Genomic DNA, 71,190 nt, shown 5'->3' with positions numbered 1-71,190 from the left:
AATTGCCTCCATGCTCCCTGGTCATTGCCTTGGTGCCCTTGAAATGCTCCAGTAGAAATTTACAATTTACAATTTACAATTTACAATTTCCTCATAGGGTGTCCTTTACCAAGGAGAAAATGCCTTGGTGCCCTTGCCCTTTCAAAAATGAAGCATACAGGCCTGCTTGTATCAAATTTTTACACAAAACATATTTTCCCCCAAAACGTCTCCTTTAAAGATTTCATTTCAATCATTGTGCATCACAACAAACACATCACAGAGCAGTTGGTGATTACAGAGAGCAAGGACTTGCTGTATGGTGATAATGGTACCCTCCTCCCACGACACCAATGTCATGTTTTAGAGTGATGGATACCAGCTTTATGGGATAAACCACTCTCACTGATGGGCAGTGCTTGTCTATCCCTGGAGGGGTCGCCAGGCCAAAGTACAGTGACTATGGTACTAGATGGCAGGCAAAGTACAGAATTCATGAGTCAATTTCTACTACTTTTTATTTGCTTTTGTCATTCATTTTTTTTTTTTTTTAATTGTTTATTTGTTTATTTATTATTTGTTTACTTTTAAATATTTTTTTTTACAGTTTTTCGAGAATTGTACAAATGACAGTGTCAGAATTGTTGTTTTAGGGTAACTTGTTTTATATTCGTTAGAGAAAATAAAAGTGGTGAATTTTCTATATTCTAGTTTTATTCTAATTTTTTTTTAAGTGGTGAAATAACTCATTCACAAAATTCAATAAAGGGTCTGTTGTTCTCATTGGTGTTTGTTATAGTTCTTTCAACTTTTGTATTTGAAATTCATAGTTGAAGGCTCCCCAGCTCATTTTTGAAGACTTTAATACCACGTTATGAAACCCCTACCTTTACTTACTCGAAAATTGCAAATGGTGTAAAGTGTCACAAGATACTGTAAGAAAACTTCAGAAGATTTTAAAGCTCTCTATTCCTGATGAGATCCTCTAAAACAGAACAAAGAAATCCGAGGCACATATAGATGAAATGGAACCATAGATGTAAGACTGCCATGTGATGAGGGTGGATAACATTCTATCAATAATCTCTGTATATAAAGAACTTGGTCAACTATTACAGATACAAATATCTTCCTCGCAAAAGAAAGATTTGAGGCTTTGCACAAAAGGAGTATCACTATCTGATTGGTTTTGCAGCAGTAGGTTGGAATATCGCACTATGGACGGTGAGTCTTGGGCTGTTTACATACCTCTGCTTGAGCTCCAGAAACGGCCTGGGCTCAGTAATTGGTTTTTGAAGCACATTTGGCACAGTGTTTCCATCATCAAACAGAGCCCGGAGACTAAGCCGAGATTTGGTAAAAAAGGTCATTGGAGAGTGGGCTTGTGAGAAGAGTCCCATTGAATGATTCTAGGATGTCATAATGGGGTACTTTTTGGACACTAGGTGGCAGCAGACTTACCAAGTAAAACCATTGTTGTTGGTAGTGTGTGTGCACACTCACAACTATGTAAACAATGGAAAGTTAACTGGTAATAAGCGCCGACTCTTGTTCAGGTGGGGTTCGGATCCCACCTTCGCGAGTCTATAACACTTGTTTCCCTTCAAACAAGATACTTTAGAGGTGAAAGTCAATGCTGACCAAAATAAAGTCAGAAAATTTGATCCAGATTTTGGGAGTTATATAAAACAATAAAACAATGACACAGCATTCTCAGTGTTAAATAAGTAGATCAAAGAGCAGAAATTATTTTTATCGGAAGGAAGAAAAATATAACATTTTGTTTGACCAATCAGTTTTAAAAAAAGGACTAAATTCAGATAAAAATCTGAAATTTCACATATAATCCCTGATACTTGGTAATTAAAAAGGTTGTTCATTTTTTAGTCTATTAAGATAACTAGTATTTCCAATTTAGAATTCTGAAACCTTCTTCAAAGCTCCTATAGAATAGAAATTCTTGAAGAAGCTTATCACTGAGCTAAAAATAAACACCGACATGCTACATGTATGTGGCAGCAGTAACATTGCAAATGTGGTGATGTGTCACGAGAGACTGTAAACATTTCCAAGTATATAGACCTTTCTTTTGTTGATAAACAAACCGCCTTGGTTGGCATGGTCGGCCGAATGTTAGTAAATCATTCAATCGTATTAACAGATGTTTTAACAAAATTCAACACTTTCTGCAAACTTTCAATTAAACAAAATACCTCTTATAATTAGTTGTTTTATTTTAAACAAAATCAACAAATTTGGTTACATTGTTACCAAAAATAGCGATCTTTTCTTGATTTGCACTTACGGCTTTCCATAGTTTTCCAATCTGGGTTGGCAAAAACTGGTACTGTGACGTTGCAAAAGAAAGGTCTACTGAGATAACCCCCTTTTGTGCTATGAAAGTCGCCATCTTGTAGGTCAAACCGTATGCGCGTCTAAACGCGTACATCAATGAAGAACGCATCACGCAGTATTCCCAGTTTGATTTCTACGGCACATGCACGCACACACCCACGCACACGCGCACAGACACCATCTTGTAGGGCAGATATTTGAATGGTGACGTCAAATTACAACAATAAAATTTTGCAGTTTTTTGCTTACTTTTTTTTAGCTTAATGTTTATTATAATATGTAGAAAATACTGTTCAGTGTTTTGAGATTTTTATATGTAAGACGCTTTATTAAAAATAAATTATTATTATTATTATTATTATTATTATTATTATTATTATTATTATTATTATTATTATTATTATTATTATTATTATTATTATTATTATTATTATTATTATTATTATTATTATTATTATTATTATTATTATTATTATTATTATTATTATTATTATTATTATTATTATTATTATTATTATTATTATTATTATTATTATTATTATTATTATTATTATTATTATTATTATTATTATTATTATTATTATTATTATTATTATTATTCAATATGGTCTATTGTAAAACTCTATTTCTGATGAGTTTTTCTAAAATATGGAGACTCTGCTTGAGCCAAAGCTGCTGATCCTGCCCTGTGGAATAAGCTCCCTGTCACACTTAGTAAAATACTATCACTCGACAAACTTCAAGAGGGAACTAAAGTCACACTTTAGTTTTACTTGTTTAGTTTTAAAACTACAAGTAGGTAATTTTCTTCTGGTCATTTGTATAATGTTTTCTTATTGTATATATTTAGACGATGTGGCCTCTGACGTCACTCCAAAACCATAACAAGATTCGCACGCACACCATGAATTTGCGTCTTTTTGCCCGGCGAAACATGACGTGTACAGTGTTTTGTCAAAAGAGTGTGGTTTGAATGTAAACATGGGTCCCATCGTCTATAGGCACCTTGATTGGTTTTCTGGAGAAGTGCGCATTATAAATCCATACTATTATTGTTTATTATTAGAACATATCTGAGGCACATAAAACAGATGGTGTGGACTTGAAGAAGCTTGTGAATGATTTTTAAAATAAACACTGAAATTCCAGTAATGTGGTAAGAGTTATCATAAAAAAACACATACAACCAATGTTTGATGTCTAGCTACACATGACAAGCAGCACTATTGTTGATTAACTTTCTGTAAAACTGCTGTCTTTCAGCAGGATTCAATTATCTTATTGACTGCTAAACTCTCAAAATGAACCAAGCTCTACACTACTACCCATTTCATTCACACAGTGTTCTTAGCCATGGTAGGCGATGCCATTCAACTTATTGCATAGCCCCATAAAATGAACACTTTGGAAACCTCAACATACCTGAAGCTTGCACTTCAGCAATGATGGCCCAACAATTAAACATGCCAGGCCATGGTTGACTTCAACAAAAATTGCTTTATAGCCCATCACTAAAAATGGTCTTAGCTACCACCCTGCTGTCAACCCTACTGGCCAGCAATGGAACACCACACTCCATAGTACTTCTCTTAAATCCTCATTCACATTGTAATGAAACACTGTGGATTTGTCTCAACAGTTCAACCAACCATCTTGAAGCAGAATTTTGATCCATCCTGCCAAGCAGCTCGTTTAGAGAAATTCACCAGTGAAGTCAGAGATAGTTAATTTTATATCTAAATTCTTTAAAGACCCCTCGCATGTGACGTCACACGCGCAAAGAGCGCCCTCACTGGGATCAATAAGCGCCCTCACTGGGGTCAAAAGGAGGCAAATGATTGGACGAAAGCTGTTCTTTGCGCGTAAAAACGTGCGCGTGAGTTCAGTGTCCCTGTAGCACTTCGTGTTATGCAAGGGGTCTATTCTGAAGGAGAAATAGCCAGATTTGTCATCTTTGTAGAGAATGGAAAAAGTCCATCCCTAACCAAAGTGTTCATTCTCAGTAAAGGGATTTGGAAATCTTTCCCAGGTATGCTTCCTTGCGAGTGGATCCCGCTGATCTCCCATAATGCCACTTGAATGATGGATACCTTAATCCGCTGATTAAAATGGTATGATCCTGATGGTTACGTACAGGCAAAATATTTCCTCAACTCCCTTTGGAAATTGGCGAGAGATGAGAGTTAGTTACAGAACAAGGAGAGAGCATTGGTTAGCATGAAACTTAATACATGTACAGAGAGAAATCTTTGAGATTTAACGGGATGAGGGAAGCTGGGGGTGACGTCAAGGAGTAGGAGCGTTCATCAAACCTGAGTGGTGTACACAGATGCTATCGATTAACTCATATCAATATTAGCCGTATATGAGATTTGAGGCATTGCATGGTGAGGTATCAACATATATTTGGTTTGCAGTAACACCATATATGTATCTACTTGCCAGGTAGATTTTGTTCTTTTCTGTCTTGCTTTATATTTTACTACCGCAGAGTAGATTTTCAGACTTCTCAGTTCTGAAAAGAACTGTCCTGCTTTTTAACTATTACCTGTGCGAACTGATACAGTAGGGGTTGTGGTTAAAGTTGCTTTGATACTGGCTTGTTGTTCGTGTTGCAACCTCAAGTTATGCCAACAGTCTACACTCTTCTATGACACTTTAAAGTTTCCCCTCAAAAAGAACTGATTCCTGCATTTAAGTGGCATGGCTGACACAATCAATGTTGATTATGACCCGTGTTCCTCATGGGGGTATATCCCCCTGTTGGCCACCTTCAAAAACCTGCCAATGGCTACAGTTAAAGTTTGAAACAAGAGCGTCTAGGGCAGGTGCATGGACTAACTCTAGGACCTATGGCAAACAATTTTCATTGTAGTTTGATACCTGAACCTACTCAAGGGATGCTATCAACAAGTTGGCCAACTACTGCCGCTGGCTACAGAATCGTTCATTGTAGTTCAACACCCGCGCATCTCGGGAGGTTACATTGCTTCTGTAGGCCATTCCTCAAAATTCACCAATAGCTACAATATTTCATGGGAGATTTGATACCCGAGATTCTCACAGACGTGCATCCCCTGTTGGCTTATTCCAAAATAAGCCGATGGCGTCAATATTTTCTTGTCATTGCATCCACGGATTCAGGGATCCAGGGATTCAGGAGAAAAGCACCCTCTATCGGCCAACTCAAAAACCTGCCAATGGCTAAAAAAATTCATTGCAGTTTGACACTTGTACTCAAAAAGTGGGTGCATCCCCCTGTTGGCCAAATATACACAAAAAGCCACTGGTTGAAACATACTCATTGCAGCAAAGTGCCTGTACTTTTCAAGAGGGTGCACCCCCGTTTGCCAAATAAAAAACAAGCCAGATTGAAAAATACTCATTGCAGCAGAATATCCATACTTCTCAAAAGAGTGCATCCCCCTGATGGCCGACTAATCAACAAGCCAGGTTGAAAAATATTCATTGCAGCTTAGCCCCCATGGAACCTTTTTGAATCCACAGTTTTGGCTTTGGATTCGGCTTCAGGCTCCGTGCTCTCGTCTGAAGCCCTGAGCACGTACTCGGAGCATGCGCAAAATTGTCAAAACAACTGTGGTTTGAGCTAGCCTGAGCCGAAGCCAAAGCTGAAGCCGTGGTTTCGAAAAGGGCCATACTTCTCGAGTGGGCACACCCTTCACAGCACATTGACACCAAGGCTTCTCAAAGTGTTCCTGGCCAACTTCAAAACTTGCCATCGGCTACAATTTCAAAACTCTTGACTTCAGGTGAAATATTAATAACCATGGCAACCCCCACAAAAGAAAAAAACGTCACAGGAAATTGATATCAGGGCTGGTACGAGCTTTGACAGAGAATATAATGCCCCCACTCAAGGCATTGGATCTGGACATTCCCAAATCAAGGTAATGTGGATTGGACAGAGCATATTACCCCAAATCAAGGCATTCACAATCTATCTGACGTTGTATTATACAGTCAGCAAGATTCTCTACGGTTAATGTAAAACAAATAACCTCGTTGAATAACGGTCTTTGTACAGCATTACACAATAATTAGGCTCCACATCTGGGGGTAACATTTCTCTATAGGACGGCCATTTCCCACGACAACCAGACAGTCCTTGGTAGAAAACAATAATTGCTGCATCATTAATGGAACCTGATGTAATACAGACAAAGCAAATGAGTTCTTCTAGGCGTCTAAATAATTACCAAGCTTGGAGGTAATCTAGTTAATGCCACAGAAAATTTTCCGCCCCCCCCCCCTCTTCCTGCATTTGATGTAGAACTTGGCAGGCAGTAGGCAGGCCTACACCTAGGCTATCACTATGCATTACTTCAGTGTAGCAGATGGGGCTAACTGAGACCTTAGCCCACCCACCCGCTCTCCAAACTCAGTGAAAAACAAAAACCCCAACTCTACAATAATTAATTTACGTAAAGCCAGTGTACATTATGAATCGTCTGTTGCTGTTGTAAGAAAGTTAAATTTGTTTAATGATGGGTCTTCCAGAAATTGAATGTACACAGATTTCAACCAATACCAATGACTGGTAAATTTGATGATACATCAAAACTGCGTCACCCCTGAATGGATTCCATGTACACTGCTACTGAGAATAGAAATGTTGACCCTAAACCAAAAGGTAACGCCCAGAAAGACATAACAGTGATAGCCTGAACATCTGACGTCACACTTCAAGGTTTGTTGTGAATTACACCAGTGAGTTGCCTCTACCCTAGGTCAATCCCTGTCCATAGTCACCTTTCACCTACATTCATTTCACATGGAGATATACAATCAAATATTACATAGTATAACGTTACTTACAAGTAAATTTACACAGTGCACACTGCATGCAGACAACCAAAAGTAAGCTTTCCACATCCGTGTTTTGATTGGTCCGGGTTGATGTTTGTCATAATCAGCTGCACCCACATCAACTTGAACCAATCAAAACACAGACATTGAAAGCTTACGTCACTGCACGTTTATCCAACAAAGTCATTGCATCAATGAAATCACTGCTGAAAAGCAAGTACATGTACCTGTCTTTAGCCGAGCTTAGGAATATTATCCCCCAATGCTTGGACAATATCCCACCAATCAAGGCATTGGAGCTTGCTAGGACAAGGAAACTATCCCACAAGTAAGGCATTGAAGCTTGGACAGGAAAAACTATCCCCCAACCAAGGCATTTGAGCTTGCTAAGACAAGGATACTATCCCCCAAAAGGCATTGAAGCTTGCTAGAAAAAGGATACTATCCCCAATCAAGGCATTGGAGCTTGAACAGAAGTTGAATCTGAGCTAGGCAGATCTCTGTGGAACTCATAAACCACAGAGAGTGCTATAACTGTGTCTGAGAGCTACATTGGTGATGATTATTGGCCCCTCGGAGCTGTCAATATCCATCACAATAAATATCTCCACATAATATGTCAACTAAATATCTACTCCTTTCATTTTCACAATATTTGAATGCCTTCCCCCATGCTGTGGCATAGCGTTAGCCAGTGGGACGACTGCCTGTCTATTTGCACTTAAAAAAGAAGATAATTAGGACCCTATAACATGTTAAAGAGGGTCTCAATGGTTAAATTGCGTTTTGTGATGCAACTTGTTTTCCACGAAATACAGACTTCATAAAATCATTTTAAAAACGGACTTTGATAACAAAATTACCTGAAGGGTATTTTACATGCAGTGGCACTGTACACCATTTTAGCATGAGGTAAGTGACTTGCTATGTTTTTCCATTTTCATAAGAACTCTATCTATTGGAAAATGAGTGCATCACAAAATTTACTTGGACCTTGGAGCCTCTCTTTAGAGTGCTATAAAAATGGATTTCATAACTCAGAGCATGCTCAAAATTAGTCACATAACTCAACAAAGCTCTGCATACCAGTCATACACCAGAAATATGCAAGCTCGTCCGGTAATTATAAAAGAACTATTAAGAACTGCATATTTTGTCCATTGAGCATTTATTAGACACCCTGTTTTTCAATCGAAGGCTAATCTGAACATCCTATCCCCCTGAGGACAAACTGCACATCACAGCTTCATTCAGAATGATGTGCTTATGTTCTGCTAGAATATGTTCTGCTATGAACTTCACAGGGGTAGTGTAAGTGCAGAGTTATGTGCTAAGCATGAAATAATGCCCAGCTGTTAAGCATTGGTGAAGCCGTCGATTTCACCAAACTTAGGATTAATCTTAAGACTTAGGACGAGTTAAGTTCCATATTCATAGTGTTAGGACGCATTGAACCCATCCTAAGTTGGGACGGGTTACTCGTCCTAACTCGAGATAGGATAAATCCTAGCGTTTTGAGAAATTGTCTGCAGTACCAAATACACCAGATGGTGGACTGTACTATTAATGGAAGAAGATGGATGCTTAGCAATTGTTTTTGCAAACCAAAAATTAGCAGGGAACTAGTGACAAACAATTGACATTACACTGTTTTTGTTGCCATTACCTTTAAAAACATCTCTTCAAATCTTGTCCCAGAACATCTTCTGTTTAAAGAAGCCTAAAAAGCATCCATGTATACAATACTTTTTCCACTAGCATGACTATAGCTACGTACCAATCGAAGAAAAACCTACCTACAGATCGAGCTACCAATACAAGTACTTACATCTTGCAATTAGGAAAATTTTGTTCAACAATCAAGGAGACATTTAGATGCTTATTCATCATAATTGGGGTACATTTCAATAACCACATAGATTCTCAAATAAGTTCATCAGAACATGGAAAGATCATTTCTTCAGGGATTTTTCTGCAGAATCAGGGAGAGTTCAAGGCAGCTTTGCTATATTATCAATAAATATCGATGATGTTTAACACCATCACCCAACTATCTCCCCGGGATGCCCGCCAGTGTATCACCAAGTCAGTCAAGCCATTTTTCTCAGAGATTTCTCTCCATTCAAGAGGGTTAAAGACCCTGTATGAATTCTTGAACGGCTGCTTACAAGTGGGTGATTACCAATGCATTATCAAGCTGCAGGAACGATGTATGAATTATTCACATCATGTAAGATACAAAGGTAGAGTAGAGAGAAAGGGCCCGTGTAGCAGTTTAAAAAAATCGGCGTCTGGAAAACGCTGTCAAGTGCCAAGAGTGAAAAGGCACCGGCGTAAAATTTATCTTTGCATAACTCTTTTTCTCTGAGGGGAGGCTTTATATAAAGTTAAATTTGATGAGATAAGGCGCTCCTAAAAGTGATTTGTTTTGCCATCTTTTTTTTCCGGCTTGGAGGTGTCTCAAGATATATCTTGAAGCAGAACAACATCCTGCCCAGCAACCTGTTTTGAGCAATTCACCAGTGAGGTCAGAGCTGGTTAACTTGTTATCTAAACTCAAATCATTTCTTAATTCTAAGGAGAAATGCTCAGATTGGTTGTCTTTGTAGGGAGTGAAAAAAAGTCCATCCCTAATCTGAGATATTTTAGATAGTGAGTGGAGTTTTGGGGCTTGTGAGCCACTTGTAGTAAGTGTGATTTTGTTTTCCTTTTTGGTAAGTTTGTTTTCTAAGCATTAAAAAAAAAGTCTGACAATGCAAAGATCAACTGTTCACCAAGTTGGCCTTGTTAATGTCACATAAAACAGCCACAATGGCACCAAGATCTGAATGTCCAGCCTAATTGCTGCTCTTCATTTTCTCCTACTGTTTTTCTCAGGCTCTTAAATATCTCAAACTTTCTGCATTCTTAGTCCAACCTTAATTATTTCCTGTTTATTATGTTTTCTCGAACTATTTCAATAAAATGTGGACATAGAGTTGATTGACTTTTAATATATCAAGTAATAAGGGAAACTGACTGTGTAATTGTTATGAGAAAATTAGCTTTTGCAAACCATTTACCAACTAAAAGGACCAATGGTATAAATGCACAAAATAGTTAAAGGCTTGATGTTTCGACCCTAGCAGATCTTTCTTGAATGCTAATTTTTAATCAGAGTTTGCCGTTACTTTTTTAGTGCATAGTCAGCTGGACAGTTAGCTTGTCATTTCACTGGTCCCCCAGATTTTCTTCCTACTGTTATTTGTGTGGGACTTGAGTTTCAGTGGATTAAATGAAGTGTTTGGGAGCAATGGACTAGTCAGCAGGGCCAGTTAGACAGTATTTTGAACAGCTACTTACAAGTACATGTAGGCCTATATCCAAATTTACACAGATTTGCTATATCATGCATATGGCACTACACAACAAGTAAGAACACTGGGGTGGATTTCACAAAGAGTTAGGACTAGTCTTATCTCGAGTTAGGACCAGTTACTCGTCCTAACTTGGGACTATCCATGCAATTTGTATATCTCCTAGGACTAGTCCTAAGTTAGGACTAGTCCTAACTCTTTGTGAAATCGACCTCTGGTCTTGGAGAGTTACCAAATGTGGCCTTTAAGAGTACTTTTAGCAATCACTTACACGTAAGTTGTCTTACAAGAAGCCAATCAAGTTCCATACATGAAGCACTGTTCCCGTACTGTACATATGCATGCCCTCCGCATCAATTTATCAATACTACAACCTGCCATTTTACCCCTCAGCACAAATGAATAATTCAAGTGCTCGACGAAACGATGATAACAGGCGACCTGAAAGTTTCAAGAGCAGCTCTAGGGATGTTTTGAAAAATCCCCAAATCGCTCTCAATTTTTTCCGAGATGTATTCTGAAGTGGGGGGACTATTGAAGTGTGCAGGAAACATACAGCCGACCTTGGCAATGTGAATGAGTGGGGTTGCAGAGCTAACTTCAAGTGCTACTAAGCTCAGGGGCTATTCATAAATCGACCACTATCATATTCTATAAAAAAGAATGGCTGACTCCATTTGTTACAATGTAAATACTGCTTTAATATCCGTATATATAACATTAAAAAAAAAAAAAGATATTGACGAAATAGGGAGACCGCCAACATAAGGCTAGATAGTTAGCTTAGTTGGTAGAGAGAGCACATTAATCCCGAGGTCCTTGGTCGAGTCCCACTCTAGTTAAATGTTCTTTGTTCAACCCAAAATCTTATAATATTTCCATAACAAAAATATATAAACTAATATATTGCAGCACCGGAAGCCAAATGATATTCATGTGATTCTATTGATTCACATCAACAACCTCAACCATCAACAACCAATTAATTTATATTATAAAGGGTCCAGGCTCTGTACAAGACTAGGCTTTTTCCTGGTGCCCTCCTCTTATCACCCTTTGTTCTTTTGTCTTGTATGTTTTATGTTTATTTATTGTGATATTTGGAAATAAAAAACAAACAAACAAACAACCTCTACACACCCGCGGTCTCCCTTAAGTAATGATAAGCGATTATAAGTTGCCAACAAGAACACGACCAGGATTCGAACCCACACTGTGATTACTCAGGCTTCAGAACTTGAGATGGATGCTCTTAGACCATGTGGCAATCATACACCACTGATATTATTTCTTGCAAGAAGAAAGAAGAGTCAAGAAAGATATATTCTTAACTCTGAAAATGTCCATCATAAGACTGTAGATTCCACATGTACATGTCCAGCATACAGTCGACCGGAGTGAAGTGCAACCTTGAAACTATTTCATTAGTCAAGTCTGCCGAAATAATCTCCCCCCAAATGAATCCGATTATCCGACGGGCCCAACATTTATCTATCTCACATGATCAGGTTTCACTTGTTGCTTAGTGCCCACACGTCTGCACAGCAATCCAGGATTGATGAGGAGCCAGAGAAAGCGGAAGGATAAGAAAAAAAGGGGCCGGAAAAAAAAAAAAAAAAAAAAAAAATGCCACAACCTCAAGTTTCCAGAAGCTCTCATTTTTTCATTCAGACATTATTTTGACAACTTTACCTCTATCCTGCCCAGCCATGATCAGATTTATTTCCTTTCTTTGGAAACCAAGTAACAGGTTTTTAATAAGGTTTTGATTTGATAAATTGTGATGATCGTGTTACAGGAAAGACTAATATTGACACTGGAGCTCCGCTAAGTGAGTTTATTTCGGCCCCGCACATGGGAACGTGACAGAGTGAATAAACTTCCCCGGCAAACGGAAACCCTTTTGTGAATCCACGAGAACTTCTTTGTGATCACATCCGTGGTTGTTTCAGCAGCTGGCTTTAAAATAAACCACTTTGCAAAGGTGAAAACCTATTGAAATTAATTGATTACCAAAATTGGAGATAAAAGCAATCCCAAGAAAACCTGAAAGAGAGAGATAGAGAAAGTGACTGAAGCTCTGAAAATCAGTGGACAGTGGACACTATTGGTAATTACTCAAAAATAACTATTAGCATAAAACCTTACTTGGTAACGAGTAATGGGGAGAGGTTTATAGTATAAAACATTGTGAGAAACAGCTCCCTCTGAAGTGATGTAGTTTTCAAGAAAGTAATTATCCACCAATTTGATTTTGAGACCTCAGATTTAGAATTTGAGGTCTCGAAATCAAGCATCTGAAAGCACACAACTTCGTGTGACAAGGTTTTTTTCTTTCATTATTATCTTGCAGCTTTGAAGACCAATTGAGCTCAAATTTTCAGATGTCTGTTTATTTGTGCATATGTTGAGATACACCAAATGAGAAAATTGGTCTCTGACAATTACCAAAAGTGTCCAGGGTCTATAAGCAATAAACAGACTTTTACGAAGATTCATAGCGACTGCAAAACTGATTTTAAAATTTTACTCGCAGTTTTATAAGCTGAATCAGCTGCCAGGCCTGATACTTCATGGGGACAGCGAAGGCGACTGCCTCTATGCCCCCCCGGTCATTGCCTTGGTGCCCTTGAAATGCTACAGTATGAATTTACAATTTCCTCAGGTGCTTTTTACCCAGGAGAAAATGCTTTGGTGCCCTTGCCCTTCCAAAAACGAAGCATACAGGCTTGAGTTGCATTTCACAAACTGATAAGGCGAGCTATTTCAACAAGTCTTTTGTTCGTTCTCTTTTCACCGGAGAATCTCAATTTCCTGCAGTTTCCATGGCAACATACCCATCACAGCGATAGATAAAGAAAGACATGTTAGGACTGAAACTGTAAGAATGGGCTTCCCTGAACATCCATTCAGTCACAGGTTGTTATTTTGGTTAAAATGTTTTGTCCCGTTCTAATTGGCATATCCAAGATGCTTATGAAGCAAAAGCGCGACGGGAGTTTTTCCCTAAAGTTGTTTACTAAAGGCCAGTGCAGTTTCCTCAAGAGAGGGTTTTGTATTTGTTAAAGTATTCACAAAGGGAGAAAAGTTAGCTTGTAAACATGTACAACAAATCCTCTTTACCTGAGACAAAACTGATCAGCATGAGCTGAAAATGTACCGTGGGGGCATTGTTAGCAAACAGGTAGGTCCCTCAAGCAACTATCTGGTGATCATCAGAGCTTGTTTGGATGAAGTAGGTTTAGCTTCTACATACAGCATCATACATGTTTTATAACAGCAATAATAAGTACTCCCTAAATCCCCACTCAAACTGGTTACAAATATGTCGTTATTTATTCACAAGATACCAGGCTTAGGAAAAATGACGAATAGATGACCATTAAAAAAGTCTACAGTTGTGATAAACTCTTACATTATTTATTGTTTAATTTTGTTCAGCGGTGAATTTAGTCATGGTATATCATCTCAAAGTTGAGTCCCATCAGCAACTGTGCAAGAATGGATGCAAATTCATAATTTAAAGACTGGACTTTTTAAAATCTGTGGAAAGTTGAATGACATTCCTTCCATGACATTAATACAACACCTTGAGGGGTTGAATACTGCTGCCAGAACGTGCCGGAGCAAACCCATTCTCTTTACAATAAGTGTACTACTTTTTGTGCATTGCACAATACACAGGACCTAAGTATTTAAAAGCAGTGGACACTATTGGTAATTACTCAAAATAATGACTAGCACAAAACCTTACTTGGTAACAAGTAAAGGGGAGAGGTTGATAGTATAAAACATTGTGAGAAACTGCTCCCTCTTAAGTGAAGTAGGATTCGAGAAAGTAGTATTTTTCCACAAATTTGATTTTGAGACCTCAGATTGAGAATTTGACACTCTGCTGATCTGAAAACACCAGCCACAACACACAAGGAAAACACTGTACTCAATCAAGATAATCCTTGGAAAACAAAAAATTACAATACGAAATAACTCCATTATTCACACATTTCAAACACTAATTTCTGGTTTAAAAAAAATATGCTCCACATAAAATGTTTCTTTTTAAATCCCAGCAAAATTGCATCTTTTTTACAAAATACTAACTACATGGCCTGAGTTTTGAAGAAAAGAAAATCAAGTATAATTGCTTTCAGCTACACAGTCCTGCTGTCTGAACTATAAATACATAAGACTTTCTTTGGCTCTTGTCCAACATTTTGTCTGATAAATTGGCCAGATTGGCCTCAGAAGGCTAATTCGAAAAGCCTTACTAGCATAACTAGCGTCTTGTCAAGTTCCCTCAGTTGTTCAAGTATGTCTGCATCCTGTAGGGTTTCCTAATTGCTACATTTCTTTTCGCAAATGATGAACAGGGGATTTCAGAGCAAGACCTACTCACTCAGTGTGGCCTAACTAGATGTTTTCATTTAGCAGCAGGTTTCCAGGCCCGTGAAAATATAACTGCCACCATCCCACCAACGTTTTAAAAAGCACGGCAATCCGACTAAATATATAAGATATATATTTGATGTATCTATACATTCTCTTTTTAAAGCACACTTATTTATATTTCAATTTTAAAGGGCAATCCCATGATTTTATAAAAGTTTGTGTAAAATTTTCTGAAAGCTCGGCCAAATCTAACACATGAAAACAAATAGTCTAATATATTGGATTATTTTTTATAAAATTTTCTCTTGAAAGCACAATCATTATTGTTTCAATTCTAAAGGGCTATTCCATGTTTTTATAAAAGTTTGTATAAAATCTTCTACAAGCTCCACCCAATCTACCAAAAAAGTTAAAAAACAGTAGTCTAATATATGGATTTATTTACTTTTCTCTTTAATTACATTTTCTCTTTAAAGCACACATATTTATATTTCGATTCTAAAGGTTAATTCCATGATTTTTTTAAAAGTTTGTAAAAAATCTTCTCAAGCTCGGCCCAATCTCCAAAAACAAAAAGTTCTGTAGTCTAATGTGGTTCTCATTTTTTTTTTTATATTTCCAATTATGCTGCTTCAGCTTGGTGATTTGCAAAGGAATTCCGCTGTCATTGTTTGGGGTAATCATTTAAGATATGAAGGGTTTAATTTGCAGAACTATTTGGTGATTGTAAGCACAGCATCCTGTTTGTATAGAATCTCATTTGATGCTATTTAGTTCTACACCAAGACTGACCCTAATGGGTTTTAGCAAAATAGCAAGGTTTCTAGTTTGGCAATTTTGTTCAAAGAAGAATAAGAGGTTTGGGAATAGCACTCAGTGTTGTCGTTTTACTTTTGAGTTGAAGGTCAATTAAAGTACTACTGAGTACTAGGGTGAGTGTCCAAGTACTGAGTCCACAAAGTACCAAGTACTTGCATCTCCGAGTAGGGTATGGGAGAAGTGCGAGTACCAAGTATTCTGATATTAAGTACCAAGTACTTGGATTTTCAAATAAAAGTACAAGTGTCTAAGTACTAAGTATTTATGATAATCGAGTACCGAGTCCAACAGCCAAGTACTTGGATCTCCCAGTATGAGTACAAGTGCCAAGTACCAATTATTCTGATATTGAGTACTGAGTTCAACAGACAAGTACCAAGTACTTGGATCTCAAAGTGTGAGTACCAGTACAAGAAATCCGCTCTTTGAAATTGAGCCCTCCCCACCCCTTCTAGATAAAATGGGTACAGGGAACCCAACAGAGGGTAATGCTACAAACCTTTGGGGTTTCCACCATCCCTCCTCTACCCATTTTTCAGCTGCAGCCCTCACCCCTCCCCTTCTAACATTTCAGTTCTTCATGCCTTTTAGACCATCGTCAACACTCAGTCATTTTATAGCACTGAGCAGCAATATTGACGATAGTCAGCATATAGATACAGCCAGTTGTCAAGGTTACAAATGTGTTGATGCGTTGTTAAGTACCATTAAGCTCCTGAATTTATAGCAATAGATTCAGGGGGACAAAAAGTACGTCGTCGTAAATGGAGGAATTGTTTGTGATAAAAGATCCGTGCTTAACCTCAATTTAATCACTTCAGGCATGTTAAAGGTGCTCTGTAATGGCTCTCTCCAGGCAGCGTACACTTGAATAAGCAGGTGTTTTGTGAATCGTCTACAAAAGTGCAGTGTTCTTTTCTTAGAAACGGGTAGTTTTTATTTTGTTTTCCTTTTTCAACAATAACTCATTGTCCAAAGTCAACATATGAAGACATGTATGTGAGCCTACCATTGGTCATAACCAAGGTATGACACAACTTTCAACAGCCAATCAAATATTGCTGTTCAGAGATTCAAACTTTTTACATCTGGCAATCAGGGAGATTGGATATAACAAATCAAGGAGATAATTAGAACTACACTCAACGTAACAAGAAAAAAGTTCTTCAAAAAGCTTTTAATCAGAAAATGGAAAGATTGTTTTTTTTTTAAGGGAGAGTTGGAAGTTCTGTAGATGTGCTAAGTATTATGGGACATTTGTTTGAATTGCATTACTTTCGCGGACTTATCTAAGACCGGTTTATTGTAACAGGCTTAATGACTGACTAAGCTAAGACTGTCTAAGGCAGATAGCTGGCTATAACTGACTGGTCTTAGACCGCTGACTAGGACCGTTTTATTGCAATCCGCCCCAGGACAAATAGCAGACAACAAAGTAACCATTTCATGGTCTTAGAATAAATCCAAAATGGCCAAAAACAAACGTAGCTTGTTTAGGAGTTGACCCAAACAACTGACAAAGCTTCGATTCGATGCAGGATTTGAACTGGGGATGGGGTCCACAGAGATAACACAAGTAAATCAACCTGAATAAACCAGCAGGCCCATTTCATAGAGCTGCTTAAAGACATTGGACACTATTTGTAATTTTCAAAGACCAGTCTTCTCACTTAGTGTATCTCAACATATGCATAAAATAACTAAATTGTCACACGAAGTTGTGTGCTTTCAGATGCTTGATTTCGAGACCTCACCATCTCATTCTGAGGTCATGGAATCAAATTTTTGGAAAATTACTTCTTTCTCGAAAACTATGTTACTTCAGAGGGAGCCGTTTCACACAGTGTTTTATACAATCAACAGCTCTCCATTACTCGTTATCAAGTAAGGTTTTATGCCAATAATTATTTTGAGTAATTACCAATAGTGTCCAGTGCCTTTAAGCACAGAAAGCAGCTAAGCAGAACAAAATCATGCTTACCAGCCAAAACTTCATGTCCCATCTTTGACTGGTATCCTGCTTATTTTTTACTTGGCATAAAAATGAAATATGAAATAGGGCCCTGTTTATCACAATTTCTTTTAGGATGTGGGAAATAAACAAGAAAGGTCACTCACCTCTTGGTCACAGTTGGCGAAGTAAACGTAGCATTTGAACTGCTTGGAAATGGTGCATGTGGTGTCACTGAAACATTTGTAAACAAAATGCATTATTTATTGATTGTCTAAAGAAATTGGTCCGAATGAATGAAGAAAATTCAGCATTCCATTTTGCCCTTGTTACACTTTGTCAGTTAAAAATAAATTGTAAAAAACGTAAATTTACAGACCAATTAATTGTTTGTCGCAATGATAGTGTTCCGACTCTCTCTGCGATACCCGAGTCAATGGTGATGACCTTCAGAGTCTACTGCTTTCGAGAACAGGCTACCTTGTGCGAGAGCAGTGATCTCGAGAGAGAAGTCTTCCCTTGTGGAGAGCTACTAGCTACTGGGTGTCAGTGAATTTCGCTATCACAACATTAGTTTCTCTAAAAGTCTAGGGTTGACTTGGACTGGAATTACACAGAAGCCCCGGAGGTCTTGGCCTCTACTGCCCCTGGTCTTAGCCTTGGTGCCCCTTCAAAGGTTTCCGATAGACTTTAAGACTTTCCAACCCAAGTGTCCTTTGGCAAAATGAAAATGGCCTTGCCCTCTTGATGAGGTCGAAGTTCTACAACCGTTTGTCAGAGTACCCCAAAACAAGGAAAAAGTTTTCATGTCTGCCCTTTGCAAAAATGAAAATGGCCTGGCCTTTTTAAAGATGACATTCCAGGCCTGGGCGGTCCAATTTCATAGAGCTGCTTAAGCACAAAAAGTAGCTAAGCACCTCAATGCTTTTCAGAACAAGTTACCAGCTAAACTACAATGTCACACGTACAATTTGTGACTGGTATCGTGCTCATTCCTGTTAAGGAACACGTTGCCTTGGATCGGACGAGTTGGTCTATAATAAGCGTTTGTAACCGTTTTATATAAAATGCATATGGTTGGAAAGATGTTGTAAAAGTAGAATACAATGATCCACACAAATGTGCCTCAAAATTGCGTGGTTTTCCTTTTACTGTGCGAACTAACACGGTCGGCCATCCACAAAGGGCTGACCGTGTTAGTCGATGAGGTAAAAGGAAAACCGTGCAATTTCGCGACATGTTTGTGTGGATCATTATATTCTACTTTTAAATTATCTATCTAACCATATGCATTTCATAAAAAAACGGTTACAAACGCTTTTCAAAGACCAACTCGACTGATCCAAGGCAACGTGTTCTTTTAAGCAGAAATTTGTTAAGCAATAGTTGTTGCTCAAGCAGCTCTATGAAATTGGGCCCTGGTTGACGCTTACCCAGCAACATAAGCAAAATATAGAAGAGCATCCGTCCTCCGGCCGCATGAGGAGATTTCTGGGTAGCAGTGCTTCATGAAGACTGTGTCTTCGTCTGATGATTCCCACGTAATAAGATTCGTCTCCCCCAACTCAAGGTACACATCCTTTCAACAATGGAGTGAAAACATCAATGGCAATAAGTTGTTTCACTTAGTTGCGACAACAAATTTAACTCTTAAAATATTCCATTTTTGTTTCAAGTAATAGATCACAACTGAAAATGAGTTGGTTAATGCTAAATAATTTCAGGTTGAACAGAGACAAATATGATAGAGTGTGATTTGAACCTGCGACCATCGGATTACGGTAATGTACCGACGGCACTCTACTGAGCTATCTACATGCAGCTCTAATGTTGGCGATCTCCTTTTTTTGTTAAAATCTTTGTTCAGGCCTTTCAACCTCGACCTGTCATTTATAGCAAGGGATCACGCAAAAGTTTACGATACAATCTGGAAAGCCGCAGCAGAGCAATGGACCACAAGAAAAATTTCTTATAACTAGTCAACAAAACATTTATATTTAGTATCTCTCAAATCAGGGGTGTCCGTTTGGCTTCTTTGTTTCTAGGATATTTGTTATTTGTAGTAGGCCTCAAATTAAAAAAAAATTATAATATTACAGAGATCCCTAAAGGTCCAACCTAACTTCTTTGTTTAATTCTACACTTGCTGCCTATACTGTTGATCTTTGTTCACTATTTTCTTTTGCATTAATGACGAACAAAACTGCCAACGTACACCGCAATTTGAGAAATTTAAACTCGACCTCAAAGCAAAATGGGGAAAAAAAGACAACACATTCCAAGGTAATTGCTGTTTTCATATTGTAATGGGCTATTATTGAAAAAGCCCCATGAGTTGGCAGTTTTCTCAAATCTCATTATCTTTTTTTGTCCTTACATTCCTCGTAATTGACTGTTTTCCAGAGAGATCAAATTATCACTGATGTAGATAACCGTCCGTAAATGTCATCGCCCAACAAATCACTTTAAGAAAGGGGCTCAATCAGGCTGGTGTTTATATCTGGTTTCATTGACATTAAATGACTGAGAATATTCTAATTTCTCCTGGACAGGTTGCAAGTCCATTGTACGCAGCAGATTTTGGGGTCGATACCTTGTCATGACACTTGTGCCCTTGGGCAAGGCACTTAACCATAATTGCTTCGTAAAAAGTTGAGAAGGTAGTGCACTCTGCTCTAGCAACCAGGCTCCAAGTGGTGACACCCATGCCTTAATCCTTATTTTTTATATATTTATATTTGTAATGATAAAAGAGATAAAAAGACATACAGAGTCTGCAATTGAGGACGCTCCAATTGCATGACATTGTGAATGGAATCTTGGTTGATGATGATGAATGATAAAAATGAGTGAAACGGTGAGCAAGTACAGCTAAACGATAATGAAACTTACCTTGTATGTCTTTAAGACAATTAACGGCAAGATGAAGAGAAGTACAAGCAGAGCAGAAGGAAAAGAACAAAACAGAGTTTGTCACCAATAATATACAAAATAGTTGTTAGCATAAAAACTCACTTGCAATGAGCAAAGACGAGCTGTTGATAGTACAAAACATTGTGAGAAACGGCTCCCTCTTAAAGGATTCGGGTACTTTTACAAAAACTTACAGGGTTTGAAGATAATGATAGTGGAATTCTTCCCTTCAAATATTACTAACTGAGGTTGCGTAGTTTTTGAGATATGAGTAAAACAAGTCACAAAATAATTTTCGTCTCAAAAGACCAAAATTATTTTAGCTCGTAAAAAAAATCCCCTTAACCAGTTATGATATTATACCAATAACCATAGCATAACTGGTTAATACATTTTTACATGCTAAAACTGAGACGAAACTTATTACTTTTACTCATTTCTCAAAAACTACAGCACCTCAGTAAGTAAAATTTCAAGGGAAGCTTTCTACTATCATAATCTTCAAACTGAGTAAGTTTAATGTAAATCTGTGGACATTGTGTTTTTTGTTAGGAAAAAGTACATATACCCTTTAAGTAATACAATGTATAGCTTTTGAGAAAGAGGTAATTTCTTTGCGAAACTGATGACCAATTGAGCACAAATTTGCATAGAGTTGTTATTTTGTGCATACGTGGGGAAACACCAAGTGAGAATACTGGTCTCTGACATTTACCAAAGGTATCCAGTGCCTTTTAGGTTTCGGGTCGCACAAATATCAGGTCATTTTTGTTCGGATGGGGGAAGTTTACAAACAAATAATGTGGCACCAGACCAGGAGTCAATTGTTGGACAAAACTGAGGACATAGAACTTTGTAGTTCCTGATCATTATTTACCGAGGAATTTGGTCCTTTCTCTTTCAGAACGCTGGCAATAGCGCTCTCTATGACGGCGGTTCCACCATCCTGCATAAAATGATTGAAATTATGATCAAATGATGTAGCATCTCTTCAAATGATAAGAAAGTATACTAAGATTGGTCAGGTAAGCTTACACTTGGTGCTGTTTACAGTGTGGTTCAATCAAGTATAAATTAGTTTTAAAGACATTTCACATAAAAGTAATATAATAATAATTATAATAATCGGTTTTTATATAGTGCTTTATACACCATGTTTCAAAGCACTTCCACCATTATTACCCTGATCACTGGGCCATTTCATTCCTTAATCCACCTCAGCTCCCGTGGGTGTATACAGCCTGTGCTGGCAAATATGTAGCGCACTAAAGCTAAACCAACCACAAGAACCATATCTCCCTGACAGGTACCCATATACCCCTCGGTGAAGAAAAGCAATTATAGTAAAGTGTCACGACCGGGGTTCGAAACCACACTCTGCTGAACACAAAACACAAGATCTTTAGTTTGGTGCTCTTATCCGCTCGACACACCCCAAGGTGAGGCTCCACACTCTTTACACAAAAGGCATTTCACAGTTAGTCCCTGCCACCCTTGCATCTTGAAACCAGGGATATTTTTGCAACTATAAGGGAGAACTTTAAGTTACATTCAACATGGGGAAAAGTTTCAAAAACTTTCCATAGTTGTTCATCAGAACATAGACAAATTGGTTAATATTCAGGGAAACTTTCTGCAAAATCAGGGAGATGTGTCAGCTGTAGTTTATAAACTCATCATCTTATGTTTGATAAGATAATAGCTCTAAAATCCCTGATAAATGAAGTTTTCCAAATCGTGGTGTACTTACTTTGCCTACCCCTGCACAGCCAACGTACTTCACTTTATACACAGAGCTAGAACAGAGAACAAATAATTTTAAGTATAAAATATTTGAAGATTCAGTTTGAACCTAAATCGCCAAGGACATTTTCCCAGGAATAACTCAAAGACAATAACAATAATAAAATAATAGTAATATTAATGAATAACTTTCATTTAGCACAAAATTACAATGAAGTCTCATAGCGCTTTTGAAAAATGAAAGAGTGAAACCAAAACCATTGAATACAAAAATTACAGAAAGAACTACAAAATGCAACAGCTCAAGCCCCAAAAACCATTGATTGTATTTGTTTCACTCAATAATGTGTTTATTTATTTATAATTACAAGTCTAATGATACTTTTAGAATTCCTTCAATTGTTCTGTCAAATTTTTATTTATTCGGCCAAAATATGAAACAATCATACAGACATGCAACAGGAAAATGAACAAGTAATAAAGATAACAGGATAAAAGGATGTCTAGTATATAAATGAACAGACTAGAATTTAAATTGGATTTAAAAAGCAGGAGTAAGGAGCCAGTCGTCGATTTTATCAAAGTCTTCCTAACCTAGCATTAATCTTAGGACTTAGGGCGAGTTTAGTTCCATACCCAAAGACGTAGGACACTTTGAACCCATCATAAGTTAGAACGGGTTACTCATCCTAACTCAAGATAGGATTGATCCTAGCGTTTCGTGAAATCGGCTGCACGGATGGGAGAGAAGAGAATGGGTATAGGTGTAGAGAGCAAAATTTTGAAAGTAACAAAATACTAAAGCAGCAATTGAACACAGGCACATAGTTAAAGGCAACTTTAATAATAAAGGCAAGAAAGAACATAACAAACAGACTAAAATGGCCAAGAATAATCAGAGCGACCCTAATCACGATGACTCAAGAGCCTATAATGCCAAGGAGGAGAGAGTTACACTGAAAAAACTTAGCAAAAATTGAAAGTCAAAGTAACAAAGTATGCAATTGAACACAGGCTCATGACTAAAGGCAACATGAATCGTAAAATGGCCAAGATTAAAACAAGCCAACCTAATCAATGACTCGGGCACCTATTAATGAGAGTTACAGAAAAAAACGTATATTTACAGAGTTATTACCTTCCGCTAAGTTTATGCAGCACTTCTCCTTGATCGCCGTCCGTTGATGATTTTCTTAGGTTGGGGTCTCGGTCAGTAGGGACTTTGAAACCACTGTATTCATCTCTCAAGACGCACCAGATGTCACGGACATTCTGAAACACTTTGCCTGTTCGCAAGTGACACTAGCGAGAGAGAGAAAGCCAAAAACAATTATATAGGACCACTAAAAATTGGGTTTATTTCTTAATACAAAAAAGCATAATTAATAATAATCTTGTCTGTTTGTAATGTACCAATTGAATTCTTTCTACTAAAAAATGAAAAGATACAGTAGTCTTGCTGAAAATGCAATCTTACTTTGATAACTGATAGGTAGACTGGCCATCCTTCATGTTGCTTAAGTAAACTGCTGATCTGTAGAAAATAAGTAACAATTTTTAAAAATAAAACGAACTGTCCTTACGTGCTGAAGGTAAAAAAAGGGTCATTAGATTTGTAAATAATCCAAAATTTTATTTAGTGACCAAAAACTTACTAAGAAGTTCTATAGTTTGGATAGCTTCTAGCAGAAAACATGTGTATCTGAGAACAATTCAAGCAAGTACTGTTTCTCAGATTTTTGAGTGCCAGTGTCTATTCATGAACTGCTAATACAGTATTACTTGCTGAGAAAACAGCCCCCCAAAATGCCAGGTTAATTTGACAAGTGTTAAATTCATTCACGTGTGAAGCGGGTACCAGCCACATCTCTGGCCGCAACATTCATGGATGGACACTAAACACACACACTGCGCACTAAATCAAAATCATTCAATGATAGCAACAGCGCCCCCATGAGGTGAGAGCGGATACCATACCTTTCCCCTTGAGCTTCCGTATAGAGACTCTCCATAGAGTTCATCCAGAATGTCTCCAGGTTCTATTCTATTCTGTAGAAGAAATACAGAATGAAAACTACACCATTTACATCTGTAGATTATAGGGCTTGTGAGCAGAGAAACAGAATGAAAACTACACCATTTACATGTGTAGATTATAGGGCTGGTGAGCAGAGAAACAGAATGAAAACTACACCATTTACATCTGTAGATTATAGGGCTGGTGAGCAGAGAAACAGAATGAAAACTACACCATTTACATGTGTAGATTATAGGGCTGGTGAGCAGAGAAACAGAATGAAAACTACACCATTTACATCTGTAGATTATAGGGCTGGTGAGCAGAGAAACAGAATGAAAACTACACCATTTACATGTGTAGATTATAGGGCTGGTGAGCAGAGAAACAGAATGAAAACTACACCATTTACATCTGTAGATTATAGGGCTGGTGAGCAGAGAAACAGAATGAAAACTACACCATTTACATGTGTAGATTATAGGGCTTGTGAGCAGAGAAACAGAAAGAAAACTACACCATTTACATCTGTAGAATATTGGGCTTGTGAGCAGAGAAACAGAATGAAAACTACATTATTTACATGTGTAGATTATAGGGCTTGTGAGCAGAGAAACAGAATGAAAACTACATTATTTACATGTGTAGATTATAGGGCTTGTGAGCAGAGAAACAGAATGAAAACTACACCATTTACATGTGTAGATTATAGGGCTGGTGAGCAGAGAAACAGAATGAAAACTACACCATTTACATCTGTAGATTATAGGGCTGGTGAGCAGAGAAACAGAATGAAAACTACACCATTTACATGTGTAGATTATAGGGCTTGTGAGCAGAGAAACAGAAAGAAAACTACACCATTTACATCTGTAGAATATTGGGCTTGTGAGCAGAGAAACAGAATGAAAACTACATTATTTACATGTGTAGATTATAGGGCTGGTGAGCAGAGAAACAGAATGAAAACTACACCATTTACATGTGTAGATTATAGGGCTGGTGAGCAGAGAAACAGAATGAAAACTACACCATTTACATGTGTAGATTATAGGGCTGGTGAGCAGAGAAACAGAATGAAAACTACACCATTTACATCTGTAGATTATAGGGCTGGTGAGCAGAGAAACAGAATGGAAACTACATCTGTAGAACATTGTGGATTGAGTCAGAACATAAATATAACACCTCAACATGCGTCTTTAAATTCTTTCTTTTTCTTTAAAGGAAATACATTAAGTCAGAGATACAGGTGGGGGATTGTTTGGGGGTAAATGTAGAATGGCCTTGCTGGTAGAGCAGAATGCAATACCTTCCCAACTTTTTACTTAGCACTTATGGTTTAGTGCACAAGTGTCAACACCAGAGCGAGGGTATGGTGAACTAGACCGCTCAGCCACGACAGGCCACAAACAGTCTGCTTAAACCTCCCCCACCTAAACAATTCCCCACCACCACAATAAAACACCCTCCTCAAATCTGAACACTTTTTTCCCTTGACAGAGTATTTTCATCCGTTAGTTTGTGCAACATAACCAACAGAGAGAAAAATCCTTGCTTACTTTATGAGAAGCTACACTGTCTTCTTTGACATCAGCAACGATGACACGTTGCCTGATATGTCTAATGACTATCCCAAGGTCTTTACAAGGGACAAACTCATACTGTCTGTACACTGGCAAGACCCATGTCTCATCTAGAAAACTGGCATTCTGAAATGGAGAAAGACAATTAATAAATTAATAGAAGACGCAATAGGTGGAGTGCACATGATGCCATTGACCGCCATCTTTGATGACAAACATTGGAAAAGTTGGAAAACATTGGACAAAACATTGGACGTTGGGAAACATTGGACAACTATCCGCCTTTCATGCGTGCACATTTACAGCTACAATAGTGCCTTTTGCGCCGCTTAAAGGAACACGTTGCCTTGGATCGGTCCAGTTGGTCTTTGAATAGCGTTTTTAACCGTTTGTTATAAAATGCATATGGGTAGAAAGATGTTGTAAACGTAGAATACAATGATCCACACAAACATGCCTCGAAAATGCACGGTTTTCCTTTTACCTCGTCGACAAACACAGTCGGCCATTTATGGGAGTCAAATTTTTAACAAACGGTTAAAAACGCTTTTTATAGACCAACTCGTCCGATCCAAGGCAACGTTTCCCTCTAAGTGTTCCTTGTGCATGTAGTTCAGTTGGTTGCCTCCAAAGTACCTGAAAATATTGCCGTTTTTGACAATGACATAACCTCTAGGCCGTTTCAAACTAGCAGCAGCAGCTGACGCTGGATCAACACCATAACATGGTTGAAGCAAAGCAACAGTTATAGCTGTAAGCCCCGATTCCGACACAACCAAAGTTTCCTTTCAGTGGTCCGAATGGCAATTAAAATCAAGATGGATGTATAAAGACCTACCTTAGAGTTAAGCTCAAACTGGATTTCTGATGTCAAATGTAGAAGTGACATCAATGATCCTGAATAAAATGAAAGATAAGGATGATTTTCTTTTGCACTCAAATTCAAATTCATGTAGATTTCGATAATTTCAACTCCACGACACACATCTATTATTTTCTTCAGCCATGATTTATATGCTAAGAAGTTACAAATTTCTTGCCTTTTCTGAATAACGTAAATTAAGCAACTCCCATAACCAGGGATCAAACCCACACTCTGATGACTCTGTCGCCAGAACTTGTTCTTCAACAGTCGGAAATGAAACAGCAATAAAATAACAAAAAGTTTCAAACTTACCAACAAGCATGTCACTACCAATAATTGACATAAGAGGATCGTACCAAATCTGTGTCAAAATAAGAAAATCAAATTACATATAGATTTACAATTTTCATTTCTAACCAATCAATAAATCAATCAATCAATCAATCAACAGACTTTAACTAAGAAGCATCATCATCTGTTTTGTCTTTAATTCTGACAACAATTGGGATACAATTCTCTGTGGTGCAAAGGTACCTAGAAAGCTTTCAGTAGTCTAAAAAGTTAAGTTTAAACAGAATTGTAAAAAATAGTTTGGGGCCTGACGTTTCAACCCTTGCAGAGTCTTTCTCAAAGCCTTCATGAACCATTGAGAACGACTCTGCTAGGGTTGAAATGTCAGGCCATAAATAATTTGCACATTTATACCATCGGTCATTTTGGTTGGTAAGCAGATTGTGAAAGAAAAAGTGTGATCATCAGTCTACAGGAAAAACATGATAAAGAAATAATCAAGCAACAATCAGCTCAACACAATTTTATTCTGTTAAAATCAAGTCCTGCTAACATTTCCTATTTGTTTATCGAACAACTATGTTTATTTTGTGTATTTGAATTTGTTGGGCAAATATTAACTCAGTCACAATGGTACATCAAACAGCTGTGACTTACACAAATTGACAAAGCTATTAAGCTTGAATTTTGGAAATGAATTGGCAAAACAATTCCTTCTGCAAATTCATCTGAAAATTCATCTGAAAATTGATTTAATCTTTCCAGAGACATATGAAACTCAATAAGTTGACTTGACAGAAACCACCAATTTTGACAAACTTGTTTTAAAAAAATAAATAACATTTTGAACACAGCACTGCATGAAAACTCTCGTTTTAATAGACTGTGTAAAACTTCTTCATGCGTCGACATCATCTAAAAAAAAAACACTACCACCCTTTGAAATTAAATATTCACAAGTTGATTTCATCGTACATGTATCTACATTTATATACAGACTCCTAGCACAATGCGCACATGCTCCTGACCCACATTTTGGGGGCCGATTTGGGAGTCAAAATGTGCACAATAGAAATGTGCAAAAGCGGAAATGGTAGACGCGCATTGTTCTGAGGTGCCTTCCAAGTTGTGCAAGGTAACTTAGTGCAAGGGGTCTTTAGGATTTAAACAAATAAATGGTTCCAATTACCAAACATTTAATAATGAGAACTGTTACTGAATCTGAATTACCTCGAGCATCCTGTGGTTCTTAAGAAGGTGCTGAATAGGAACGCTAAGAATCTTCTTATTGAGACAGATTCGGATCAGGAAGCGGCCACGCCCTTGGTGGCTCTTCACCTGCAGGATGAGAAATTGCAAATACTTTTCTCAAATTCCATTTGTGCAATGACTATCTTGTTTTTATGACAATGTAACCGATATTTGTCTGGAGGCCACCTCACATGGGCCAATATGTACAGGCAACCAGTTTCAGGCAATCTCTAAGAAGACAAAACATACACAAACTTTTAATTTCATCTTCACATAATTTTATTGGGACCAGTAAGATACTGTTATTAAAGTGGTTGATGTGTATGAGGTCTATTAACGCCAGCAAATCGCATACAAACCGTTTTCTTGAAGGGCAAGGAAATTTTTCATAGGTTAACTGCAATATACCAACACAACGTTAGTACTCGAACATTTCAAAGGGCACCGAGGCAGTGACTTTGAGCATGGAGACAAAATGAAGAATCATGCCTGTCTCTAGTCTATGCTGCTCTGAGACGCTCCAGTTGTGTACCGGTAGTCACAAACACATGCAGTCAATAAATTCTACCCACTCTCTAAACTGATACCCCCCCCCCCCCCCACATACCACTCAGCGCCAGAGGGCACTATCATGCAGCAATTAGTGGAGTGATAAAGGTTACCAAAATAACAGCGCTGACAAGTTTATTTCAAGACAACATGTATTCGTGACTAAACAACTGGAGCGTCTTGAAACAAGACTAGCCTGTCTCAAAAACACTCCAGACAAAACAAAATTAAACAAAGATGTAAAAGCTCATATCTAAATGCTTCCTTTAAAAAAAAAATCTACTTGCTATATCTCCAATCTCCAATTCTGATTGTCTTTCCAGGTTGCGCTTAATTTCTCATCTTTAGTCAGACTGTTTTATCTGGCAATGAAATCATGGCAATATCTTATTTCATGATTAGCCAGTGAGTCACGCAACTCATCAAATGTCTGCAAATTTTATGATGAACTTCAGAAGACTACAACATCTGCATAATAAAAACACATCATCTGATCTGTCAAGCTTTGATAGGCAAGGAAACCTCTTTCATTTATTTTCTTTAAACCCTTATACCATCCACATACCTTTCTATGCCCTTTTGTGATGAGAGATGCTTCATACAGTTACTAGGCAGTCATTTTTTTAAAGCAATTTGCGAGTTAGATTTTAATAACTGTCTGGTACAATGACTTGCCAAGTCACAAGTTACATGTACAGCATAAATTTGAATTTCTTAGACTAACAGTAAATTTAACATCTCGTATTAAATTGTTGCGGTATCCGGCTGTTAAAACATAGGATTTGAACTGCCTGTGGTCTACATGGTCTATTGAGTGAGACATCTGGGCCCAATTTCATAGAGATGCTAAGCACAAAAATTTGCTTAGCATGAAATTTCTTCCTTGTTAAAAACAGGATTACCAACCAAATTTCCACATGATTTTCAGGATAAGCAAACAACAGCTGAATACCAGTAACAAACAATATGCAAAAAATAGAAATTTGGTTGGTAATCCTGTTTTTATCAAGGAAGAAATTTCATGCTCTATGAAATTGGCCCTGCTCTGGAATGGCAAAGGTCAGGGGCCCTAATCCCATTCAAGTAATTTGCCCTTAGATTTTTTCCACAGAACTCAGGAAAGTACTGAGTACACGTGCTTTACACACATCAGTGTTAGGGTAATACCAAATAATACACTTTATTTCTGATGTTAATTTAAGATCTATCAAAATCAAGCTAAGCGTGTAAATGCTGTACCGCCTAAAATGCACACTACACTGTATAACACATTGGGCCATTGAACAAAGATTAGTGTGATAATGATGTCATGTGAATTGGGTCAATAATTGTTATCGGGGGTATACAAGTCTTGCATGTTATCCTTGGATCCATCCTATATTGCTTTATTTCAATATTATGCAAAGGAAAAAAAAAACTAAAAAACTCACCAGCGCCTGTGACCCTGACATTATAGGCCTACACATTGAGATTTCACAGTCTGCTATTTAAAATCAGTGAGTACCAGTAGAAAATCTGAAATATTTAAAAAGTGAAGTTCATCTGTCTCATGCCTGTCTGGTGTCTCTGTTGGTCTTACCTTGTTTGGTGATCTGCACGCTTCAATGGCCAGCGAAAACATGGGATGTAGTCTGTGTATAGAAAAATGTGTAAGCAGTCATGCGTGAAGTATACACAGTGTGGATTGTTACAATATCATGAATATTATAGGAAACATATGGTGTAGTCCAATCTAGCCAAATTAAACAGTCATTTTTTATCTGTTATTTATTTCAAAAAAGAAACACAACAACCAAACAAAACATGACAATACAGGAAAATAATTAACAAAATGTATGAATTGGGTGTAAAGATCAATAAAAACTGCACAATTATTCCTGATCCATTAGTCTCGGAAAAATTATACCTCAATTATTTGGGCCAGATAAATTGTTATAATTGGTCCAAAACTTTCTTTAAAAAAACAACAGACTTTTTATTATTTTTTAGATCACAAATTTTGAGGAGAAAACCTAGAAATAGGGCTTGTACATGTAGCTCAAAATTGGTTACTGGACAAAAATTTTATTATAAAGACCAAAATCAAAATGAGAAATAACTGTCTACGTAGTTTAAAACACAGAAACTGTCTCTATTTAAACAAGCACTAAGGGAGGGTTTATCTCATTTGTCGTTGAAAGATACAGTATCAGACTCAAAGTCAACAAATGAACATTTTTAAGTTATATTTGTTCGAGATATAACACAAAGTTATGGTTTATAACCACCAGACTTGTACAGTAAAATGAGTTTACCAGCCCCCATGCCTAATTCAATGGCCCTGGTGGGCCTGCAGTCCGGTGTAAATTTTCAGCCCTGTCTCATCAGAGTGAACCAAACAGGTTTACTGAAACAGGTGGTAAACTGAGAACAGGTGTCTATTGAGGTGGTTTTATAAATATGCTGATGGTGGTGTTGAACGCGAATTTAAAAAGCACGGTAAATGTGAAGAAATGCATTATCAGGCTTGTTTGCTTTTTGTTGTTGAAAGGGCAAGGGCACCAAGGCATTTTCTCCTTGGTAAAGGGCACCTTACGAGGACATTTCTACTGGAGCATTTCAAGGGCACAAAGGCAATGACCAGGGGGCATGAAGGCGATTGCCTCCATTGCCTCCATGAAGTATCAAGCCTGGTTATCACATGTTGTACTACATTTTTGAGTGTCAATTCAAAGTGCAATTTGTTCTTGTATTTTAGAACATGAGATTGTTCTACACACTTTTAAAAAGAATCTGTTTTATACAAGATTCATGATACAAAACGCTTCAGTGCAAATGAAATAGCTTCAACAGAATATAATGAGTTTCTTGACAGTTAGAAGACAACAACTATCTCATTTTATTTTCCCTTGCTGGTTCAGCTGCACTTATATTCATTGAAGCATTTCAATACAGCTGAATGCACACCGACTACCCAAGTGTGATTAACGATCCAATATTCTGACTTTTGCAGCAGCACTTTATGACTGTAGTACAATACCATTGGTTTACTGAATACGACAGGATAGGTTTGGCCTGTCTCATGAAGTATACTGGTTGTCATTTTAATAAATAATAATAATGGTGGCTGTAAAATTTTCTTGCAGCTTCAAAGACCAATCAAGTCAAAATTTACACAGATTTGTTATTTTATGCATTAATGTTGGGATACACAAAGTGAAAATACTGGTCTTTGACAATTGCCAAACTTAGGACCAGCCTTCGACCCCAGTGCCTTTAATAACAGTCTACATTTAAAGTACAGTAATTTTGTGTAGATTGCTAAGTCAATCAATTTGTAGCAAATTGCTTAACTGCAGACATGTTGTGTGCACAATGCATACTTGTCATAAGTTTGGAGGGGTTGGCGGTAACAAGAGGTTAACAAGAAATTTTAACTAACTTTTAGCCTGATAAAAACTACTTGATAAAACCGCAATGAGTAAACTTGTTGCAAGAGAAATGGAAACCAAATAGGAAAATGAAGATCTTACCTTTCGCTTCCCGCTGAGCTCATTAAAGATTCCATCCAGCACCAATAATCACGTTTGTAGAGCCCAAACACAGAGCCTGGTTCTTAACAAAGCAAGGTAAGTCAAACAAGTAAGAAAAGATTGTGCACACTCCATAGTGATTTTAGTTTAACTGTTCCGTTTGTTTTTTTAAACCAATAAGCAGAATGTTGAATTGTCCTGTATCTTTCGTGTTACTTTTATTTTGCATTTATTTAAAGATAGGGTCATGGACTGTTTTTTTTTTTGCCAATGCAATGCTTATGTATAGGCCAAGTTATTAATGTACATTGAAGGTCGACCTGTGAAAGTGTCCTACATTTTAAAAGACTAAGAGACTACAAAATTTATTTTACATATCAAGCTATTGCAAAACATTTGTGACAGTTTTTTATAAAAAGTGTTTTATTTAGATGTAATTCCCCATTGGGTAAGCCACATCTTGCTTAAAGCCTGGTTCATACTTCCTGCGAATGTGAAGCAAATGTTGACGTCACAAATTCGCAACGAACAACTCGCAACAGTTGAGCTGTCAAAACTCACTTCGCATTCGCAGGAAATATAAACCGGACTTAGCTCAGAAAATGAAGGAGTCTCAGGTTGAAATTGTTGCTAGTACTTTGTGCCTGTTGGTAGATGTCAGACTTACTTTTTAATCCTTTCCTGAGTATACATTCCAATGTCTCACATAACACCTGTAAGTCTGGGTCGCTGTCTGTCACTGGTTGTTTCCCTTCCTTCAAACTCAGCAGGACGGCTGGGTGTGATGAAACAAAATACACAAAAAGTAGTAGTAGTACGTAGTACGTCTTAATTTTATCGTAACCTTCGATCTCCACTATCAATAGCATTATTAGGTCACTTCTTTTTTGAGGTTTGGTGAATTTGTTTACAAACAATGCGCAAAATTTACAACATTTTTAAAAAGACCCACTGCTGCAGAAACACCGACAGTCCCACACAAAATTAGTTAAACTGTTTGTGGTCAGTTGGCGTCAGATGATGTCAGCTGACAACTTTTATGTGAGACTGAACAGTGATAGGTCAAATATTATGAACCTCCCCACCACCCACCCCCCCCCCCCCCCCCGGAAAAATTGTGTATTTATTTTCTTAATTAACAACTAACTAACTTGTCCTTTGGTTGGGTTGGGACTGTTTGTCACTTGTGTTGTGTCACTACTTTTCAGTTATTGAAACCAAAAGGAACAACACTCTCCACTCAAAAACATGGGACAGATTCCAACATTAGAGGTTGTGCAAAATCGTGTCCAGCCCCCCCCCAATACTATTCAATATAAATAATTAAAAGAATAAGACACCGACCCCGCCCTTCCTATCCTACCTTTTAATTTACTCAATAACGGATCCCTCATCGCCATTCTTCAACGTGTCAAGCTCGTAAGACAATGGTGAAAACTGATTGCTACAAATGCAACATTTCAATCAGAATTGTATTGCCTCTTTGGCCTTGCAATTACGTGTCTTCTCCGGCCAACCCATCCGAAATTCCCGGTCAGTTGAGGTAGAAAATAGCGCCTAAATGGCAGCACATCTGGCAACGTCTGCTGGCCGACGAAAACAAGTTTTGGGCAACAACGACAGCGCCCTCTTTTGTCTAATTAGTAGGCGGTGTAGTTTATCCATAAACTTCTATCAGTCAGTGATGGTCCACTCATTTCGACGAGGCTCCATGGTCTATCCGAACCTCAAAATTAAAAAACACACTTTCAAACTATTTGGTGACTTAAGGTAATTTGTAACAATGTTTTTAAAGGTATTTAATGATTTAACTTCAGCATCATTACACGGTTTTGTTTTTGCTCTTTTGCAAATAAAAAAGATAACCTTTGACATCAGTTTTTCGGTTTGACGCCCTCTCGCGGTCTCTTTTACCCTTGATCTGTTGGGTGAGTAATGTTGAGTGAAAATGTTGTTGTAAAAATCCCTAATCATCGTCTTTTTAAACATATCTGAAAAGGAATTGAACCAAATTTCAATTAGAAAAGACATTAAAGAAGATTCTTATTCATATTTTTGTTTGTTTTGTGTTCTCGTTTTCAGCCTATAAGCAGGCAAGATGGGGCGACGACCGGCAAGATGGTAAGTAGTACGCAATCATATTATTCACGCAATTTGTCTGTACACATTTTTGTTAGATTGTTCACATTGCTGTGATGAAATGGTGTCGATGAAGGCAGAAATAACTCGATGACTTTGCAGTTCTTATCATATACAATGTAAAGTGTGTGTTCACTGTTCAGTTTACATGGTTATGAGAAACTATCCATACTGGTCAAAAGGGTTGAGATGTGTTTTTTAGAAATAAAAAAATATATGAAAAAATGGAAAGTTGAAAGTTCAGCATGCGTGCATTTCTATCTGATTTGTTGTGGCTAGTCGGATCCCGGCCCGTGATGATTGCTGTCAGAGGGAACTATAGTTTAACAATTAAAAGGTCTAAATCCGATTCGTTAATATGAATAACCATTTTGAGTGTTGACACGTACATCTTTAGTTAATTGCCAACATCCAAACCATTTATTTAATAAAGAAACTGACGGCTAAATCTAAATGAATGTAAATATCGACTGTAGTGTTTGTTTGTTAACACAAATAATAAAAGATAGTTGATCTAAACTCCATGAAGTTAAACTTGTTAATAATAATATTGAGACCATTTATTACGTCTGATGCACTGTACATTATCTTGTGTTTTGTTTGTAAAGTAAAGTGATTCTTCGTGTTCTTGGGAAGACTGAACATTTAAGTTTATTTTTAAGTCTTCCACACGTATTGTCTCAAATGTGTTCTGTTAATTTGTAAATTATAAAAGCCTTTTTTTTTCTTCTTTTTCTTTTTCAGTTACCGGTACTGTAAGAACAAACCTTACCCCAAATCCAGGTTTTGCCGTGGTGTCCCAGGTAAGATACCTTGCTGATCCTAGCTAGTGTTTTCATTTTGTTTCAATAGTTACCCAGCAAGGATTACATATAAGTGTAACAAATTACTGAAAGGATATTACAATTTTTAATGTAAACTTTATATTGTTTGCAGCTTCACACAAACTCAAACAAGTTAATCGATTTGTTTTTCTTCAACAATTCTTTTTCCACAGACCCCAAGATCCGTATCTTTGACCTGGGTCGCAAGAGGGCGCGCGTTGATGAGTTTCCCATGTGCGTGCACCTGGTGTCCGATGAGTTTGAGCAGCTCTCTGCCGAGGCTCTGGAAGCTGGACGCATCTGCGCCAACAAATACATGGTGAAGTACTGCGGAAAGGACGCCTTCCACATGCGGATACGCTTGCACCCATTTCACGTTGTCCGAATCAACAAAATGTTGTCGTGTGCTGGAGCTGATAGGTGATTATTAATTGATTATTAATTGAACAGTTTTCTTTTGCCAAGTGATGAAACAAAAATGAAAAAAGTAGTTCTCATCTGACATGTAAAATTTGTGCACATTTCAGAGGCTGTATTTTAATCAGGAGAAAAGAACATGAATGTGAACTGAAGCTCAACTTATTTTTTCACACTTGGATATAAGGAAGGCGGATTTGTTTACTTTGCTGTCCTGCCTTTTGTGAAAGATACAAATATTACCTTGGATTTTTAAAAACTTGCAAAACTGGCCAACACTTTGATTTTTGAACGTCCAATTATTTACTCTTATGTTGTCATTCGTTGAGACTAAGATGGTCTAAAAAAATAACAAAAGTCTTTCCTTCTTTAAAATGAGATGTTACTTGTTTATGTTTACAGGCTCCAGACTGGAATGAGAGGTGCTTTTGGCAAACCCCAAGGTCTGGTGGCCCGTGTCCGCATCGGACAGACCATCATGTCCATCCGTACCAAGGACGGCAACAAGGCCTCTGCTATCGAGGCTTTCCGACGTGCCAAGTTCAAGTTCCCCGGAAGACAGAAGGTAATTTGTCTGCTTCTGGCTTCTCAAAAACTTGAGAATGTCCAGGCCATCTTTGTCTTTATTTCCTATATATAGTCGACTCTCGTTATAACAATGTCACTGGGACTGGCCAAACTACCTCTTTATAAAAGGAATATTGTTACAAGAGGACAGAGTCGACTACAATAACATTTGTGATTACCGATACTCAAAACACAAAATCGGGCCAGACTATTTTGCCAGCGTGTGACTTATGCCGTTTCTAAATTAGTGGCTATGGCTAGATTATCTTTTCAAGGATGTGTCGCACTTTATGGCTATGACTTACGCTTGATTGCAGCATGATTATGCATTAAAGTATAGGACATTCTTAGCTACACCCTTTGCAACAGTCGTAGCTATAGTTGTAGCCGCCCATTCAGGTACAGCCTAACATGCTGTATGCCAAAAGCAGCTGCAGCTGCCAATTTCAGACATGGCTTAAATTTGGGAAAAAATAGTAAGCTTTTCTGCTTAGAAAAGGAATATTTGCACATTCTTTATAGAGCCACTCTATCCCCAAGAGTGGATTTCTAGAAGTTTGTGCGTACTTAACTTTACTCATATTTTCATCTCGAGACACTACCTAAGTTTGATCGTGCTTTTCTTTTTCTATTGACACAGATCTTCACCTCCGAGAACTGGGGCTTCACCAAGTTCACCCGTGAGAGGTTTGAGGAGCTCCAAAGCGAGGGCCGCCTTGTCCCAGACGGTGTGTCCGTCCAGTACATGCCCGACCACGGACCCCTGGCCAAGTGGGAGGCTCGGCAGTGAGCCTAAGAACAATCTAGGACCGAACTACGGAACATATTGGTTAAGATGCTAACAAAAAACCACTTGCTCGTTCTTCTAGAAATATGAAGCAACAAAATCAAACAGTTTTTACACTTGTCTTCTGAAAAGTGTAAGTGGTTGTGAAATGTATCCAATCGCTCTTGGTTATTAAAACAAAGTTAAAGAACAGTCACAACTGGATTCAGAGAGTAATAAAGAATCGACACTCGAATGTAAACCTTCTGTCTGTCATATTTTTTTATGTTTGTGTATCCTTACTTAAATTTGATTTTTTACTTTTTGAAACATAGGTAAACAAAAATTTGTGGGATAGGGATAGGGGATAGTTCTAATATACATGTACAGTAGTCAAATAAAGTTATGGGTCGGTCAGCTACAGTGAGGGGAACATGCTAAGTGGGTATTTTTACTTCAGAAATGAAACCAGACTTAAAATCAAAATGATTTGGTGTAGACACATCGGCTGTGTGACAGTGCATTGGGGATTTCTGCAATGTTGCCCTGTCCTGAATATTGATTAGTTGTACATTGTTCACTGAAGTTGGTTGTCAACCTGGTGTGGGGAAATAAAGGAATCCTCCCAGTGTTCTGACAAAGAATATACATTATCAGTCTGTTGAAACGTCTGGATCCCTTGTCATGAGGCCATGTCGCCAGTGGGCAATTTTTTTCACGGAGCTAAACTGTATGCCAAAGGAACTTCGGCAGCACAGAGGCAGTTCTGTAGTTCTAACTCGATATCCCTGAGAAATAGGAAAACTGAACCGTGAATATATGGCTGCTCTGATTAGCCAGCTTTTGGGTAGGGCTTTGGACCAACCTATTTGAAACTATTTCAGCAGTCATACCAAATATACAAAATCCAACCTCGCACATTTTATAATTTCCCTTTATTTATATCCTTGATACATGAATAACTTAAACTATTGTTTCTGTATTACAGTAGTCGGTAGCACAGTCTTCCTTTTAAAACAAACAACTAAATTTGCAGTATTTTTACCGCCCGGGTGTGTGTGTGAACCGACTAAAGCCAGTGGACACTCTTGGTATGTCAAAGACAAGTCTTCTCCAAGGTCACAAACCTGTGAAAATTTGAGCACAATAATTGGTCGTCGGAGTTGCGAGATAACTATGAAAGAAAAAACACCCTTGTCACACGAAGTTTTTTTCTTCTTTTCATATGCTTGATTTCGAGACCTCAAATTCGAAGTCTGAGGTCTCGAAATCAAATTCGTGGAAAATTACTTCTTTCTCGAAAACTACGTCACTTCAGAGGGAGCCGTTTCTGACAACTTGTTATACTATCAACCTCTCCCCATTACTCATTACCAAGTAAGGTTTTATGCTAATAATTATTTTGAGTAAAAACCAATAGTGTCCGGTGCATTAAAGAAAGTCGTCGAGTCATAATAACAATGACTTGACATTACATTGTATTATACAAGTAATTTTTCTGTAAACGTATCTCATATTCATATATATTCACAAGTACATAAGTAATTCTTCAGGACTTTGTACTGAGACAAAAATATTAGATAATAAAGTCATAATTATGGCTCGTACTAAAACATTGTAACTATTATATAATAGTCATAACTGCAATGTGACACATAGTCTTGAAGTCAAGACGGTAATTGTTAAGCGCGGTGTGTAGTTACAGCGCGGTGTAGCTACGGGGACGATACACACACCCTCGATCCCAGTATGTGTGTGTGCGAGTCATATGGTGTGCGAGTCAATCACAATATTACGCTACCTACGACTGTTGCATGTGTAACATCGCACTGTGACTGTTGCATGAAAGGCAGACAAATAGGCAGCGCCTAACGACTTGTCATCAAGTCTATGTGACACAAAGAAGTTCGCCGTTGAAAGCGCCCTCGTGAGATAAAAAACACAACATGCTTTTTTTGTTTCCAAAATAAGGATTTGCAACACCACCCATTATAAGCAAACAAAATTACATGCACCAGCAGGATGTTAAGATTTCACAAACTGCTCGCCAAGTTTTCCAACCAAGTTTCCATTTTCATGTTTTATCATTTTAAATCATTCATACATTGGCTAGATGAGTCTCAATTTATGTAAGAAACAACTACATGTACAAAGGAAGTGCTAGATAAAGGATTAGGTGCTTTCGGAAGGTACGGAGAGCATCCTCGGTGACAAAAATACACAGCAATTATCAAACATGGGAAATAACTAAGTATGATACAGAGTTTATATTAAACCTCAAAGAGGACAAATGAGAGAACAATGCTGGAGTTTACACCGGGGACGAACCCCCAACAAAACAATCAGAGACGAAACAAGAGTGAAGATATCACAAACGTGTTAACACTAAATGAAATTGAAACGGGTTTGTCATGTGGCAAGGATAACAGATGGAAAATAAGAATCACAGAATGAGTGAAGGAAACGATCCAGAGGCAGGTCAGGCAAACCAAAGAAAAGATGAAGTGACGATGAAGTGAAGATCGCAGGAAGACCTGGACTAGAATGGCTTTAAAGGCAGTGTACACTATTGGTAATTACTCAAAATAATTATTAGCATAAAACCTTTCTTGGTGACGAGTAATGGGGAGAGGCTGATGGTATAAAACATTGTGAGAAACGGCTCCCTCTGAAGTGCCATAGTTTTCGAGAAAGAAGTAATTTTTTCACGACTTTGTTTTCGAGACCTCAAGTTTAGAACTTGAGGTCTCGAAATCAACCATCTAAACGCACACAACTTCGTGTGACAAGGGTGTTTTTTCTTTCATTCTTATCTCGCAAGTTCGATGACCGATTGAGCTAAAAATTTCACAGGTTGTTATTTTATGCATATGTTGAGAAACACCAACTGTGAAGCCTAGTCTTTGACAATTACCAATAGTGTACATCACTGCCTTTAAGACAAGAACGACATGTAAGAGTCTGACAGGGGGTTCCTGCAGTTGATGGACGCTGTCTATATACAAGGAGGCCTACATGGTATAATGTTAATAATAAACAATACCACAGCTTGTATATCTCGGAAGTTGGAAACGCTTGGCACATGAATAGTATAAACAAAATCACTGGGTTATGAAATTTCCTCATCCTTGATAGTTGACCTCTTCTCAACTGGTTACTGCGTCTCATCTTCCTTCTCTCTGGCAGGTTGGTGCGTCTCATCTTCCTTCTCTCGGGCAGGTTGCTGCGTCTCATCTTCCTCCTCTCCTGCAGGTTGCTGCGTCTCATCTTCCTTCTCTCTGGCAGGTTGCTGCGTCTCATCGTCCTCCTCTCCTGCAGGTTGCTGCATCTCATCTTCCTTCTCTCGGGCAGGTTGCTGCGTCTCATCTTCCTTCTCTCTGGAAGGTTGCTGCGTCTCATCTTCCTTCTCTCGGGCAGGTTGCTGCGTCTCATCTTCCTCCTCTCCTGCAGGTTGTTGCGTCTCATCTTCCTTCTCTCTGGCAGGTTGCTGCGTCTCATCTTCCTTCTCTCTGGAAGGTTGCTGCGTCTCATCTTCCTTCTCTCGGGCAGGTTGCTGCATCTCATCTTCCTTCTCTCTTGCAGGTTGCTGCGTCTCATCTTCCTTCTCTCTGACAGGTTGCTGCGTCTCATCTTCCTTCTCTCTGGCAGGTTGCTGCGTCTCATCTTCGTTCTCTCTGGCAGGTTGCTGCGTCTCATCTTCCTTCTCTCTGGCAGGTTGCTGCGTCTCATCTTCATTCTCTCTGACAGGTTGCTGCGTCTCATCTTCCTTCTCTCTGACAGGTTGCTGCGTCTCATCTTCCTTCTCTCTGGCAGGTTGCTGCGTCTCATCTTCCTTCTCTCTTGCAGGTTGCTGCGTCTCATCTTCCTTCTCTCTTGCAGGTTGCTGCGTCTCATCTTCCTTCTCTCTAGCAGGTTGCTGCATCTCATCTTCCTTCTCTCTGGCTGGTTGCTGCGTCTCATTTTCCTTCCCTCTAGCAGGTTGCTGCGTCTCATCTTCCTTCTCTCTTGCAGGTTGCTGCGTCCCATTTTCATTCTCTATGGCAGGTTGCTGCGTCTCATCTTCCTTCTCTCTGACAGGTTGCTCCGTATCATCTTCCTTCTCTCTGGCAGGTTGCTGCAATTTCTCCTCCTTCTCACCGACCTGTTTCTTCATCTCATCTTCATTTTCTCTGGCAGGCTGAGTCTCATCATTTCCGCTGAAAGCCGGTTTGTCTTCAAGTTTCGATTCGATTGGCACTTCTCCATCTTCAAAAGTCCTACTAGGGGGCTCCCTGTCTTTCGACTTCTCCTGGTCTAAAGTATTGGTCATTCCGTCCTGCTTTCGTTCTTCCCCTGCCTCGGCAGAAACCTCTTCTAGCTTCCCATCTTGCATTACGACATCTTTGGGAAAGGTGAGCAGTGCCTGATCCGCTAATGGGAAAGCCGCCCTGAGGGCTGCGTCACTGATGTATTGCTCAAGACACTGGAGGCTGTATGTCCAAAGAGATTCTTGATTTGATTGATCCCTGAAATGAAAAGACAACAATGATGAGCTCATCTAACTGTATCCTGAAAAATTACACGACATTGAACCGAATTAACCAACTAAAAAAAGTGTCAATCAATTCATATTTTTCTTGTTGTTAAACAATTTCATTTTCTTTGCAGGCAGAAAACGTCTGTGATAATATGTTTACATGTATCAATACAGGTTTTCAGTCCTCTGTGTCAAAATTTATAGAACTGCTTAAATATTTTATTTAAGGTTACCAACCATATCTGTGCAATCCTGCTCATTCATGCTTAGCAGAGAATTGTTACGCAATAATTTGTTGCTTAAGCAGCTATACCATATTGGGCCCTGGTCTTCCTTCAGCATTTGCCTCTCTCGTTAGTCTCGATCTAGGTTAATTATATAAAGCTTGTCCATGGGTGCTTACCCACAAAAACTTGAATGACTTGCAGGTTTGCAATCCTTCAGAAACACTCCTGTGCTGTCGTTTAGAGCTGGGTCAACACAGGCCACAATGCTAGTGGATGCCCCCTCCTTGGGAGTGCGAAGAAATCCTGCAAAAAAAGAAATATTAATAATAATAATCAGAATTCACATGTAGGCCTATACTCAAAGCATTCATCTTCACGAAACAATAACCAAATTCAATACCTGTATGACCCAAAAAAGTATGAAAGTTTATCTATAAAGCGGTCCAAAATCATGACTATAGTTACTGAACTTTTCACTCACCCAATCTGCCAATAGCTTTCGCTAAAAAGTTAAACACTTTCAAGTCAGAGAAGTTGTTTGAAATTTGTGTGTCCACACCTCCTGGGTCGACCGAGTACGTGGTGACCTTTGAACCCTCTAGTCTCCGTGCAAGAAAGTGAGCAGCCATGATCTGTAGAAAAGAAATCACAATACGCTAGAAAAAAGGTTTGTTTTTATCTCAAAGTAAATATCTTGAAAACTTGACTTGTTTTTATGTCCCAAACAACTCCAGCATAAAATTTGTTTCAGCCCGGCACTGGCTGGTTTTCTTTGTAATGTTGAATACGAGAATATTTAAATATTCTTCACGTAATACCTAGACTTAGTTCAAACTGCTCCCGTATTCTAGTGCGGTAATTATTGCCCTTACACACACATCGCTCTCACACACATCACTTTTACAGGAGCGTCTTGAACCGAGATTATAGTTCCACCACTATGAACCAAACTCACCATGTAACCTTTGGACGAGCCATACACCTTAAACCTGCTGTAAGATTTTCTACCCCCTTGCATGTTCTGGAAGTCCAAGTCGCAGAGAGAATGTGCGGTAGAAGAGAGCAGAACTATGCGTGCATCTGGGGCACTGGCGTGGAGAAGAGGCAACAGATGGAAGATGATCAGAAGATGAGAGAGGTAGTTCACCTGAAACTGTTTCTCAAATTTATCTTCAGTGTACTCTAGAGGAGAAAATCAAACAAAGTGTAAAAAATACATAATTTCCTTGCCAATCCCCTTATATTACTGTATTAATTATCACAAATCTCTTATTGAAGATATCGTAAAAACAAATTTTGTAATCGTCGTGTGAAAAGTTAAAGGTAAAGGATTTTAGCAATTGATGCGACAAGGTGTCTTCGAAGAAAACTGAGTGGTGAGAATTCTGTTTTCTGCTACTCATAAGTCTTACATAATTGTTTGAATCTGCGTGGGAATGGAAAACGTGTCTTTTGGATAATTCTACCACAAACATGTAAACAGATAGTGCCATCACTATAAAAAAGAATATACTCAAAACAATACTATAATTAGTCATATATGAGATGATTTTGATGTAAGTTAGTCAAAATCATGTCTCATATGACTAATTATAGTGTTGTTTTAAATAATAAAGGTTTTCTCGGTCAAATTCGACAAATGAGCAGCCAATTTCATTTTCATGCGTTCAAATTAAAGCTACTTTGCCTCTCCCAGTTGTTACTGCGTTTCAAATTCAGAATTCGGCCATTCAATTTCGTTTTGAGTCGAGTCAAATTCCTTTAGCACTCTGTTCAATTTAGCTTACCGTCATTCCTTTTCGTGCCACACACGCCACAAGAAGCGTCTACAAATTTGAATGCTGCTTTGATGAATTTTTAAATTGAATGATTATTTTGTCAAATCGAATGACGCAACATTACATTTGACTAATCATAAAACGAAATCGAATGACCCTTTGCAATAGCATCCGATTTTGCGCGAAATAGAATAGCTTGGTGGTTAAATTGGCTGCTTATTTGCTGAAATTGACCGAGAAAACCTATGTATTTTTTAGAGTGATGACATTTTTTTGTGAGGAGTAATTTTTTATTGCGAAAGGCCTTTTGTTAGATTGGAAAAGTTGCATATGGATATAATAGAATTTAGAATAACATTCAGAGGACGGTGCTGTTTATACCTTCTTTAATAAAAGCAATACCAGCATTACACACGAGGACGTTTAGAGAGTTTGACCTCTGTTTGACCCCTTCGATGAACTCCATTGTTGATTTCAAGGAGGAGAGGTCCAACTTGGCAAACTCCACTGCAAGCTGCTCATGTGGTCTATCGCCCTCTGTGGACAGGCCCAACGAATCGGGCTGGGTCTATATAAAGGGAAACATGAAACCTTATAAGTTTATAGCAAGCCATGACCAAGTCGCTTGGCACCAGACTTCACGCTAAAAAACTCTATAGTTATTATCTTCTGTGGATTGACATAGCTTTTTATATAGGCATAATATCATCTTTACCTGATTTTCTTCCGACGGAGGGTTTTTCTTGAGCATTTCCGCATGATGCTCTGACTGCATCCGCTCAATAGCCTATGAATGAACGGGATGAGAAAGGAGAAATGGAATAGTTAACACGAGGGGGTGATTTACTTGTTTGCCGCTAAATTACATATCTCCACAACGTCAGAAAGGGGTCATTAGTTTTTGAAAAAAAAAAAAAAAAAACACGTTTTGCCAGCCTACTGCACACTGATGATGTGGCTTCCATAAAAGTATAATGGCATCGCAAGGTTAAAGTGGTGTTTGAGGAACTGTCAACATTAAAGTGATCATGATTATTAAAGTTTGTTTCAAAGAATTTCCACTCACTGCTTTAGCCTTTTCTTCTGAGCGGCATGCGATGCATACTCTGGCACCCATAGCAGCCAATGATTTGGCCGTCTCAAATCCGATACCTGCATTGCCACCTGTGACAATCACAAACTTCTCTGAAGAAAGTTGAACATCAGGGTGGTCCAGTTTGTTACCCATCTCAAACGAAATATCGTCGAAACAAATAATATATCATGTAGTGTACTGTTACTGTACTGTAAGTGCAACAAGAGATAGTGAAGTGTCAAACAACAAAACACAATTTATTTACTTTATGACTGTTTCTATAGTTTAGTATTAACCCAAGGCTTATGTTTATTGTCCATGTTAGTTCTCAACAAGCAATCTATACATAACACAACGTAGCGTAATGTACAGTAACGTAACGTCACGTAACTATAATAACAAAACATAACAATTTTATCATGTGCTATTCCATCAAGATGAGCACACAAAATACAAATTAATAAAAAAAATTTTTTTACAGAGATGAGTCTAAAAGAGATTTGAAAAAGAGAACATAATTTCCCAATGACAGGAGAAGGTTGTTCTGACTCATTGGTCCAGCTACACTGAAAGCTTATTGGGTGACCCAGAACACTGTGTTTGCGCGGAAAATTCAAATGAGTGATATCAAGTGTGGACCGAAGAAAACATAGAGGAATGTATATGACAGTTTTTTAGGAGTATAAATGATTTAACAAACTATAATTTTGTTAAATCATTTATTATTATAGGGCAAGTTTAAAATGAATCCGTTCTCTCGTCGGTAGCCAATGTATACCCTGTGATGTGGGATGGAGGTAATGTTCTCTAAGGGTGTGGATCCCCGGAGCACTGGACAATTTTGTATAAAGATGAAGTGTTTTATGTGTGAATTAACTTTTGGACGCAGTGACGATCACACGTTGATACAGTAGGTGAATAGCATTGCCCGGCCCAGTTACGCAGCCAGAGCCCCCCCCCCCCGTGTCGCTCAGAACCCTTGCCTCCTTCATTATAAGATTGAGATAGTAAAAATTCAAAAAACAAAATAGTCCAATACATTCATAATTAGTAATAATAATTATTCCCATTATGTATATTGCCCTGCTTGCAGCGCCCAATGGAAAGTCTGGTACACCAGCCCATGTTGAACAGAGTTCGACCAGTAATGGACTTTCATTTGATCGGGCTCTGCGCTCCAATGTTTCATGGGGCCCATCGGCTCTTCTGTCGGTATGTAACAGCCAAGACCCCATGATACAAAGTGGGAGTTGTCGACGAACAGCTTCTTTTCCGCTAATTTCAGGAGACTATTCATAAACAATGGGGCATTGTGTAAACAATGTTGAATTGCCATTCGAATTTTCATCTTTAAACCATAAACTTACCCTTAAATAGTGCTGTATCGCATGCAGTATGAATTGGACATCCTCGTTTCCATGTATTGCTATCAGTCAGTATAATGGATGTCGTTCTACCGTTTTATTTCGGCCATTTTGTTTCCGCCTATTTGTTCTGCCGATTCGAATTTGATAATAACATTATAATGCGAACTTTGATTTGCAAGTGCAGCGTAGGCCTATTATGAACTTTGCAGATTGCCTTATCATTTTCAGCAGACTAGGCCACGAGATGAATGCATGTTTGGTCAGCGCGCAAGCTGTTGCACAAAAAAAAGTTTAGAAAAATGCATGAGATTGACTGTTAACGAGTTTCCTGATCAAATTCAACTATGTTTGTTTGAATATCAGCCAAAAAAACATGTGGTAAACGAATTTAGGTTATGTGAACTTTTTTTGTCACACATGATCAACGCACAAAACATGGGTACATACCGATTTCACGAAACGCTAAGAAAAATCTGGTCTAACTCATCCTAACTTAGGATGGGTTCAATGTGTCCTAACGTCTATATAGACCATGTGAACCTTGTTTACAATACATTCTTTAAGTATTCTGACAGGCACTATACTACACACTTGACATTTTGTGTCATAATTTCCACATAAAACCACGAGTTATGAAAGTAAAAGCTGGATAACTTTTGAGACGTGCCCCCTTTAATCATATCAAAAGTTGATAAGAATTAGACAGTGCAATCTCCATAAAATATAAGATTTTACATTTTCTTCCATTGAGCTGTGTACAAATCATGCCTGCAGGAAGTCCATCAGGCTCTGTGGCTCTTTTGTAAACATGTGATGTCACAGGTCACATCGTCTGTACGGAACTTGTCCTAAGTCATCAGATCATTATAGTAAATCTCGGAAGAGTATCGTGAAATCGACGGCTGGACCTCTCACACGAGTGCAGAATCTGTCATGTGACGTTGTCTTGTGATTTGCCTGCCGCCCCGGATCCAGGCACGTCACACGGTGATTAGCCAATGTGTTATAATAAACACCAAAAACTGCATACGGTTGTAGAACAGTCTACAGTTGAAAGCAGTTTTGGGGTGCATGTAGCAGAAAAAGTGTATACCGATCGAGAAGAGTTATGCACTCGTGCGCATCATGACGTCACAATATTTGTTTGTGTTTATTGTGTCACCCGTCTCTTTACAGAAACCCCATCAAGCCTTTACAGCAAAACGATTGTATCACCCGCCAAGCAAAAATCAAAATTATTTGCATTTACATGGTGTTTTATACAACAAACCATGCTTAGATTTCCCACCATTCAAAGTTTCAAATCCTACTCATGGTGTAGGCCTACCGAAAACCTGGGTTGTTTCTCCACCATACAAGGTTTCAAATAAATTGATACAAAAAGAAGACGTCTAAGGTACACTGCAAAACCTGGGGTGTATAATATACAAAAACGAATATGAGTGTTGTCACATATGACTAGATACACGAAAATAATCAAAATTTACACCGTAGGGTGTTGACATAACACTAACATAATTATGCCAAAGTAATTATATTGATGTTATGAAACACCCTATGATGTTGTATTCTCTCTTCTACGTGACAATGTCCATGGTGTCAAAACACCATAGTGTTTGCAGTGTATGGCTATACTGCTGTTGTTACAGAGTTTGTCGACCCAATCGTCCAAAAATGTCGTACCTTAAAACTATTCCCGTGCCCAATATTTGCGTAATTTTGATTATAAAAAAAAAATTGCTCGCTCAGCGAATAATCACAGTAGTTTACCGGTAACAACAATGTAAACTGTATGCCTATTCGGCTTTGTAGATGATGGCCTAATTGTACTTTTGTTAAGAAACGAAACCGTCAGGGAAATGGACCTTGGACTATGTATTATAGGCTTATCCATACAGGGGTGACAAAGGTTATACATTCAGATTGTATCAAGCTTTGCACATGTGCAAAGACCGCATAGGCAATTGACTGGGAACAAAACACTGATTCAGCACTATTTTTCGTGTTGACTCTTTTCCACCATAAATACTGTTGGCCTTGTATGCACTCGTTCTTTCGCATCCTAACGAGCCGCGGTGCCACAGTCAGTAGTTGTCTATAGAAGTTGAGCCCCGAAAAACAAACGCCAATAACAAGTCACAACATGGCCCCGCCAGCTGTCAAATACACACAGGTAAGTTGTGATTAAACGTTATTCGCTAGGTTAATATAAGTATATTATTTTGCTTTGTTTCTAATTAATTACATGTGTGGCACGCCCCACTCAGCAAGCCTCTGCACTGTCATGATTGCCCCGGTATGCGTGGCATGTGAAATACCCTCTTCAGAACCCTGAAGAGGGGTACCGTACGTATCCCCAGCCATGACACTTGTGTCCTTAATTGCTTCGTCCTTCGGATGAGACGTAAAAGCCGTTGGTCCCATGTGTTGTGTAACGCATGTAAAATAACCCAGTGCACTTATCGAAAAGAGAAGGGGTTCCCCCGGTGTTCCTGGCTGTGGCTGCTAAATGCACCGTAGCACCTTGTAAACCAAAAGGTGCTGCATTTTGTCTCAGGTTACAACTTTCAATAACCTCTCTTTCTGTATTAATAAATAATATGCGCTTGGTAGATACGTGCGCTTTAAAGACTTCTATATTATTGTCATTACGTTGTATGCACATAATAATTATGTTGACAGATTTAAATAATTATTTTCATTAACCACATCGCACACACTGGTCAGCTCACATGCCATGCTATCCTAAGCTGGACCGTGCCACACGTCATAGAGGTGGTTTTATTGAACATAGATCGTTGATTAATACTGGTTAGGAGGGGCGGGACAAGTATCTGCCAGCATCCGCTGTGTACAGAATCGGTGTATGAAAAATACTTCTTTTTTTTTGCATGACAGATCTTCATCAACAATGAGTTTGTGGACTCAGTGAGTGGTAAGAAATTTGCGACTGTTAACCCCACCACAGGGAAGAAGACTGCTGAGGTTCAGGAAGGAGACAAGGTAAAGACAATTAGACCGTTGAGGGAATAAAGTCCGGTTCATACGCCTCGCGAATGTATGGTGGCCCTGAAGGGACATTGAACATATGTATTTACGTAAATAGTTACGTACATATTTATGGATTTTGCCCTAAATCGCAAATAATATTCATGTCAATATTTACGTCAATATTTGCGATTTGTGACCAAACGCAAATATTTACGTAAATATTCACGTAAATATTCACGATTTTTGCCCAAATCGCAAATATTCACGTAAATATTCATTTAAATATTTGCGATTTGTGCCCGAAATCGTGATATTCAACCCAGTTTTGCAGATAGCTATGTAGAATGCTATATTTCACACTGCAGTGCACTGCTGAACTAGACGGAGAGACACTAGCATATGACGTATGATTAAAGGAACACGTTGCCTTGGATCGGTCGAGTTGGTCTTTGAAAAGCGTTAGTAACCGTTTGTTATATAAAGCAATTGTTTAGAAAGATATTTTAAAAGTAGAATATAATGACCCACACAAGTATCACTCGAAATTGCGTGGTTTTTCTTTTTACCTCGTCGACCACCACCACGGTCTGCCATTATGGGAGTCAAAATGGCCGACCGTGTTCGCAAAGTACAAGGAAAGCCACGCAATTTCGAGGCAATTTTGTGTGGATCATTGTATTCGGTAACAAACGCTTTTCGAAGACCAACTTGACCGATCCAAGGCAACGTGTTTCTTTAAATCTGAATCTTATGTGACTCCAATGGACCAGTAACAGGCTTTATTGGGATATGTAGAATTAGTAGAGCTGACGAAATACTCGCAGACAAGTGTTCATGTCTTCGTGACCAACGTGAAATACATGAAATAAAAAACCTGGGCAAATGTGGCCTCATCCAGTACTATCTCATTCAGTTGTATGGGTCAGGAGAAACCGTTAGTAAAACAAAACATGCACAATTGTTACAAAAACATTGTCCTTTGTTGGTTGTAACAACCGAACGCAGCTGTTGCATTTCGCATTTCAGAGGAAAATATTTCACAGACAAAATGGTTCTAATTCCAGTAAGCTTTCCGACAAAAAAAAAAAGAACAATGATTGTGTTTATCCCATACTACATTCTGTAAAGTATCGAAGGTTTTTGCAAATCTTCCTGTCATTCCAAAGGAATTTGACAACGTCCAGAGCGGTTATAATGTCCTTGTCCTTGCAGGAAGAATTATCCGTAATTGGAATCTGAGAGATGTTACTGACAGTAGCGTTTCGGGGATAAAAACTGAAATCCTTTTCCCTGACCATCTTACCTCAAGGTGAAATGATTCCTAAAACGCTTTAAATTAACCAAAAGCTGATGTACTTTCTATTACAAAGTATGTTTTTATTTCTATTAGTTTTAAAAGTGGTCGATTACCAAACGTATACCTTCCCTTTGTTGGAAATCTTGTCATAAACTGTGATTGTCTTCAAATTAAGTTCCCGTTGTTTTCTTAACAGGCTGACATTAACAAGGCAATTAAAGCAGCACAGGATGCCTTCAAGTTGGGATCACCATGGCGACGTATGGACGCAACTGGACGAGCTGCTCTTATGAACAAATTGGCTAACTTGATCGAGCGAGATGTAGAATACCTCAGGGTAATTTATTTATGAGCCTTTTTGAAACCACTGGCTTGGGCCCAGACCTAAGCCCCACCAGGTCCAAATTTCATAGAGCTCAAAAAGCTTAGAACAAATTATTGTGCCGTACAAAAGTGACTGGTATCCTGCCAATTTCTGCTTAACAGACAATCACTGTTAAGCAATATATTCTTTGCTTAGATGAAATTGGTCACAGTCATTTTAAAACGCGCGCCCTTTTGGTGTCTTCAAACACCGGGGTTGTGGAAGGGGAAGTGTTGGTTTCGAAAAGGGCATGTAACGTAAAATAGGCGAGAATGATTGGCCCTGGGATGAGGCAGTGTTAGCCAATCCTATCATGGAGGGTCCTTGGTAAGCCGGAGTGTCCAACCCCCAAATTGTCTTCCCTTGACGCACTGTATTGTATACCAGATTAGACAAAGCAAGGGCGGGCGAAGGGAAAGTTTCTGGCCATAAAATAATTTATAGGACGATATAGTTAATTTCTCCAAAAGATATTGTTATTTGATAACCAACTTTCCAGAACCACCTCATTTAGAGATAGTCTTTGCATGGTGTTACCGCAAACCTTTCCACATCGTATTCCCGCCGTGCAAAGTTTCAAATCCTCTACTTATATTATTTTGTTTTGAATCATTACAAATGTTCTGTTTTTCTTCAATCCCGTTGTTAATTGTAAATGAATGTAGGACTTGGAGATTATGGACAATGGAATGACTGTCCAATTAGCAACGGGTAGCGTGATGGGGTGCATCAGTTTCTTACGTTACGGTGCCGGGTATGCCGACAAACTGCACGGAAAAACCATCCCTTTGGGTGAGTGGCAAGAAACCTGACTTTACAAACTATATAATCTAGCCTTTTTTGTTTCCAGCTTATGACGTAGTTGAGGTGATTCTATCATCTATAAAATAAAAAAAGAGACGTAATTACACTGTTTGGAACGTTAACACATTATTATGTCAGCTTTGAAGCAGTATAGCAGTGTGTGACGTGGGAATGGCAATGGGGGATCACATGGATATCGTAATGACTTTTGCTAACTGCTGATTGGCAATGGGGGATCACATGGATATTGTGCTGCAGGGAGATGCACAGGTCGTATACACCACTGGGAACGAGGCTGGGGAATGCATAACATACATCCCTATTCCCTAGCAGTTGTGAATGTGTCTCTGAGTCACATGAGAAAATGCGTCAATAAGTGGACGCAACTGGGATAGGAAGATAATATTGGCAAAGGGCTTTTTGCCCAAAACAACTTTAAAAAGGATACAGAAGATAGGAAATGCACAGGTTATATCACGAAGCAACACCCACACCTTCACCCTCCAAAGTTGTTCAAGTTTATACTTTATGCAACCTTTATGTTCGAAAAAATGAAAGAGAACAACCCCACAAACCTATGACCTTCAAAAATTTGTTTCATCGTCCCTGCCGCCATCTTTGATGTGCATTGTCTGCGCTGACAAGACTCTTGACCAATAGCTCTTCTTTGACCTCAGTGAGACTGAGAGGACTATTTTAGGGGCTTGTGACGTCATGAAAGGGGTGAAAGGGGCGTACCTCCTATAAATGGAGTCTGCTCTTCTCAAATTTTTTAAAAATAGATGGTGATTATTTCTGCTACTCTCGCTACGAGCCCGTGGGTGTTGTTGGAGCAATCATCCCATGGAACTTCCCATGCTTGCTGATGGGAGCTAAGTTGACTTGCTGCCTGACCGTAGGGAACTGTGTAGTGGTCAAACCTGCTGAGCAGACACCCCTGACTGCACTCCACATCGCTTCACTCGTTAAAGAGGTAACTTAGGTGTTAATTGGTTCACATTTTGTTCTCTTATAAAGATGCTTACAACAAATGAATGATGGCAAGCAGATTATACTCATGAGTAATTTTACGAATCTACAGTCAATATTGAGAAATCAAATTCATTGAAACTGTGAGTCCATAATCAATGGCTTAATATACTCTATAGAAGTGTAAATGCGTTACTAAAATAATATATATTCTATCCACGAATCTATACTTTCCCGTCCATTTTCTTCAAAAAATCTCACATTTTAAAGTTCGAACATTTTGAAGTACTTGGGATTTGTACAAAATGAGTATATAAAAGTAACCGACAAAAACTGAATGTTACACTGAAATAATAAACAACAGTAAGACAACAAACTAACAATACATCTCCTATGTCTGCAGGTACTCGTGATACTTCATTTTTTTTTTCAAAAACGAAATTAAAATCACATTTTTTAAATGCGTTTTTTTTTCTTCTTGGGTCTAGGCTGGATTTCCACCGGGTGTTATAAACATTGTGCCTGGATATGGACCCACCGCTGGAGCAGGTCTTACAGAGAGTATGGATGTTGACATGGTGACCTTCACGGGGTCAACTGAGGTAAAGATCGACCTATGACCTTATTTATCCCTTCACTGTCTTTGGGTTTTATAAAACAAATAAAAAATTATTTTAGAGCCAACACTCCTCTCTACAGAGATTATACACAAAGTTATGGCTGCCTGAAAGTTTACTACGTAATACTTCTTACACCATATCTGTGTTTAAGGGAAACTTGGGTGAGGAGTGGATGATCAAACAAGGGGAAACTAAATTCCTGTGGGGAATATGGACCCCCTCTCCCAATGGCCACATAACTTTAACAGTTAGTTACATTTTACTGTATTTGCTGGACTCTGATATTGTTTAGGTTGGGCGTATCATCCAGCGTGCTGGGGCTGACAGCAACTTGAAGAAGGTGCACCTTGAGCTGGGAGGGAAAAGTCCCAATGTTGTCTTCGCTGACTGTGACAGTAAGCTCTTTAATTGTATCAAGACTTGCAATTGCTTGTTGTATACAAGTTTTGTTAATTCAATTCAAAGTCCTGTAATGCTTGCACTTTCTAAGTGATGTACCAAACAAAAATGTAAAGACAATGCGGTTATTAAATACGCCCAACATTTGAAGATTTTCAAAAAAACGTTCAACTGTGGAAGAGAGACTTATTAATTGTTAATTGATTGTAGTGGACTACGCAGTGGAGACCAGCCACATTGGTATCTTCAACCACTCCGGCCAGATATGCTGTGCTGGCACCAGGACCTTCGTCCACGAAGACATCTATGATGAATTTGTTAAGAAGAGCAAAGCGAGAGCCCTCAAGAGAAAAGTTGGAGATCCAACTTGTGAAGGCACTGAGGGTGGACCACAGGTGAGCGACAACTGGATGTTACTTTAATGATGCTTCAAAATTAAGCTTAGTTGCCGCGGTCTCCTTTCAAACATGGAGGAAGAATAAAACAAATCTGAGTTGATGGAATCTGTCTGTTTAAAAAGGCCTAAGGATGAAACACACCAATTCGGTGTTGTTAATAGAAAGGGGGAAAAAAAGAGAAAAACACGTTTATTCTGGGGGAATGATTTTCAAGAAATGTACTACATCACGAATTATTTTTGGTTACCGACCCACTTCGCACAGGGCACATTCGCACATTCATAGAGGCAAGCAAAGCTTACCAAATCTGGTAGTCCTCATTTTGTTTGTCTGGACAAATGTTGTGCCGAATTTTTTTCCCCGGTAAATTTTACGTCAGAATCTATCGGTCATGATCACCAAAAAGCCAAAAATAATAATAAATGATGAACTCTGGCTCAGCCTGATCGTTACATCTTTGTCCCTTTCTCAGATTGACCAGGAGCAGCTGGACAAGGTCTTAGAGCTGATTGAGAGTGGCAAGTCTGAAGGAGCTACACTTCAGTGCGGGGGTAAACGTCTTGGCACTGAGGGTTTCTTCGTGGAGAGTACAGTCTTTTCTGACGTACAGGATCACATGAGAATAGCCAAAGAAGAGGTAGGACGTGAACCAATTAAGTTACAAATTCTAAACCAATGACATTAATTAAATACACACGAGTTTTTGTTTTTAGCTTTGCATTTCATTTGATCAGAACTTTGGGGTTCTTAACAGATTTGTTAACAAGATGATAATACACATACTGATGGGCCTGGCAAATCATGTACTTCGTGTTTGGTCAATAAATACACTGCTAAAACTTGGGTGAAAATTAAGTCCCTAGGGTGTTGGTATAATGCATTATACCCTCGAAATGAATACAAATTTTACGCTTATAATTATAAGCAAACTAAACTAGGTGTCATTATTTTGTTCGCTCTGCTGTACTGTTTAAACTTGAGAATTTAGATCATCCAGTAAAGAAGACCACATCATCTACAGTCTTTTTTTTTGTTCTTCTTTTTTTTGCTAGATTTTTGGGCCCGTGCAGCAGATCTTGAAGTTTAAAACCGTCGAGGAAGTGACAGAGCGAGCCAACAAGACAACTTACGGACTGGCGGGAGCGGTGTTCACTAAGGATATCAACAAAGCTCTCACTGTTGCCAACACAATTAGGGCTGGACTTATTTGGTGAGTTAGTTATGTTTTCTCGTTGAAAACTAAAATGAGTTTTTTATCATCATTAAGAAACTAATGATGTGTTTATAGGCCTACGACTCACAATAGCAAACTGTTTTGCTTCACATGATTTATGGGTGATTTTATTTGAAGAAAAAAAAATCTCATTTTTTTTAACGTGGGCCTATAATAATATTGTCAAAAAATATTAGTAGAGATATATAGTTGGCACGCATTTGAAAAAAAATACGTTATAGCCCATTTTTGATCACACAATCCTTGCTATGCAAATTACTGTTTGTTTATAACATTGTTTTGTTGTTCTATTGTTGGCACAGGGTTAATAACTATGGGATGTTCAGTCCCATGATTCCATTCGGTGGCTACAAGATGTCTGGTGTGGGAAGAGAAGGGTATGTCAAGTAATTTTATTTTGTTTTCAATAAATTAATATTTTATTTGTATACTTCGGTCAGTTTGGGAATACTTTCGTTCTTGTACAATATGGAGTGAAACCAGCATGACCAACAAAGGTTTAAATACGAATGTGCTCAAAAGCAAAAGGGAGTTCTAAATGTATTGGGCATCAATCTACGATTGGACTGAGATTTACTTTGTTTGAAAATTTGAAACCCCATTGAACTTTGACAACCTTTATCTAAAAGTCGAATGTTTGAGCTCGTGGTTACTAACAAACAGACCAGCCTGCCGACTGTCTGGATATGAGAGCACATATCTTTTTATCTTTTATATCATAGATTGCCCTTCGATTTGTCACAAACAACCCAATTTGAATTGGGAGATAATTTGGATGAAAGAATAATGTTGTTATTAATGATAAAGTCTAGACATGCCACAAAAAATGCTGACTAGCCACGGTTTATTAAGTCAACCGTTTCGGGGTTTTTTATGCGCAGAGGTGGACAGACTTTACTTCACACATTATCAAATGCAATATATCTCAACCTTTGATGAAACCTATAGAACATTTTGTACCAACGATTATCAATTTTTGTTTTAATTGTTTGTACTTTTCAGAGGTGAAGATGGCTTCAAAGAATACTGTGAGATCAAAACGGTAAGAATTCATTGTTTAAAGCATTTTTCATATTGTGCTTGTTGGTTTGTGTGTGTGTTTGCTTTGAAACACTATGCAAATACATTGTTGGATACAGTTTGTTTTATGGGACTGGTTGTGATAAAGTCTGGGGCAGAACAGTTTACTGTAATTTATATAAAATGATAACCTATAAAGTATATTCTCACGGACAAGAGTGTCACAAGCGGGACTCGAACCCACACTCTACTAATCAGAAACACCAGAGCTTGACAATAATAATTGTGCTCTTTATATGGTTCGCTAAGCAACACCAAAGTCCTTGAGAATTACTCGAGCCAATTATGTTAACTGAACACTGTTCTGAACTAATTAATTAAACATCAATAATTTCACTTTGTCGTTTCTGTTTCAGGTGGTCATCAAAGTTCCAGAGAAAAACACTTAAGCTGAACATCAACAGGCATTCTTGTCATCTGCCATTAAACAAATTAATGTAACCATTGAAATCTTGACGCGCGATTATAAAAAGACACAGGCCGTGTCCGAATTAGCGGCTACAGCTACGGCTACGGCTAGATTTCCGCGTCACCATGCATTGAGGTATAGGACGTCCTTAGCAACAGCCGTAGCCGCCAATTCGGATTCGGCCACAGTTTTGAGGCCTCAGTCTTAGCTTAGGATCGCACGCAAGATTTCCATCGCGCGCCCGACTATAAACCGGTGTCAGATGCAATTATGTCCGCCATGCAATACTGTCCGCTCCGGACACTTTTGCATAATGTTTATGCAATCGTGTCCGGGGCTATGCAAAAACCGTCAGGTGGACTTGTACACGACTGTACATGGTATGTGCGCGCGTAGCAAGCGTGCATTTACTGAACCTACGTACATGTATATGCAGCATGAATATTCACGTAAAATGATTGCAGCGAATATCCAACGGCCGAACATTTCCCATTACATGTCGTTCATGACATGCACTTAGCTTGTAAAAAAAAGGCGAACGTGTTCCGTCGACCAAGGGCGTTTAATTTACTGCAAGGACGGTTTTGCACGGGGGCGGACACAACTGCATATGCAAATATGTCCGGGCGGACACAACTGCATTATGCAGTAGCGTCCGGGCGGACACGATTGCATATGCAAAACCGTCCGGTGGACATTATTGCATATGCAATAATGTCCTCCGGATAGTATTGCATAGAGGACATCATTGCTTGCGACACCGGCTTTATGGATTAACTTTTGTTAAAAGAAGGTCGACAAGAGAACGCGGCAGTGTCATGTCATTAACTCCAATCTAGGTTCAACCAGGTACATTTATTAATCTTAAAATAGTGTTTAATCATAGTTCTATAGTCAATAATAATTTGGGCTAGTTGTTATGGTGTAGGCTATTGTCTTGGCGTGATCGAGTCGAAAGCTCATAAGTGATGGAGTCTCGCTCGAATCGAAGGAAAGAAAACTCAAACACATAATACTGAGCCCAATTTTCAAAGAGCTGCAGAATTGCTTCGAAACAGTATACAGAGAAAACCAGTCCAAAATGCTAAACACGTAACGAGTTTTGAATATCATTCTGGTATTTTACAAAGTGCCTTTTTGCTTTTATGTACCCTCGGTGTATGTTTGGGTATTTTGAGATTATGAACAATGGTGGTCTCTCTTATGGGATTAAATCAATTTTTAATTAAGTTCGTTGCTGATGAGGCTGAAAGTTGTGTTCATGGGGAAATCTTATAAAAATTTCAGATTATAAAAGACAAGTTTTTAGTACTTTTGTGTTGGGGTAGTTATACTTTTGGTTTTTAAATATCCGCAAGCCTATGTCGGTTTGCAGTTGTACACATTGATTTTATAAAGGAACAAAAGAGGTAATTAAAAACTTTGTTAATATCAGTCATCCGACTCTGTTGGTAAATTTCTTTTCGCTCAATTTCCTATAGAGCTGCTATGCGATATAGCAACAATAAGTATTGATAGAATTAAATTTGAGGTCTCGAAATCAACCATCTAAACGCACACAACTTCGTGTGACAATGGTGTTTTTTCTTTCATTATTATCTCGCAACTTCGATGACCGATTGAGCTCAAATTTTCACAGGTTAGTTATTTTATGCATATGTTGAGATACACCAACTGTGAAGGCTAGTCTTTGACAATTATCAATAGTGTCCACTGCCTTTAAGAGCCTATTCAGTTTTAGTTAGGGAGCCGCAAAAGTTCGGTGTAATTCCATGGTTGAGTTTTAAATCAAAAGTGGAAGTAATATCCCCAAGATCCAAAAACAAAGTTGACCAGGTTTCAACTCACTCAGTCCATAGTCCAAGTTCCGAGTGCAGCTCCGCCTTCAAAAAAAAAAACCCACACACACACCCTGTCCTGTTTACTTCTTCACGCGAACGCACGTGTCATCGACCGTTTAAAAGTTACGCCCTCTATTGACAAACATTAGTTAACCTTGTCTGAAACCTGGACTTAAATTGTGTTAATGCAACAACACATTGTAAGAGCAACCAACTGTACTAATTTAGACAAGTTATTTTGCGACGTCGTCGCGTCGTCGTGTAACTTTAATGTGTGTCACAATAAACAAATCCGTTAGTGTTCTTAAACAGGAAACACTTTTTAACAGATTAATTATGTACCAATACCCAACAACTACATACTGAAGATGCCAAGGGCGCGTTAGAAAACACAATGGTTTACTATAGTTTAACAATCTATAGATGCCGACTAACCATCTTCACACGCTGCGGCACTCTGAAGTCTGACTGACTCAGACTGTCATTTTGTCAAGCCATTCGTCTTTGAGTCGGATAACCTGTGTGGTGATTGACCATTTCCCTTTTACTTTTAGAAAAGGATGTCTCACTATTAAGTATTATCATTATCTGACGTGACTGTAAAATTTACAAAATTATCACTAGTCGTGCGTCTGGATATAGATTAAGTAACGATAGAGAGGCCTTCGAATCACAAGAATGGGTTCATTTTTTAATGGTGGTAAGTTAACATTGTAATTGTAAACACCAACAATATTAATATTATAACATGTATAAAGCAATATTATTTTATAAACAATAAGGCTTTGGGTAAAAACCAAAAAAATTAATATTCTTTGTCCCCGATGCAAATTTAACATCTGTTGTATTGTTGCGGCACCCGCTGCCAAAACATAGGATTCGAACTGCCTCTAGCTACCGGGCAACCTCGGTAGTCTAGTTGGTAAGACACTGTTTTGGAATTGCAAGGGTCGTGGGTTCAAATCCCACCCGAGTAACATGCCTGTGATATTTTTTTCACAGGACTAGGGGAAAGTACTGAGTACACAGTGCTAACACACATCGGTGTATGGGTAAAAACCAAAAAAATTAATATTCTTTGTCCCCGATGCAAATTTAACATCTATTACTCTTATTTCACAGGACTTAAAATTGGGCAGTGCAGTGACAGCTTAAACTTTCATTGGTGGGGGGCGGGGGGGGGGCAGGGGGGCGAATACATACGTTTGTCAGGGAATATGTTATCAATATTTAATTTAATGTATCAAACCATTTATTTCTGCAGTTTTAAAACCTTTATGGGGGCGGGGATGAGGGTTCTGTCCCCTGTTATTAATATTACACTTTAACACTAGGCCACTGCTCGAAAAAAAAATAGTACAGTATACAGACAGTGCTTAAACGATAACACCCATCTCATCTGTATTTATAAGCACTCTTATTTAATATTCAGACAAATTTTGCACTTGTTTCTTTGGTGACGTTGAGTCTGTGATCAATAGTACATTGTGTTTAGAGACACTTACATTACCAACACATAAACTTCTTCTATTTTGAAAATCAGATGGTCAATAACACATTTTAACTTAAGTCCATAACTTATTTCTCTTCCTTTCCTGCCCGTAATTTTTTTCGTCTACACAAGGTGGCTCCCGTGCCAAGCCACGCTACCAGCGGCTCCCTCTGGACACCTTCTACCTGACAGAGTCCACTGACATCAACCACAAGGAACTCGACGAGGACAACACCCTATTTGAACTTGGAGACCTCGGTCAGAAAGGGCCGCTCCTATCGACAAAGAACGGCTATGACTCCCAGGAAGAGATTGAGTTTTACAAAGACACTCGGACAATGGGACGACGGAGGAAGAAAGGATGCTCCACTAACCTCTGTCGTCTGACTGTTGTGCTCATTTTAATCGTTTGTGCTGTTGTGATACTTAGCGGAATCTATGTGGCTGGATCTGGTTCCAGGAGTAAACTACTGGCTGAGAAAAACTGGAGCTCTTCACTCTTTGACTATTGTATGTGGTACAACATTTAATGTGTTGAAATTACATGCCCTATGAATGAACAGGAAGAAGAAACTAGGAAGGCAATGTTCATTATTTCAAACGCATGTTGAGGGCACAAATATTTAGAAAAGTTTAGGGTAGCTAGGGTTGAAGATGGGATTGTTGGCCATTGTTGTTGACTTTGGTTGACGACTTGGACTCAATTTTTGTGACTTAGGGCTTGACTTGACTTGAACAAAAAGGACTTTTGACTTGAATGGGTCAAAAATGTCTTATGGCTTGACTTGTCTTGAGAAAAAATGACTAGGTTCAAACACTGTTGTAGGCTGGGGGTAGGTTCTATAATGCCAAAAGTGAAAAGTTGCCCATTAACTGTTTTAATTCTCTCTCTTTCACTGTTTATTTACCATTAGCCACAGAGACTGTTATCAGGTTATATGACGTCAATCTAGATGGGATACAGGATGTCATACTAGGTGCTTCTACTACTACATCATTAAAAGATGTCTTCGAGGGACCAGACTACTGTAAAAGAGTTGGTAAGTTGGGAGCCTTTGTTTCATAGCAATAATTGTAACAATAAAGACATTTATTGACCCAGTTCAAGCAACAAATAGAAATTGGCTTGATGGTTTGACCCTAAAAACCAAATCACCTGACGCCATCATCACTTTAGTCTTGGTTCCATTTTTGTGGGTCAATGTCGTTGTGTGTACACAGTTTAGTGTGCGTTTAAGGTGATGCAGATTTTACACACTAACCATGTTTTTCGGGCCTGCAAATGGACTAAAAAAAGGCAAGCGTGGCCGAAAGTTTATGTAGCCTTGTGTGGCGTTAAAAGTTTTGACTCAATTTGTTGTTAAAGTTGCAAGAGAATAATGTAAGAAAATACACACTTTTTGTACAAATTTGTGTGCTTTCAGATGCATAATAAAAGGCTTCAGGCCTGATAATAATATTGAAAAATTAGCTCTTTCTCAAAAATTATGTTACTCCAGAGGTAGCCGTTTCTCACAATATTTTATACTATCAACAGCTCTCCAATTATTGCTCGTTACCAAGTAAGTTTTTATGCTATGAATTATTTTGAGTTACTCCAAAAGGTGTCCAGTGTGTTTAATGTGTCAATTGATGAGTAGTCTAACAACCAGTTAATTTCTATTTCAGGAATGGAGTACCCCTGTGCAGGCAGAGTGATTGCCTTGAACGGTCGAGACGGCACTACTCTGTGGGACATAGGAATGGAAGTTGAAATATTCGCCATACAGTGTGGAAAAGTAGACATTAATGGGGATGGTCATATGGATTGTATAGTTGCTGGACGTATGGCTTCGTTACATGGCATCGATCCAATCAAAGGTAAGAGGCCAAGCGTGATTGGATGAATTCATCACATGATGAGTGCTCCGATTTGCGTTAGCACTGTATACTCAGTACTTGCCCGCGTTCTGTGAAAAAATCACAGAGGCATATTAGCTGGGTGGGACTTGGAACCCACAACTTTTTCACAGAACTCGGGTAAGTACTGAGTATACAGTACTAACACACATCAGTTTACATGTAAATGGAAAAGAAAAAAAAAATTAATATTCTATTAAATGATGAGTGCTATAATTGAATTTCTACAGAAACAGAGCAATTTGTGATTACGAGTAACGACTCTACAATAATCCAATAATTCATTGAAATATCTTTATCATGACAAACTCTGACTGTGTGCCAATTTCTATGTGAACCCCTTCTCTTTTTTTAGGATAAGTGCACTGGGTTCTTTTAGGAGCATTACAAAGCACACCAATGGCATTACGTTCCGTAAAGGCGCAGCAATAATGGTTAAGTGTCTTGGTTGCTAAAGGACACAAGTGTCACAACTCTTAAACCCATACTCTGCTGAACAGAAACACCAAAGCTCGAGTCTGGTGCTCTTATCTGCTCGGTCACACTACATCACCTACCTGCCCTACTAAATGGAACAGGCTCAGTGCCAATCTGATCAGAGTCCATGGGGGTTGAGTTGCAATCTTATCAAGGGGAGTATTTTGAAGTATGGGAGGTTAATGAACTGTTAGGCCTACTTGAATTTTGTTGGGATGTTATTTATCTACTCAAGGCAAGAGGCTCTGGTCAGCTGATCCAGATGTCACTAATCCTCATTTCAACTACTACCAGGGACAAGTGGTACCAGACCTGAATGGGGACGGGGTGCCAGACTATGTGGTTGCCCATGGCGGGGACACTCGACTCACTGAAGAGGTTTGTACAGCCAGGGTTATGTTTTTACTGCATGAAATACAATGGTGTAAACCACATGCTTATATTGTGCGTTATAAAAGCATTATACAGAGATTTGAAAATGGAAATTGAAAATTGAAAATGTGCTCCGGCTGAAGAGCATCCCTTTAAAGCCATTATACACTTTCGGTAAACAGTATTGTCCAAGTCCCACACTTCGTGTATCACAACTTATATATAAAATAACAATCCTGTGGAAATTTAGGCTCAATCGGACATCGGAGTCGGGAAAAAATAACGGGAAAACCCACTCCTGTTTTCGCGCGTTTCGCCATGTCATGACATGTGTTTATAACCAATTCTGTAATTCTCGCTAACGAGAATTTATATTGTTTTACCGTTTTCTCAAAAAGTAAAGCATTTCATGGACTTATATTTCAAGAGAAGCCTTTCACCATTACCTTCTGTAAACCCTGTAAGTTATTTGTAAATCTGTAAACTTTTTTCTTCTGTTCTGTACCGAAAGGGTCCAATGGCTTTAAAAACAGTGGACACTATTGGTTATTACTCAAAATATATATTAGCGTAAAACCTTTCTTAGTGACGAGTAATGGGGAGAGGTTGATGGTATAAAACATTGTGAGAAATGGCTCCCTCTGAAGTGCCATAGTTTTCGAAAAAGAAGTAATTTTCCACGAACTTGAGGTCTCGAAATCATCTAAACGCACACAACTTCGTGTGACAAGGGTATTTTTTCTTTCATTATTATCTCGCAAGTTCGATGACCGATTGAGCTCAAATTTTCACAGGTTTGTTATTTTATGCATATGTTGAGATACACCAACTGTGAAGACTAGTCTTTGACAATTACCAATAGTGTCCACTGCCTTTAAGTTCTATGTGTGCATGTTGTTTAATCCATTAAGTACCCCATGGAATTATTAAAATGGATGATGCAAAAACACTGACATGCACAATGGATTTACAAGCATCACAACTTCTTCCGTATCACCCTACTGCAAAGTAACTAAATACATTTTTAATTGCCTTTGCCCACACTACACATACTTGTACCGGCATCCAAAAGATGTTTGATGAACAATTTCCAAACTGATCAAAACAAATTCTAGCAGATAAGTTGTTTTTTATCAACATTTTGTTTATTATTACTGTCATTGTTGGTTATTGTGAGAGATTGCCAAACACAAGATCAACGGGCCACTGTTGTATAGGCTTTTAACCATCCAGCAGAATATCCCATTCACAGTGCTGGCCTTTAAAAAAAAATGCTCTTGTTTTTTCAAAACTGATGGATTGTATTGTTCAAAAAGCTTCTGATTTCCTCCATGTCCTCGATCTCTCCAAACCAGGATTCAGTTCGACCTTCAGGAAGGTTACTTCTCCTGTCAGGGAAGACAGGCAAGAGCCTTGGGAGGTATCTTGTTATGCCTGATGCCCGCGAGTGTTACTCTGCTATAACACTGTATGAGAGAGCTAATGGTGCTATCTATGTCCTCTTTGGATCAGGAGGAGAGACTATTTCAGGTATTATAACAAATCAGTAAAGTATGGACAGCAGTTGTCTTTGTTGTGCACCTCCCACTGTTTGGACTATTTAGTATCTTCCACTGTATACATCATAATATGAATGCTTGAACAGTTCAAAGTCAACCCTCCTACTGTCTGACCGTTCATTATCATCCAGTGGTTTTGATGCATTTACGCAGTATACACAGTCAACCCTCCTACTGTCTGACTATTCAATATCAACCACTCAGAATTTTAATGATAGCTAAATTATGCCAGCCTGCGATTTTATGATACTATGTGATGAATGCATAAACACTTCTAGTCAACCCTCGTACTGTCTGACTCAATAATGGCTAATATGCCAGTCTGATATATGATATCATATGATATCTGCATCTGCACAATACATGCATATTCCTTAAATTAAAATCACTGAAATCAATGACTGTCTTAGTTGCTTTTCATTGGGTTAGACATTTCTGAATGTCATCACACGAATATAAGCTAATGTTTTGTTTTCGTTTTTTTAACCAGGATCCTTTTGGGCTATGTCTCTGAGAGATTTGTACTGTCACGTGATGTCGATTGAGTCGTGTGACGCTTCACATCTTGCCAAAGTGTCTTTGCTGCAGTCTGTGGGTTACAATGAGCCCTGGGGGTCACCGCTTCGGACTCTACCCAGCGGCATCATGGAAGTACTCAGGTAAAGGCAGTGTTCAAATCACACTCCTCGGTTAGTTTGGCAGAAGGGGAAATATTTGGTGGAATTTTGCCTTTGATGATGCAAGCATTGAATATTGTACACAGTGAAAATGCGGTGTGGCGGCCGAGTGGTCTAGGGCGATGGACTGGTGCTTTGTAATTTACAGAATGTGGGTTCAAATCCTGGCCTGGTCAGTCATGACACTTGTGCACTTGAGCAAGGCACTTTATCATAACTGCTGCGGACTATTCTGCGATTACTCTTGGCATCCTGTCCAGGGGGAATAGAAATATTTTCAGTTTGTGCCCCCAAAAACAGATATAAACACCTTCCTGATAAGGCAAATTGGCTCGTAGGCCTAGAGTTTCATCTTTTAAAGATGATTTTTTTCTGACCATAATTTTTACTATGTTTTTCCTGTAGAAGTGGTTCAAGTAAGGGAGTATCTGTTCCCACAGAAGTAGTTGACATAAACAACGACGGGACAGATGACCTTATAGTCTTCATGTACAATAGTACAATCGTTGCCTTAGACGGCACTAACTTGGCCATTATATGGTCCACGGGACAGCGATTTGAGGACTTTGAAACTTACAGGTAGGTCAATAGAGGGCGCTTTATTGTTAATTGTTGTAACAGCTGTGGCATAACCAGAGGAGGGCCCAGAACTGATGCTCTTTGATTGTATTGTATATTTCTCTAAAAAAATTCTTAAAAATAATAATAATAGTGGCTTCCTATAAAGCGCTTATATCCGTCACTCAGTGCTCAATGCGTATCAATACTTTGTATTTTCCTGCAAGGTATTGTGGAGCTATATTTTTGAAGTATGAGACCAAATCCTTACATAGCACAATTTAATGGTTTACAAGGTGCATACGCGCGATATGCAGCCAAACAAACCAGTACAGAGGGACAAACCCTCTTTTAGATAAGCGCACTGGGTTCTTTTACATGCAACCAGTGCCTTTACGTCCAATCCAAAGGATGCAGCAATAATGGTTCAGTGTCTTGCTAAAGGAGACAAGTGTCTTGACCAGAACTGGAGCCCACACTCTGCCTGCTGAACAGAAACACCAGAGTTCTTATCCGCTCGTCCACGACACGTTGACAAAAACCAATCTACGCCGATGACCCTACCTTTAAAGGGCTCCCTCAGTGGGATTTAAACCGAGTGGTGATTCATGACAATGTGGCTTGCTCTGTTAAAGAATAGACAGTATTGAATAACCCCTTTGCTGCTATGAAAGTTGCCATCTTGTAGGTCAAACCCTATGCGCGTCTAAACGCATACATCAATGAAACACGCTGCACGCAATGTTCTCAGTTTGATTTCTACGGCACAAGCACGCACACGCACACGCACATGCTCGCAGACGCCATCTTGTAGAGCAGATATTTGAATGATGACGTCATATTTAATACGGTCTATTCAACACTTTATTCTTTGTTCCCTCACTACAGCAACCCTGCACCAGGTTACTTCAATGACGATGACACTCTTGATCTCATGGTGAGGCTGAACAAGGGCAAATGGTCGGCGTTCTCAGGGTGTTATGTAAGAACTTTATCGTGTTTCAAGAAAGCAACATATTTTTTACTGGTTTAAGGTTATTCCATTTTCAAGTGGGTCCTGGACAATGAATCTACTATTACAACATGTATTTAAAAGAAATCTAAGGTTTGTGCAATTGTTGAATAGAAAATGATGCCATTGATCAGGGGTGAGACTTTTCAGGATTTTTTACGATTTACTTAAAATCTCCTTGAGCATCCAAACTTTGTAGAAAGAAGTGAAGCAGTCACCATTAGGAGAAAGAAATTGTCCACATTGTGTCCAAACAAGGTGTTGTATTTCTCTGGTGATGTACAGATTCTGTAAACCTGTTGACATCTGAAAGGTGCATCAGGGAACCCTAGACTTGATTCAGTCCTTTTCTCGTGTAAGGTCCCAAACACATGCGCCAGCAGTCACTAAAGACAAGTGCGCCCCCATTGTCAAAATGTAGTTATTGCAGCAGCCTGTGCCGCGCGCGGAACAGGGTGGGGAATGCAGAGCATCGCAAATCATTTATTTTCTCTGGCGATGGCATGGGATGGCACGGGAATGGAGTCAAGTCTAAGGGAACCCAGGCCTGCGAGCTATTTTCAGTCATAAACCATCCATTTTAATGATGTAGTGTTTTGTTGCCCCCATAATGATAGGTTTTTATTCTGGATGGACGGACTGGTGAGACGCTCTGGTCTATAAAGACATCCATCTCTACTCCAGTGATGTCATCCCCATTGACCATACAGAGCCATGGATACAAAGATGCCTTCCTCGTCTGGATTCAAGGGCGCTATAGCAACCCAGCATCCAACGGCAGACAGGTAAGCTAGGACTCTCAAAAGTAGTATCTGGTCTGAAAGCATCAACTTGCATGCCAAGGCTAAGATTGATCTTAACTAAAAATCAATCAGTCTTAATTGCTGTGCTTGTCACAAAATAAATCGCCATGTTAATTGATAAATTGTCAGTGACAAAATTGTATTTATAATTTAAAAAAAAAATGTTTCTTGAAAGTTAAACAGCTTTGAAATAGTATGGTTCTTTTTTCCTCATGCAAGCAATTCTAAAATAAACTATTCCTTTGAAAATACTTAGAGTGTTAGATCGAGTAGCAATTACGATGTTGAACTCAAAATTATGTGTGATGAGACAAAACCATTATTCTGAATCTGACTCTCTCCTGACTATAGACAGCGCCCTCTGCTGACGACATCATGGAAGTTCCCTCTTCCGATTTGAGACATCGACGTCACGATGAGGATGAGGAGACAGTAGCGGAGCAGCCGTGTCAGAGGGATATGAGTGTCTTCAAGACGGAGCTTCTACTGATAGACAGAGACTTGGCACGGAACCCCTTAAAACTTGCTGAGATGAATCCTGCCAAGTATAACTACAGTAAGTGTGTCTTAGAGATAATCATTACATGGTGTTACTGCAAACCTGCTATATCGTATGTCCACCATCTACAGTTTCAAATCCTATTTAAGCTTGCTAAAAGGCCCCGAAAATGAACTTTTATTTGTTGGTGTGAAGACTTTGCTATGTTACTTCTTTCATAATCATCAGGGGTGAGAAATTCCAGATCTGAATTATGATTTGTTTTTATGCCTGCCTGGTGAAAAGGTGGCTGTAATTTTCTTCAGATTAAAGAAACCATGCTCTTAATTGATGTTCCTGTCTAGTGCTGAAGACACTGTTCCTGTAAGCTACTTGTAATCTGTATTTCCATAGCTTTCAGAAAGCTTGAAATACTTAACATTCTTATCCTAGATTTAGACAAAACTCTCACCCCTGAATCTTATCTTTCTTGCCTTAGCACTCACTGACGAAGACAGGGAACTTTTGAAGAGTGATTCTTACCATCATCCAATCCCACCGCCCAGTCCAAACCAACCAGCTCTTCCGACAACAGAGGGAGGAACAGTCACTGAAGAAGACATTGCTCGACATGGTCAGTTAGACAAGGCAACCACAGTAGCAGCATCCACAATGGCTGTTACTATACCAGAGGTAGTAGAAACGGCTGCTGCAACGCCAGTGGGGCAAAAGACACCAAGTACAACCCTGAGGGCTGAAATCACCACAGTTCAAACTGACCGGATGACCACTGTGAATCATGTACCTACCACAGCTGATGGTGCCACCAAGGAGACATCAACTATAGAAGAGGTCAAGGACCTTTTTAGCACAACAGTAGTAGAGGAGAAAGAGAAGACTGGGTCTACAAGCTTTGACGAGACGACACCTGAAACGACAACACATGTATCTACAACTGAAACTCTGATATCCCACACGACTGATTATACTACAACTGAAGCTAAACCTTATGACAATACTACTACAACAGCCCCACCGGAAACAACTGAACTTACGACGGCTGAAATGTCTGGTCCAACCACCAATGATAATGCAAGGAGTACCTCAGTTTCTGTCACTCAGACAGAGATGATAACTACTGGTATTGAGACTACAGCTCCTATGGAGACTACATCATCAACATCCCAAGACGCTACAACTCAGACTCGCACAACACTTGGGGAAGAAGGTTACAAGTCTGATTCAGAGACTACTACTTCAGCTGCACAGACAATCCAAGAGACTGAAATTGTCACAGAGATTGATTGGAGTGACACCACCACTGTACCAGGCATCACGACAAGTCAAACACTGTCCCTTTCACATTTAAATTCAAGTGAAAGTTTGCAAGAATCGAGAAATGAATCTGAGGCTGATCCACTACGCATGACATCCACTAATCGGAGTTTAGATTCCAACGATACAGCCATCTCTAAAGGAAATGAGACTGACACCAAGACCGAGGAGCTAGGTCCACCTCAGGATGATGCTGGTTCATCTCCTGACCAGAAAATACCAAGTGTCACCGAGAGAACCAAGAATTCTGAGGATGGTGATAAGGAACGAAGGAGGAGGGAAACACCCGGAGGAGACCTCTGTACAGTCAGGATTCCTTGTCTTTTAGGCACAGGTGATTAACTCTTAAAGTAAATGGGAACTTTTAGGGCTAGATAGCTGGGATAGCATAGCTCAGATGGTACAGCGTCAGCACTTTACTCTAAAGGTTGGTCACGGGTTCAAGACCCGCTCTAGCCAATTTCTCTTTTTAAATACCCACCCTAACGATTTTTGACTTGATAATTGCAAACTTGGTAGCTTGGGGCAGTTATAGTTGCTCATGGCCTTCTTTAATGGCGCTGTTTTTGTTTTTCCACAAAAGTATGCATTATTGGTAGCCTTAAATGTAACTTGAATTCTGGGTTGAATAAATGGGTCTCACAAGTCAAAAACGTGTGTGGGATCGGAAATAAATGATAACAAACTTTGAGACGCCCGTGCTATATAAAAACTAAGTACTATTTTTTTCTTCTCATTTCCACTCAATCGTTATAGATATTAAATACACGGTGTACATGCAAACCATCTCATTAGAGTGTTCTTGTTTCTTTTGGCCATCGCAGGTACAATAGGTGATCTTGACGGTGATGGCAACTTGGAATACATCTATGCAGAGACACTGTTAGGCAAGGTCATGGACGAAAAGTCCAGTTACATCAAGGAAAAGATCAGTTTGGTCATCAAGCGACTGGTCCTAAACACCGCCATCAAGAGGGAAGAATGGTCCAGGGTGGAGCAGGACAAGGGTGAAGTCTACCTGAGCAACAAAGTCAGAACAGATACAGTCATCAGAGAAGAGATAGCTGAGCATTTTCAGTTCCTACCAGCCGAGAAGCAGAGCTGGACCGGGTATATGGGAAAAGGCGCCGACGGAACATTTAAGAAGAGCGGGAGGTGAGAGCAGTTGATACAGACCATCTTTAAAGGGGTGATACAATTTTGGTAACCAACTCATTATCAAAGCGACACAATAGAGGTAAAAAAAGACCACTTCTTGATGGAAGTTGTGTTTCACTAATGGCCAAGCCCCCCCCCCCAAAAAAAAAAGTTTGTGCATGCATGAACTAGTAGGGGAAATTGTCTAGCTTTTGATCGAGACGGACCCTTCTTCAGAGGCATAGAACAAGCACAAAAACATCCATTTATCACAAAATAAGGAGCAACAAATTATGGGAAGGCATCCAGAAAAGACATGGGAAAATCCTTCAGTTTAGGTCAAATGGAGGTTTCTGATTGGCGCAGCGCATACTTTATCTTCACAATTTCACTGTTCATCATTGATATTTCTGAGATGGTTTCAATACATTTCTTAAGTTCTATTCCAGTCTAAAATAATCAGAACTTCAAAAAGCTTGCCTTTAAAAGAAATGAACAAGCTGGGTTTTTATTTTAAAGAACAAAGCAACTATACCCCCCCCCCCAAAAAAAATAACAAACCACAATTTTCACAACTTGTGTTTCTCATGTCAACATTTAAGGCCAAGTCACACTGCAGCGATAACGAAAACGATCACAATCACGACGCAAAGAGAACGCATTCTATTGGTTGAATGAGCATTTGCGTATTCTGCGTTGAGCAATTCAACCAATAGAAAGCCTTCTCTTTGCGTCGTTATCATTATCGTTATCGCTGCAGTGGGACCGGGCCTTTATGCAGGGTTGAAAATGAGTGTTTACTTCCAATATTGTAGCTTGCCTTTATAAGACTGATTGTGTCTGAAATGCTTAAACTTTCCATGTAGAGGTATGTCACTCTATATCAGAGGTTTTCTATAAACTTAG

General features: G+C 38.8%; 5 protein-coding genes across 7 annotated transcripts; 3 read left to right on the top strand and 2 right to left on the bottom strand.

Annotated features, from left to right (window-relative positions):
* Positions 1-13,966: 13,966 nt before the first annotated feature.
* Positions 13,967-34,001, bottom strand: LOC117292447. Its single transcript, XM_033774483.1, has 17 exons — positions 33,767-34,001; positions 33,071-33,178; positions 32,404-32,485; positions 30,471-30,522; positions 28,322-28,429; positions 27,113-27,161; positions 26,774-26,832; positions 25,912-26,061; positions 24,310-24,381; positions 23,810-23,866; positions 23,471-23,634; positions 22,340-22,385; positions 21,467-21,535; positions 20,569-20,577; positions 19,110-19,255; positions 17,844-17,910; positions 13,967-14,008 (listed from the first exon to the last, which is right to left on the bottom strand). The coding sequence occupies exons 1-17, from the start codon at positions 33,801-33,803 to the stop codon at positions 13,967-13,969; spliced, it is 1,317 nt and encodes a 438-aa protein (XP_033630374.1). The 5' UTR covers positions 33,804-34,001.
* A 305-nt stretch (positions 34,002-34,306) lies between these two features.
* Positions 34,307-37,378, top strand: LOC117292287 (60S ribosomal protein L10-like). The gene is made up of 6 exons (XM_033774289.1): positions 34,307-34,331; positions 34,486-34,524; positions 35,287-35,345; positions 35,540-35,786; positions 36,186-36,348; positions 36,991-37,378. The coding sequence occupies exons 2-6, from the start codon at positions 34,502-34,504 to the stop codon at positions 37,138-37,140; spliced, it is 642 nt and encodes a 213-aa protein (XP_033630180.1). The 5' UTR covers positions 34,307-34,331; positions 34,486-34,501; the 3' UTR covers positions 37,141-37,378.
* Positions 37,379-40,170: 2,792 nt separating this feature from the next.
* Positions 40,171-46,843, bottom strand: LOC117293095 (nestin-like). Of its 3 annotated transcripts, XM_033775312.1 has the most exons (9): positions 46,815-46,841; positions 46,080-46,206; positions 44,704-44,921; positions 44,353-44,424; positions 44,019-44,205; positions 42,815-43,041; positions 42,341-42,491; positions 42,036-42,162; positions 40,171-41,621 (listed from the first exon to the last, which is right to left on the bottom strand). In XM_033775312.1, the coding sequence occupies exons 3-9, from the start codon at positions 44,863-44,865 to the stop codon at positions 40,271-40,273; spliced, it is 2,277 nt and encodes a 758-aa protein (XP_033631203.1). In that variant the 5' UTR covers positions 44,866-44,921; positions 46,080-46,206; positions 46,815-46,841; the 3' UTR covers positions 40,171-40,270. The 3 variants fall into 3 exon arrangements, with proteins under 3 accessions (XP_033631203.1, XP_033631205.1, XP_033631202.1); XM_033775314.1 differs by lacking the exon at positions 46,080-46,206 and having other exon boundaries at positions 46,815-46,843; XM_033775311.1 differs by lacking the exon at positions 46,815-46,841 and having other exon boundaries at positions 46,080-46,687.
* A 1,272-nt stretch (positions 46,844-48,115) lies between these two features.
* On the top strand, positions 48,116-56,630 carry LOC117292772 (retinal dehydrogenase 1-like). The gene is made up of 13 exons (XM_033774922.1): positions 48,116-48,252; positions 48,978-49,082; positions 50,564-50,704; positions 51,397-51,523; positions 52,318-52,508; positions 52,993-53,106; positions 53,417-53,519; positions 53,734-53,918; positions 54,394-54,558; positions 54,974-55,131; positions 55,458-55,532; positions 56,158-56,197; positions 56,592-56,630. The coding sequence occupies exons 1-13, from the start codon at positions 48,223-48,225 to the stop codon at positions 56,622-56,624; spliced, it is 1,467 nt and encodes a 488-aa protein (XP_033630813.1). The 5' UTR covers positions 48,116-48,222; the 3' UTR covers positions 56,625-56,630.
* A 2,114-nt stretch (positions 56,631-58,744) lies between these two features.
* On the top strand, positions 58,745-70,957 carry LOC117292278. Its single transcript, XM_033774276.1, has 13 exons — positions 58,745-59,185; positions 60,110-60,487; positions 60,892-61,017; positions 61,646-61,837; positions 62,589-62,731; positions 64,081-64,255; positions 64,775-64,943; positions 65,367-65,540; positions 66,408-66,501; positions 67,149-67,316; positions 67,686-67,890; positions 68,312-69,481; positions 69,972-70,957. The coding sequence occupies exons 1-13, from the start codon at positions 59,164-59,166 to the stop codon at positions 70,304-70,306; spliced, it is 3,351 nt and encodes a 1,116-aa protein (XP_033630167.1). The 5' UTR covers positions 58,745-59,163; the 3' UTR covers positions 70,307-70,957.
* The last annotated feature ends 233 nt before the right edge of the window (positions 70,958-71,190 follow it).

This window comes from Asterias rubens, chromosome 7, assembly GCF_902459465.1.
Source record: "Asterias rubens chromosome 7, eAstRub1.3, whole genome shotgun sequence".
NCBI classification, from domain to species: domain Eukaryota; kingdom Metazoa; phylum Echinodermata; class Asteroidea; order Forcipulatida; family Asteriidae; genus Asterias; species Asterias rubens.
Note: the sequence above shows the minus strand (reverse complement) of the source record. Positions and strands in the feature narration are given on the sequence as shown.

Bases quoted from the DNA above. Each gene is read 5' to 3' on its own strand.
- LOC117292287 (XM_033774289.1), top strand. From the start codon at position 34,502: ATGGGGCGACGACCGGCAAGATG. The intron at 35,346-35,539 runs GTAAGATACCTT...CTTTTTCCACAG, and splicing joins GTTTTGCCGTGGTGTCCCAG to ACCCCAAGATCCGTATCTTT. The intron at 36,349-36,990 runs GTAATTTGTCTG...CTATTGACACAG, and splicing joins AGTTCCCCGGAAGACAGAAG to ATCTTCACCTCCGAGAACTG.
- LOC117293095 (XM_033775314.1), bottom strand. From the start codon at position 44,865: ATGGGTAACAAACTGGACCACCCTGATGTTCAACTTTCTTCAGAGAAG. The intron at 44,425-44,703 runs GTGAGTGGAAAT...GTTCATTCATAG, and splicing joins CAGAAGAAAAGGCTAAAGCA to GCTATTGAGCGGATGCAGTC. The intron at 41,622-42,035 runs GTAAGCACCCAT...TTTTCATTTCAG, and splicing joins AGTCATTCAAGTTTTTGTGG to GGATCAATCAAATCAAGAAT.
- LOC117292278 (XM_033774276.1), top strand. From the start codon at position 59,164: ATGGGTTCATTTTTTAATGGTG. The intron at 64,944-65,366 runs GTAAAGGCAGTG...TTTTTCCTGTAG, and splicing joins GGCATCATGGAAGTACTCAG to AAGTGGTTCAAGTAAGGGAG. The intron at 67,891-68,311 runs GTAAGTGTGTCT...TTCTTGCCTTAG, and splicing joins TCCTGCCAAGTATAACTACA to CACTCACTGACGAAGACAGG.
- LOC117292447 (XM_033774483.1), bottom strand. From the start codon at position 33,803: ATGGCGATGAGGGATCCGTTATTGAGTAAATTAAAAG. The intron at 23,867-24,309 runs GTATGGTATCCG...TATTTTCTACAG, and splicing joins ACGGAAGCTCAAGGGGAAAG to ATCAGCAGTTTACTTAAGCA. The intron at 21,536-22,339 runs GTAAGTACACCA...CATTTTATGCAG, and splicing joins GCTGTGCAGGGGTAGGCAAA to GATGGTGGAACCGCCGTCAT.
- LOC117292772 (XM_033774922.1), top strand. From the start codon at position 48,223: ATGGCCCCGCCAGCTGTCAAATACACACAG. The intron at 52,509-52,992 runs GTAACTTAGGTG...TCTTGGGTCTAG, and splicing joins TCGCTTCACTCGTTAAAGAG to GCTGGATTTCCACCGGGTGT. The intron at 56,198-56,591 runs GTAAGAATTCAT...TTTCTGTTTCAG, and splicing joins AATACTGTGAGATCAAAACG to GTGGTCATCAAAGTTCCAGA.